Source organism: Sarcophilus harrisii, chromosome 3, assembly GCF_902635505.1.
Source record: "Sarcophilus harrisii chromosome 3, mSarHar1.11, whole genome shotgun sequence".
Lineage (NCBI taxonomy): Eukaryota > Metazoa > Chordata > Mammalia > Dasyuromorphia > Dasyuridae > Sarcophilus > Sarcophilus harrisii.
Genome location: NC_045428.1, coordinates 532,869,267 through 532,941,355, shown reverse-complemented (window position 1 = coordinate 532,941,355; position 72,089 = coordinate 532,869,267). Strand labels below are relative to the sequence as shown.

General features: G+C 32.9%; 5 protein-coding genes across 6 annotated transcripts; 4 read left to right on the top strand and 1 right to left on the bottom strand.

The window, feature by feature from the left end:
* The first annotated feature begins 524 nt into the window (after positions 1–524).
* LOC116422111 (olfactory receptor 51F2-like) lies at positions 525–1,657 on the top strand. 2 transcript variants are annotated; one of them, XM_031957257.1, is made up of 2 exons: positions 540–1,459; positions 1,636–1,657. In XM_031957257.1, the coding sequence occupies exons 1-2, from the start codon at positions 540–542 to the stop codon at positions 1,655–1,657; spliced, it is 942 nt and encodes a 313-aa protein (XP_031813117.1). The 2 variants fall into 2 exon arrangements, with proteins under 2 accessions (XP_031813118.1, XP_031813117.1); XM_031957258.1 differs by lacking the exon at positions 1,636–1,657 and having other exon boundaries at positions 525–1,490.
* A 20,747-nt stretch (positions 1,658–22,404) lies between these two features.
* On the top strand, positions 22,405–23,346 carry LOC100913778 (olfactory receptor 51F1-like). Its single transcript, XM_003766850.2, has one exon. It carries the CDS (start codon positions 22,405–22,407, stop codon positions 23,344–23,346), a length of 942 nt encoding a protein of 313 aa, XP_003766898.1.
* Positions 23,347–29,488: 6,142 nt separating this feature from the next.
* On the bottom strand, positions 29,489–30,466 carry LOC100913515 (olfactory receptor 51F1-like). The gene has a single exon (XM_031961472.1). It carries the CDS (start codon positions 30,464–30,466, stop codon positions 29,489–29,491), a length of 978 nt encoding a protein of 325 aa, XP_031817332.1.
* Positions 30,467–45,908: 15,442 nt separating this feature from the next.
* Positions 45,909–51,329, top strand: LOC116422606 (olfactory receptor 51F2-like; the record flags this gene model as incomplete). The annotated part of the gene is made up of 2 exons (XM_031961471.1): positions 45,909–45,930; positions 50,383–51,329. Coding segments are annotated over 2 exons (969 nt in total), but the record flags the coding sequence as incomplete, so codon positions are not given.
* A 16,741-nt stretch (positions 51,330–68,070) lies between these two features.
* LOC100923068 (olfactory receptor 51F2-like) lies at positions 68,071–69,036 on the top strand. Its single transcript, XM_003764756.3, has one exon. It carries the CDS (start codon positions 68,086–68,088, stop codon positions 69,034–69,036), a length of 951 nt encoding a protein of 316 aa, XP_003764804.2. The 5' UTR covers positions 68,071–68,085.
* The last annotated feature ends 3,053 nt before the right edge of the window (positions 69,037–72,089 follow it).

The following is a 72,089-nucleotide window of genomic DNA, read 5'->3' as shown; positions in this document are numbered from 1 at the left end:
TGGAGCAGGTCAACTTTGCTGTACTGAGTAGTAATGGTTTAATATCCATGAATAAACTCTATACTTCAAGTGTGGATTATATAGGGAGACCCTGGAATTAAAAACAAACACAAATATGCCATGGGATTATTTCACATAGAAATTCTGATAAGCATTGAATACATGCAAAAAAAAAAAAAAAAAGAAAGAAAGAAAGAAAGAGAGAAAGGAATCTATAGGTCTGTTGCCAGTAAAGTAGAAAATAAAATAGGGATGCCTAGTGGCTATAAAATCATATAGCTGCTCAGGTTATAAGTATATATTCTTTTAAATATATATATATATATATATATATATATATATATATATATATATATACTTTTAAAAACAAATACTTTTTAAAAAATCACCTAAATCATCAAATCACTTGGTGAATACACACATCTAGAAAGAAATATCATAAAGTGTCCTTTGGGTGAGCATAAGCTATGTGTGTAAACTACAACTTCATTTTTTAGGGTATGACATTTCATTATTTACTCCTGTCTCCTCAGCCTACAATGACAACTCTCAATAACACCAGTTCCCAGCCAGTTATTTTTTTGTTGACTGGAATTCCTGGCCTTGGAGCATCTCAAATCTGGATATCTCTTCCAATCTGCCTCCTATATGTCATTGCCCTCTCAGGGAACAGCATGATTCTGTTTGTAGTGATCCGTGAACAGAGTCTCCATGAACCCATGTACTATTTCCTTTCCATGCTCTCAGCCACTGACCTGGGTCTGACTATTTGCACACTCTCTACCACACTGGGAGTTTTCTGGTTTAATAAAAGAGAGATTAACCTGGATTCTTGCATCTCTCAAATGTTTTTCCTCCATTCACTAACATTCATGGAATCTGGTGTACTCCTAGCCATGGCCTTTGACCGGTTTGTGGCAATTTGTGCTCCACTTCATTATGCTACCATTTTAACCAGTACCAAAATTGTTCAAATTGGTGTAGCCTTGGTTGTAAGAGAAATTGCAATCATGACTCCAGTGGTACTGCTTCTCAAAAGGCTGTCATTTTGTCAGTCAAATGTTCTTTCTCACTCTTATTGCTACCATGTGAATGTAATCAAGCTGGCATGCAATGACAACAGGATCAACAGCATCATGGGACTTTTTGCCATCTTTTTAACAACAGGTATTGACTGCCCTTGTATTCTTATATCCTATGTCATGATCATCCGCTCCGTGCTCAATATTGCCTCCCCTGAGGAACGACACAAGGCTTTTAACACATGTGTCTCTCATATTAGTGCAGTTGCTATTTTCTATATTCCCCTTGTCAGTCTGTCTCTTGTGCACAGATATGGTCGGAAGGCACCCCCTTTCGTCCACACCATGATGGCCAATATTTTCCTCCTTATCCCACCTGTTCTTAACCCCATCATTTACAGTGTGAAAACCAAACAGATTCGCAGGGCTATTATTAAGCATTTCATTAGGATAGGGAACCAGATATGAATGAGGAATTATAAAAAGGAAATTCCTCCTCAAAGAGATCAAAAGAAAGAGAAAAATGACATGTATAAAAAATTTACAGAAGTTATTTGTGATAAAATTCTTGAATAAATTAGGAACATATTTAGTCAATGTGAGGAAATTACAGAATTGTTTATAGTAAAGAATGAATTTTATCCCATAGATTATTTGACTATTATTTGTGACAATTATGAAATTGTACTTGTTAATCAATAATCTGAATCAAAGTGACAATATCCCTTAAATTCAAATTTTAAACCTTGCCTTAAGGGTGAATAGGCAATACAGAGTGGAGACTTAATATAGCTTCCATTTTTCTGAGGTTCTGAGACTGTTAGTATACATTTGCCATTTGTGAAACTACAGAATGTAAATATTCTTAATTTATAAGTGAAGGACATATGATGTCCTTATATGTGCTTGTTGTTAGCTGTTATTGAAATATGAGAAAAATAATAACAATCTACTCTTAAACTATAATTTGTAAAATCTTGCTATTTCAGGTAAAATGTCATGAGAATGTAGCTTGGTATTAAGTTTTGATTTCAGATGATTTTCTAAATTGTCATTACACCAATAGTCTACCATTCAAGGAAAATGGCATATACCCAAAGGGAATGCAGTCTAAAAACTGCTACAAGTGGATATCTGTTCCTGAAAAGAGTAGAAGTGATGACATTGACATAGGCCAAGGTAATAACCTCTTGACTCAGTTTCCCCACTGTGCTACTTGTTAAATGAATAGGAAATTTATCCACTGGTTAGTACTGATCATTACCCTGTGAATAATATGGAATTTTTCTGTGTAATTGGCTATTAACAATGACTCTTCACTTGAATCAAATTGTGCTATAGGTTTTTTCCCCCGTCATAGCTTGTTTTGGGTCAACATATGCCTTTGAAGAAACAGTCTTTTTGCTATTGTAATAACTATGTCCCTTCTTTTTCTTTTCATAACAAATTTCTGTAATCAGGTCAGGTGTAGTATAAGTTTGGCATTGCAATGCCAAACATTAATTGATAAATTAATACTGAAGCATCTGAGTTGCTGCAATAGGATGCAAATAAGAAAGATCTTATTATTTTAATCTGGAATTGTAATCAATTCCATATCTGAAGCATTTTAATGAATGGGTTCTTGGGTTTGTCATCCACTTGCTAATAGTTATTTTTCTATATATAAGATTTAGACCTTGAAGTATTTTATGATTTGGGGATAATATCCTTAAAATAAGAAACAGATGTAAAAAGTTTTCTAATTAAATAGAATAATATATTTTGAGAAAGAAACAGGATCAGAATAATTTCTCTAAGAATTAGGGTAAATAAATAAATATAATGCAAAAGTGTGTTTATACATACATGCATACCTATGTAGAGAGATAGGTACATACTGTATCTATTTCTAGTTTCCAAATATTCCTAACAGGAGAAACAGACCTTGAATATGTTTTATTAGTAAGTTCTCAAAATTAGATTAATGATTTTGCATATAAGATTGCAATAATCATTGTAAGGAAAGTGAAATCATTTTCCTATCTTGAAGAATATGACTGATAAATTTGAGAGACAGAGTTCTTACTTTTCTAGTCAGATGTCCTTAAATTCTTTTTAAGATACTTTTTTTCAACCTGTTGATAGCAGTATCAATATCCAGTATGGGATTTAGGAAAGGATGGGAACAGCAAGTGAGTGGTATGTAAAAATTGTAATTCTCTGAAGTTTCAAGTGATTTGTGGATTCCTAATTTGATTTTCTTCTTGCAATTCTGTTATTAAAAGAATCAGAACCATAAAGCTCACACTGATTTTTATCATGTGAATTAGTTATTGGAAAACCATTTTGGGAAATTGTTTTAAATTTTATTGAATCTTGTTACGGGCAAATTTTTGTAGAATCACCTGGAACTTATGTAATGCCAAAGAAACTAAGCAAGACAGAGATTAGAGACCAATTCCATAATTTATTAAATGGAGAGAAATACTGGGACCAATGGATCCATGTTGATTCCAGGGCTAGACAAGACTATCATCTCAAAGAGTCTAGCCTCTAGTCTCCAAGCTTTTTATGGAATAACAAGAATAATGACATTACTGATATTCTAATGACATCTGAAATGGATAAACCTTTATCTTGTCAAACATTAAGGAATGTCTATAAAACCTTTATCTCAAACATTGAGAGGGGATGGTTATAACCTAAGGCAGAATTACGAAATAGGACAATTGGAGGAACTGGTCACTCCATTAAAAGGGAACTTTGGCATAACACTTAGACCCAGAGAATCAGATCTTTTAGAGGATTCTCCTTCAGAATTTTCCTGAGAATGAGATTTATTTCATATTGTCCAAGGGAAAATTATTCCAGAAACCAGATAACTACATGCAAATGGAGATTGGGAATAGATTACTAGCTTGTAGGGAGACTCAGTGTTATTGAATGTTGATAATTGTATTGCTTCAGCTTTTCATTTTATGATGTTTGTGTTTGCATAGATTTTTGTTGTTGTTGTTATTGTTACCTTGGTGACATGTAAATCTTTCCTTTCATATTAGTCCAGTGAGCTAAGTAGTTTGATATTTAGATTGACTTGGTTTGCTTATAATCTGTCTACATTTATTTTCTCAGAGAATACATTAGATCATGACTAGTTGTACTCTTTGTGCCTTTGCCCATATCCATATCATAATCTTTAAGGTAGACTATCATTTTGTGTTGGAATCTTTATAAAGTGTTAAGACATTGGAGTTAATTTAATCTTAGAAAGAGTTATTTTGGGCCAGAACTTGAAACAAGATACTAAGTGGAACTGATTGAACAATGCTTGTGTTCACACCTCTAGAGAGCTCATAAGTATCTAAGTACTCAATGGAGTTCACACAAGTAGGGCTTAGTCCGAATTCACACCTCCCTTAGGGCCAGAGAGCACTCTGGGAGATAACCCAGAATCCCTCTCCCTCCAGAAGGTGGAGTTAACCTTTGGGAGATCACATAAATATAGGGAGCTTTTGAAGCTTGGCTTTACTTCTTCTGGTGGAACTGACTGGAGGTACAGAGAGATTCATTGCATCTTCCAACTTGGTGCTGGCTGGAGGCTGAAGAAAGCAGAGGCATAAGCCAAGGATTAAACGTTTGCAATTTTTACCAGCTGGCTGCGATTTTGGAATAATTATTTATTTCAACTGAGACTAAGGCTGCCTCCAGAAAACCACCACAATTCTGTCCAGAGAATCTCTAAAAGATAAAAGTTATTAGAGAAGGAATTATAAGAGCTAGGAATCCCAGGAACAAAGAAGGAATACTACATTTAAAATAACACAAATACTTCATTTTGCCCTTTATCAACAATTTTGGAAAGTTGTCCCAAAGTCATTTAATTTTGAAGAAGTCACAAGATTACTTCCCCTCCTTCCTATCATCTGACTTTAGGATTATCACTAGATTACCCCTCTCCTCACCTTAGCTGTCTGTTGTCTACCAATAAAGCAGGGTTCTCAATTCCCTTTATCCCCTCCAGACTGTGTATCAATAGTGTAGAAACCAATGATCATTGTAGATCAGTTTAGAAAACAAGAAAATCTTGGGTTTCTGCAAATGTATGTCTTGCTAAATGAATCATTTGTCTGGATGAAACTTTGTTTCTTTATTCCATGTATCAAAAGAGATATATTTGGAGTTGGAAATCAATGAGTTTGTTTTGCTTAATTATATTTGTTTTAAAGAGTGTGCTTTTTTACTGAAGGTGTCTTTTTTTTGGAGGGAGGAGCTGGATGTAATGTTGCTCATTTAAAAAAAAAAAAAGAAAAAGAAAGAAAAGCAGATCACCAATACATTTTTTAAATGTAGAGAAGAATATAAAAGGGAGTTCTTTAGGAAACATAATCAAGAAACAAAATTTAATTTCTTATACTTTTTATTTAAAAAAAAACTGTATAATAAAGATTAATGGTTTCAATTTCACTCTCAGATATTGTCTGTTGTCTTCTATTTAAAGAAAGGAATGGAGGTTTGAGGTTAGATTATTAGCCTTTCATATTATCTACTCTCTTTGTCTTTAATGATGTCCCTCCTTTGATGTTGGAGAAGGCATGAGTGTGTATTAGGAGAGGAGAAATGACAGCATTCCAATATAATAGAATTGTATGTTTTCAGGAACCTTGGAAATTCTATAATATAATATAATCTGCCCTCACATTGGAATCATTCTGTAATATTTCACAAGCTGATTCTTGTTCAGGTACAAGTAGGTACTATTTATTATGGTTTTATTGAAAGAGCACTGGATTTACAGTTAGGTGTCAAAGATTTGAGCCCCACCTCTATTCTTTTTGTCCTTTTTGACATTTCCATTTTCCATATTTCAGTTTCATTTCATCTTTCCTTCCTTCCTTCCTTCCTTCCTTCCTTCCTTCCTTCCTTCCTTCCTTCCTTCCTTCCTTCCTTCCTTCCTTCCTTCTTCTCTTTCTTTTCATTAAGGGAAGTGGCAAGTCTACATGCTTTGTTAGCTTCCTTCAAGCTTCACCTACTATGATTCTGTTGCAGTCTTATTTCTAGCTTTCCAAGATATGTAGACAATAGGGCACTGAGATACCCTGATTCTGTAACAATTCTCTATGTTGAACAACATGGAGGAGGGACAGAAACTTTAAATAAGATAGGGTCCCTACATTTATGTTGCACATAATATAGTGTGAGAGAATACATACATTCATTCAACAAGCAGCTTTTTTAAACTCTAAATATGAATTATGGCATAAAGTTTAAAGATTTTCTGCTAGCCACTTTTGTTTGTGGAATACAAAACTATTTGAGTTTCGAGTAAAACATTTGAAGTTTATGTTCTTATTTAGAGAGAAAGCAAGAAAGACAAAGACTAAAAGAGACTGCTTCAATACAGCATCAATTTCAAATATATTAATTCTATGGTCCAGGAATTCCTCTTTGTCTTTCTTCATAATGTGACCTACTCATTTATTGCAAACACACTCTCATAACACATTAAAAAGACAGCAGATCTTTATCTAGAGACACAGCTTATTATAAACATACAAATGGTAAATAAGAGATTTTTAAAAGGCAGAAAAATCTTGAGATAATGATTCCAGTTCATTATGCAAAGGTGCAAAGAAGAAAAGTAGAATGAGGATATATTCACTGAATCAAAGTGTAACAGCATACTGTGTCAAGACAAATAATTCTCTAAATACATCAGGAACCAGGCAAGGCTCTATTTGCTCATGATTGTATTAAATTTTGGGGTAACATTTCCATGCTCTTGCAATAACATGGACTTTAGTCTGGAAAACACTAATACCCCTGGGATTTCTATCTTAAGTGGCTTCCACCTTTTGTAATCCTCTCTTGCCTCCTTCTAGCTGGGGAACCACTGTATTGCCCAGAAGAATTCTTTATATATAAAGGGATATACACTTTTCAAGAGTTCCAATCAGTTTTTATTTTAACTCTTACTTTCCTCTCACTTTCTCTATATATTTCATTTAAATAACAAGATTCAAAATATTTGGACATACTCATTAGACCATGATGCCTTTGACCTAAACTACCCATAGTGATTTATTAGAAGAAAGTTATTTCTAGTTACAACATGACACAATGAGAAGCATAGCTGTCTTAAAGATGAGAAAGCATGAAGTTAACTTCCAGATCTTGTATTTACTACCTGAGTCACTTGTGGTAAATCACTTAACCTTGCAATACTTATGAATCTAATATTCCTATTCAAGAATTCAAAGATTGGGATACATAACCATATTCCTTTTTATCTATAAATGAATAATTTATCTATAAATGAATAGTTATGACACTATTTCCTTATTTACAGGTATATTTTTGTCTGCTCTCCACATCCTTACCCCATCTGTCTCTGACCTCTTCAGGTCATTTAGAGATATGATTTTACCTATAGATCTGGTATTGTTCTTTCCCTTTATAAAAATCTTCAGTGGTTCTCTATTAGTTACTATGGTCTAACTCTCTTGCTTGTAAATACTTCTGCAAAATGACAGGATTGGTATTTGTTTCACAATAAATAAAAATTACAGTAATGTAACCTGAATTACTAAATCAATAATTATTTCTTTAATGAAAATAATAAAAGGATATATGAATCAAAAATACATGGTGAAAAATTGAAGTCAATATTTGATGGATTAGGTAGAAGACTCAAATGATTTCTCATGTTTGGCCCTGGATAACAGGCCATATGCCCTCTCTCCTTTCTCATTTATGCAATTAGACTTGAAAATTGAATTTTAAAAGAAAACTTTAAACTTTGAGGCTTTGACTCTCCTTCACCCCACATTGCAACACAATGAAGGATAGAAAAGAAAGACAGTCTCCAGGTGCTTGCCTCTCTGACTTCATCCCTATCCAAAAACTACTCTGCTGATAGAATTATTGTCAAGGACAGTCTTGTGTACTGCAATTATGCCATTGTCATAACCCCTATCTATCCAAGAATGGTTCTACTCCCCTATCTGACAGGACCTGAGCCACAATTTTCAAGCTGTAAATACCAAGTTAACTCTTCTCTCCCTGCTCTCTCTTTGAAGTAAAGATAACAACAGTTGCAAAATTAATTGCATTCTCATTTCTGTATTTTGCTTGCTAAAAATCCTTATATAAATGGTGTGCCTCAGTTGTACTGGACTGAATGCTTTGGAAGTATGTTCTCATTTCTGTCAGCCAGCTTAAAACTCTCCACATTAAAAATTAAAAACAATATCTTCTCAACTTAGTTTCTCTGGCATTATTCTCCTTGCCTGAATCCCATTCTTTAATTAGATGATGTAGTGGATAAGAGTAGTAGATGTGGAATCTAGTTTTTCTCCTTACATTTAATTAAATTCTCATTTTGCCTTTGTTTTTCCTCATTCTAAGTCTATGAAAATTTCTGTCCTCAGTGAGGATACATAAAAAAGTATTTATTAATTACTTAATATATGCCAAGTGCTAAATTACAAAGTTAACCTCAATTACTACATTACACTATATTACTGGGGATACAAAACAAATAAAAAATTCCTGCTTTCAATAATGCAATCTGTCAAAAACACTTATTAATCACTTATTATGTGTCTAGCACTAAGATAAACATTGTAGGATACAAATCCAAAATATTAGGCAGTAAGTTGCACAATGGATAAGGCTCTGGATTTGGAATCAAGGAAATCTGAGTTTAAATCCTGTCTCAAACATTTACTGGCTATGTGACCTTGGGCAACTTACTGAACTTCTTTCAACCTCTCTTTCCTCACCTATAAAAAAATGGGCTTAATAATAGTACCTATTTTCTAAGGTCATTGGATAGATCAAATGAAATATTATTTGTAAAATGTTTCAAAAACTTTAAAGCTTAATGTACATACTAGCTAGTATTGGTATCCTTCTCAAGGAACTTACATTCTAAATGGAAGTGATAGCAAACATATGTGTGTATGTGTATGTATATATGTGTATTTATATGTATCCATCCATATGTACATATTTATATGTATGGATTTGTATCTATACATAAGTAGATATAATATAAATACAATATAGTTAAATACATGCATATAAATTAATGCAAAATAATTATAATACATAAATGCATTTTCTTTTTATACCAAAGTTACTGCTTAAAATCCTCTCAAAACTGAACTCTGTTCCCTGAAAAAAAAAGTGTAGAATCCATGTCTAAGTGTATATATGATATTCTGTTCTAGGGTTATTCATCCATATCCACACAGACCTCTCTATTTGAGGAGAGGAGTTAATATCTTCTCTTGGGAACTTGATTTGTGCATACCACTATCCCAGTTAACATCGAGAGCTCTGATTTCTCAGTTGAATCAATCAAAAAGAAACAAGTATTTACATTTGGACACTATCCCTATAACAGGTGATATAATCTGTATATTGGGAGCCAAGGACAAACTAAACACATTGAAGAAAGGCAACTCAGAACTCTACAAGTAGCCTAACAGAAAAACTACAGTTTGCCTAAGGGAAATTTCATGAATGTGCCACAGTGCTGAGAAAAAAAAATTTTAGTAGGTAGAAGAATATTCTTTTGTCTTACAGGCTTTCAATTTGAATCCACCTTCCCCTGAAATCTATATATACTGATGGGAGAACATACTCAGATGTTTCAGAGGAATGTTATTATTGTTTTTAAACTGTTTTTAGTATTTTATTTTAGACTACATCCTTAACTAAATATTCAGTAATCTGGTTGAATAAGTGCTACCAACCAAGAGATGCTTGAGGTGAAGAAAGATTGAAAAATAAAGGAAAACCAGTTAGAGCTTGATAAGGCAAAAAACACTGTGGATTTAAAAGAAAGCTTGGAAAGTGCTTGGAAACATGGAAAAATGTTCTGTTCCCTACAAGCAAAATAAAATTCCTAACCCTGAAGGGGGAAAAAAAGAAAAGAATTAGAATTTACAGAGTGACAATCAATTTGAAAGTGGCTGAACAGAATGGCTAAATGTAATAAAATATTATTATTTTGTATAAAATGACAATCAAGGGCATATAAATAGCAGTGGATAGAATGCTGGAACTATAGTCAGGAAGACTCTTCTTCCTGAGTTCAAATCTGACCTCAGACATTTATTAACAGTGTGAACTTGGACAAGTAACTTAACCCTATTTACTTCACTTTTCTCATATGTAAAATGAGCTTGAAAAGGAAAATGGCAACCTACTCTAGTATCTTTGCCAAAAAAAAAAAAAAAAAAAAACCTCAAATAGAGTCACAAATGGATAGTATGCCCTAATGCATTCAAGTGAGCAGAACTAGTGAAACAAATTTTGTGAAGACAACACTGTAAATAAAAACAGCTTTGAAAATTAAGAATGAGCAACTCAGTCTTCAGAGGATCTATGATGAAAAATTTAACCTACCTCCTAAAAAAAGAAGTGATGGAATGAATCAGAAGCAGGCCTTGGAGTGAGTGAATCAGTTGCTGCAATGACAGTTTCCAGATTTCTCAGCCCACAGGTGGTTATGGGATTGGACAATGGGTAGAAAGATATTTATAAGGATTCCTTTGTTGGCACCAGAGGAAAGATTTTGTTGCATATTCTACACACAAGGTCACAGTCCTTGATCTTAGCTCCAGTGTGAGGCTTGCAGTTTGTGAGAAGCAGGGATCCTAGTCATGATTCTGGGTTGAAAAGAGTGCTTGTGGTTGTTCACAAACTAGTGCATAGTATAAAAAAATAGTGAATACACTTCTCCCTATATCATACCACTTTGGACAATGCAAAAACTTATAGACCCCCAGATTTATTTCTGAAATACCTGCAGAAAAAACTCTGAAGTTTGGGACAGTGTCCCCTCCATTTGGGAAGCATTCACTTTTACATAGAGTTAAAAGTCAAGATATAGCCTGGAAAATGAGTAAACAACTGAAAAAAATTTTGGCCATAGAAAGTTATGATGATGACAAGTTAGATCAAAACATACTCAGAAGAAGACAATAAAGTCAAAATTCCTGCATCCATAGTTTCCAAGAAAAATATGAAATTGTTTTAAGCCATTAAAGAGGCAAGAAAGGATTTTTAAAAATCAAAAAGAGAGGTAGAAAAATATGGCAAGAGAAATGAGAGTGCAAGAAAATTATGAAAAAAAAAGATTTAATAGCTTAGTAAAGGAGGCACCAAAAATACTGAAGAAAAGAACACCTAAAAAAGGATAATAGGTCAAATGGTAAAAGAGACTACAAAAATCCAACGAAAAGAAGAATGCCTTGAAAAGCAGATGATGAAATGGGAGAGAAGGATATACAAAAAAATTCAGTGAATACAAAACCTCCTTAAAAAGATGAATTGGCCAAATAGAAAAAAAAGGTACAAAATCTCACTGAAAAAAATAATTCATTAAAAATTAAAATTGGGCAAGTAGAAGTTGATGACTTTGTGAGAGATCAAGAAACAATCCAACAAAATTCAAAAGAATAAAAGAATAGAAGAAAATGTGAAATATCTCATTGGAAAAACAACTGACCTGGAAAAAAGATCCAGGAGAAATAATTTAAGAATTATTGAATTACCAGAAAATCATGATAAAAAAGGAGCCCAAACATAATATTTCAAGAAATTATTAGTAAAACTGCTCAGATATTCTAAAACCAGAAGGCAAAACAAATTAGAATTTCAAAGAATCCACTGATTTTTTCCTGGAAGAGATTCCAAAATGAATACCCTCAGGAATATTATGGTCAAATTCCAAATCTCCAAGACGAAGAAGAAAATACTGCAAGCTCCTGAAAAAGAAAAATAATATTAAATATTGTGGAGAGACAGTCAGGGTAACATAAGATTTAGCAACTTCTATCTTAAATAATTGGAGAAAAAAAACTAGGATTACAACTAAGAATTCCCTATCCAACAAAACTGAGTATAATCCCAAGGTGACAAAATTGATATTCAATGAACTAGATGAAATTCAAGCAAAATAAAACAGAGTTGAATTGACTTTCAAATATAAGATCCAAAAGAAGCATAAAAAGGTAAACAAGAAAGAGAAATTATAAGGGAAATTACAATAAGTTCACATTGGAAAATTACATTTATAGTTCATAAAATCTTGCTCATAGGATAATTAGAAGGAGTATACATGGGTAAAAAGCAGAGGTGTGAGTTGAATGTGACGCTATGATTATCTACTGTCTGCTCATTTTCCTAGCTTATTACTTGGCTTTTATCTTTGTTAAAGTAGGGTTCTGTTTCCAAGGTGGAGGATACATTGTCACAAGTTCAGGAGTTTTGTGCAGCTGTTTTCAGATTCTGTCCAGGAACTGTTAGGAATATCCCTGCCCTACTGTAGCTGTAACATCTAGTGTGCTTTGCTGACACTGGGTCAAGGCTGGAGCCAGGGCTGTCCTAGCATGGCTTGCTCTGGGACTGTATGCTGGACTCCCACTCTGGTGGCACAGACCCTCTTCACTGACCTACAAGTCCTCCCTGGTATCTCGTGGGCTGAGAAATACAGAAATCTCCAGCACTGCTGCTGATTCAGAGTTCCACCTTGCTGATGCTGGGGCCAGGACTGGATTTCAAGAAATCATCAAGCAAAACTGCCCTGATGTCCTAGAACAGAGGGTAAAATAGTCAATGAAAAAATCTACCAATAACTTTCTGAAAGAGACCCCAAAATGAAAACTCCAAGGAATATTGTAGTGAAATTCCAGAATTATTAGATCAGGGAGTTAATATTGTAAGACCTCTGGCTTTCTTTTTAGAAAGAATTAAAATATCGAGGAGCCATAATCAGGATTACCCAGGACCTAACAGCTTCCACTTTAAAAGATCACAGATCCTGGAATATAATATTATGGAGGGCAAAGGAACTTGGACTGCAGCTAAGAATCAACTATCCAGCAAAATTAAGCATTATCATTCAGGAGAAAATATGGATATTCAATGAAATAGGGGATTTTCATTTATTTTTGATGAAATGACCAGAGCTGAACAGATAATTTGATCTTCAAATATAGAACTCAAGAGAAGCATAAAAATGTAAAAAGGGAAGAAAAAACTATGTTTTTTAAAGGTTAAAATGTTTACATTGCTATGTGAGAAGTTGATATGTTTAACTATTGAGAAATATATCTCTGTTATTGGTATACTTAGAAAGTATAGGTACAATTTGACTTTACTGTGATGATACAAAAATGAAACTAGGGATGGAAAGGGGATTGTACTGGAAGAAGAGGAAAGGGAAGGTAAATTGGGGTAAATTAGATCACATGAAGAGGGGAAAAAATCTAGTGTTGAGGGAAAAAAGGGAGAAAGATGAGCATTGTATGAACCTTAATCTCATCAGATTTGGCTTGAAGAGACAATCAGATATTTTTAGTTTGATATAGAAACTTGTCTCATCCTACAGGAAAGTAGGAAGAGATAGGGGAAAGGAAAGGAGGAGGTAATAGAAGGGAGAACAGAAATAGAAGGTAAAAGGAATAAGAAAGAGGGAGGGACTGTAAAAGGGGAAAGCATATTGAGGGAGTTGGGGGTCAGAAGCAAAACACTGGTGAGGAGGAAAAATGGGAAAGGAAAGAGAAAAGTATAACTTGGAGAAAATAAGATGGTGGGAAATAGAGAGTAATTTTAACTGTGAATGTGAATGGGATGAACTCTTTCATAAAACAGAAGTGGATACCAGATTGAATTAAAAACCAGAATCCCATAATATGTTATTTACACAAAACACATTTAAAGCAGAGTAATGCATGCAGGGTAAAGGTAAAGGGCTGGAGCAAAATCTATTATGTTTCATCTGAAGTGAAAAACAAACAAACAAACAACGACGACAACAACAAAAATCAGGAATGGTGATCTTGATCTCAGGTCAAACAAAAGCAAAAATAAATCTAAATAAAGGAGATAAGTAGGAAACTATGTCTTGTTAAAGGGTACCATAAATAATAAAGTAATATCTATACTAAACATATATGCAGTAAGTGGTATAGCATCCCAATTACTAGAGAAGTTGAGAGTTGTAAGAAGAAATAAACAGCAAAACTACACTAGTGGGGGATCTCAACCTTGTTCTATCAGAATTAAATAAATCAAACCACAAAACAAATAAGAAAGAAATTAAAGGAGGTAAATAAAATTTTAGAAAAATTATGTATGCTAGACCTTTGGAAAAAACTGAATGGGAACAGAAAGAAATATACCTTTTTCTCAACAGTACATGGAACCTACACAAAAATTGATGATTAGGGCACAAAACCTCAAAATCAAATGCAGAAAAATAGAAATAGCAAATGCATCTTTTTCAGATCATGATGCAATAAAATTATGTGTAATAAAGGGCCAGGGAAAAGTAGACCAAAAATCAATTGGAAACTAAATTATCTAATCCTAAAGAATGAATGGATGAAACAACAAATCATAGAAACATAGAGAATTTCATCCAAGAAAATGATAATAATGAAATAACATACCAAAAATTTCATATCTATATATCATGTCATGTGTTTCTGACATGAATTCAAATATCACATAGGTACAATAAGTTAGAGATAATCAATAATAGGAAGGCACTAGCACTAAGTAGATATGTCTTACTCTGAGAATCTCACATTGAGGTAGAAGGGTTGATAATATTTTTCTACCTTCTGAGATTTCTAGCTGCCACAACAATTCTATTGATATCCCTTATCATGGTGTCCAAGTAATTATGGCTTCTTGATGTTTATGTCAATGGAGTATAAACTTTAGAAGATTATTTTATATAGAAAGAATGGAGGATATCATGGCACGTGTGCTGTCTGAAAATCACGCTACTTAAATGTTAGGAGATTTATTACCACAGATGTCAGCATCTAAGTCATAAATAATTTATCCATGGTGACCCCCAAATTTGTAGTTTTATGAAGACACTTTCGTATTTTCCTGTGAATGTTAAGGACCATGCCTAGGTGAAGGGGCAAGTCAATTTTCTGAGACCTCCATAGCTGTGAATAACATCAGAAGAAGTTGCAAAGCAGCATTTGTTGACACAGATATTCCTTGTGTCTGGGGAATGAAATAAATTGGAGGCAGAGGGAAGAGGAGAGAAGTCAGACAATGCAACTGCCTTTCAGTCTCCTTGTATCATCATCATCCTCTCACATAAGAGATCCATTCTACAGGTCTGAGTTAGACCTCCAGCAGCCATTGGCAGGTGGTTCCAATATCACAACATGTGAATATTATCAGAAATATTTTTTTTTAAATGGAGGGGGCAGAAGTGGCTATTAGCCATATAATTTTTATGACATCTCCAAATATTAATTTATTATTTGATAGTCAATGTGAAATCTTGATCAAATTACCAAAGAAAATGATATGTGTTTTAATTGGGCACTTCTGCAACTTTCCTTGCAATGTCTATAAGAGGTAAATGAAACATCATGAGGACAACCACACTTTATGGACTGCTACTTGTTACAGAATATAAAGAGAAAATACTAGAAAAAAACTAGAAAAAGAATTCCAAATTAGTTTAACTAAAACATTGAGAGTTGGGACACAGTTAAAAAAAAAGATGGTGCTTATTTAAGAAATGCAAAAGTATATACATTTGTATGTTTCCAAAAAACTTATGTCAGTTCATCATGAAAACTTGCTTTGTACCAAATATTCTAAACACCTTGTGGTCCCATTATATGACTGCCCTTGGCAGAGAATCACAGAATTTCAGAGGAGGAAAGGAAAATAAAAGTCAGTTAGACCTATCCAGTCTGGAACAAGTATTTTCACTACAACATACCCAAGTAATAACCCACATTTGGTTAATGTTGATTGAAGAAGAGCCCACTATCTTTGACACATTCAACTTTTAAAAAGATATGGTTATGGGGAAATTTGTCCTTTATATCTTGCTGATCTTTGCCTTCCTGCATATGTCCTCTTCCATCTCTCTCTACCTTCTATTCCTTCTGGCCCTGACACTTGGGTCAAGCAAAGCAAAGCAAGTCAAACCTGTCCACCATTTTACTACTCTGGCAATGTTTAAAGAACTAGAGATCTTTTTGTTTTCTCTAGATTCAAGAAAGTTATATGTTTTCCTGTAATTTCCTTACTCATTTCCTGTAGTCTCCTTTGTCATTTTTTGTTCTGTGTACAGAAATAACATTAAAAGATCTAATTTATAAGAAAGTTTCATGAAATGTTGGTTGTTGTTTTGCTATTATTGTTCTTCCCTTTTGATTTTGGCTCTAACTCACTCTGGGGCTCAGCTCATATGGAGGTGGCATATTGCTTTCTCTGTGAAATTATTGTATTCTATTCTGTATGATAAAAAGCAAAACATCCCCAGAGAATGTTCAATATTACACTTCCCTTGCATTGGTCATTGCTCCAGAGAGAATCACATCCCAGTTACAGTTCCTTCATTCAGCTCATTTTCAGCATAAAAACCAGATTCATGATTCCTAGCTCTAAGATGTTCTTTCTTCATTAGTAACAACTGAGTCTTCCTTCTGCTTGATAAGGGATAGCCCCTGACAGTATGTAATACATATTTGTAAATTTATACTCAATATTTTTGAAATATGGATTTTTATTATAAATCATTTTATGCTTATATTGTTTCATATTTTATGGATATATGGATTTCATCCTCAGGAAGATATTAGGATCTAGGGGGAAAGGGTGTAAGTGTCATTATCCTTTTATATCTCCTAAAATACCTTCAGTAATTTAGATATACATGTTGAACTCATTAAAGAATACCCTATGAAGGAAAATAAGGGCAAGCTTTTAATAGATAGGCTATATGACTGTGGATAATTATTTATTTACCTGTTGAGAATATATCATGTTCTTTCATATTTTTTAGTATTTGATGCTAGTTCTCTTTATTTTCCAACTGGTGTGTATGTACTTTTATCTTCCTCATTTCTTTTCACGTTATAGCATTCTTAATTAGATTTGGAAGAATTTAGAAAAATACATTTTAAACTCTAATTAGGTATACTATACCTCTACTCAAAAGCCACTTGACCCTATATTTTATGAGATGATACAAAAAATTCTTTTCAGACATATTCTTAATTAACTATTAGGTAGGAAATGTCCCAAAAGAGATGTTTCTTGTCAATAGAAATTTTAAGTAGATGCTGAAAATTGACTTGTTTGTTATAATGTAGAATTCATCTATACTAGATACTCATTAAGTTGAATATTTGATGAATTAATTCCACTGCTAGGGTTGTGAGTCTGATTTCACAAAATCAGAACACCTTTCTTTTGTTGATGTGTATTTGACCTACAGATTGGCAAATAATTCTTTTTATTGAATCACCATTAGTTATATTTTCTGTCTCAGATCATTCCTGGCAATTTGCATAGAAACCAACATTCCTTGGAGAGCACTGTATTTTTTTCTGAGGATCAAGAGCCTACCTCTTATTTATTAAATAATTCCAAATAATTCCAATTTGTTGATATCTTGTTCTTTCTTGTCTTCAAGAGACATTAAATTCTTTTTGTTTTCCTTCTGACTCTAACTTTTCTTTCTCTGTCTGCTTTGCTGGTATCATATACCCTTGCCAACACATTAAGATGTTTGTTTTTTAAAAAATTCTTTTACCAACTGCTTCCTCTTCTTTCAATATACTTTCTTCCTAAACTTACTATATTTCCAATGTATACTACTTATTAGTTTAAGGAATAATTACATTTATTCATATGTTTTCTAGTGTTTTAAATAAAAATGGGTTTTGTATTTTATTCAATTTTTTTCTGCATTTCAAAATAATTTTATTACTATTTTTGTTGGGTTTTTTTGATACACTGAATTATGCTTATAGATTTTGTGTGTGTGTATATGTGTGTATGGTTGGCCCTGGCTGATTTATTGGTATGTTGTTGAGGGCAAATAGCTAATGACTGATTAAATTTCATATTCATTAATTATGAATTTACTTTTTTATTTTTGACATTGATAATTTGGTTTTCTCTTTATTTTTTAAAATCAAATTAGCCAATGCCTCATCTATTTGTTTTTAAAATAAAAATAGTTTTTCATATATTATTTATTTATTTACTTTTAATTTTATTAACCAATCCTTTGACTTCAAGAATTTGATGTTTAAATGGGGATATTTATTTGTTTTTTCTGGATATGTTTTAATCACCTGATAAATTACTATTTTATTGATTTGCACATTTAGAGATATAAAATTTTCTATAAATACTATTTTGGCTGCATCCCACTAATTTTGTTGTCTTATTATAGTCATTATCTTCAATAAAATACTATTTATTTCTGTGTTTTATTTTTTGACTCAGTCCTTTAGAATTACTTTATTCTCATTTTTATTCTATGATTCAAAAGTTCTTTATTGTATAAATTTATATTACAGTAGATTCTCAAATGGCACATTATTTTTGTATTTTGCATTTGTTTGAAATTTTTATGCCCTAATATATGGTCAATTTTATTGAATGTGCCATGCATAACTGAGAAATAGATATTCATCTTTCTATTCCATGCAATATTCTCCATAAGTCTGTCATTTATAAGTATTCTAAAATGTTATTTAACTCCACTTTTTTTCTTGTTCAATTTACAATTGGATATATCTATGTCTGAGAGCAGTAAACGGAGGTCCTCTGGTAATATAGTTTTACTGTCTGTAATTCATTTAGTATTTCCTTCAAGAATTGGGATGGTATAGGATAGAACCATGATGTCATAGAAAAGGCAGGGACTCACCTGAACTCTCCCCTAAACTGCTCCAAACAACTTTAATAAGGTCCCCAAAACATTTCTGGAGTGGCAAAACCTACAAAAGAATGGAATGAAACAATATTACAGTTCAAGACAACTTAGAAGGTCAACAGAAAAATTCTGTTCCACTATGTTTAGAATCCAGGGGCAGACCACCCTAAACAGTCAGCAGTAGTGCTTGGGGATGACTGAATCAACTGCAGCAGTGGTGGTTTGCTAACCTTTTAGTCTGCAGATGAGGGGCCAGACAACTAGTGAGACAACTAGTCAGAATGCTTTGGCTGGTACTGTGGGCAGGATCTGTTGAATTGCTTATAATAATATCTGGGTCATAGTCCTAGATTTTAGTCACAAAACAGAACTTGTCATCATAGGTGAACTGTGACTCTATTTTGGGATAGAAAAGTGCTCATAGATCAGAGCATAGATAAGGAACCTTCCCTAAACCATCCACTTCAAAACCAAAAACATACAGATCTTCAGAATGAAATCAAGAAGCTCTCAGAGCCAGACACAAGCCCACTAGAAGCTCTCGGAGCCTCAGCCAGGATTCAGTCTAGAAGAATCACACAAGCCAGAGAAGGCAGGCGGGAGCAGAAGCTCTTGGAACCAAGAAGAGAGATAGGCCTCCAGAAAAACTAGCAGAGCCCCAAGTGAAGGAGACAAGACTTTGAAGGAGACAATAAAGGATTTGGACTTTAACTCCTAGCTACATTTGGGGTGACTACTGAACTGAAACTAAAGCTGCCTTCAGATACCCCAAGGAAACCCCAACAAGAGAAGATTATATTTTAGAGAAGAATATTACATCCTTTTACATAAATTTTGTGCTCAATTCACCCCACACACACCCCCACACACATACACACACCCCACACATTCTTTCCTACTTGAACCAGTTCAGATGAGAGTGAAGTTCAAGCATTGCCCTCTTTGTTCTTTCATTTCTCCTTGATTATATAATTTCTTTGGACAGTACTTTAAGATGAGGTTTTTTTTCCCCCATTTTTTCTCTCACTTTCCACTACTCCATTTTATCTTTCCATTCTTTTTTTGAGATTATTTCAACATAATAGATTCACATCTATGCTCTCTAAGTAAATATCTGATGATTGCTTTAATAAAAGTATAGTTTTTTTATTAAATAGTATTTTTCCAAATTACAAGTGAAAACATTATTTAACATTCTTTTTTTTTCTTAATTTTGCATTCCAAATTTTCTCCCTTCCTCCCTTATCTTTTCTTTTTTAAAGATTATATGACATTTGATATGTTATATGTGTAATTACTTAAAACATATTTCCATATTAATCTTGTGAAAGTAGAAACAGACTTTAAAAATCATGAAAAAATGAAAAATAGTATGTGTTGATAAGCATTCAGATTTCATTCGTTCTTATTCAAGATGTGCTTAGCATTTTTCATCATGAGACCTTAGGGATTATATATATATTCCTCTACCCATAAAGGAAATTAACAGTTAATATTTTTTAGTCCCTTATAATTTCTCATTCATGCTTATGGTTTTATGTTTCTCTTGACTATTGTGTTTAAATGTTAAATTTTCTGTTTGACTAGTCTTTTCATCAGGAATGCTTGAAAGTCCTCTATTTCATAACCCCTCCCCCCCAAAATGGATTATATTCATTTTTGCTAGATAGATTATTCTTAGCTGTAATTCAAACTGTTTTGCCTTCCAGAAAACCACATTCCAAGATTCCACTTCTTTAAGATTGAAGTGGATAAATCTTGTGTAGATCCCGGTTTTGGCTCATCAATATTTGAATTATTTATTTCTGGCTGCTTGCAATGCTTTCTTCTTGACAAGGGACTCTGAATTTTGTCAATAACATTCCCAGGTGTCTTTATTTTGGGATTTCTTTCATGAGGTGACCAGTGACTTACTTCAATTTTTATTTTGACCTCCAATTTTAAGATTCCTGGGAAGTTTTCCTTTGTGATTTATTGAAATATCATGGCAAGATTATTTTTATTTTTTCATGTCTTTTAAAGTAGTCCAATGATTCATAAAATATCCTAAAATATTTTTTTCAGATTTAGTTATTTTTCTGATGAGATTTTTCATTCTTTCCCCTTTTTTCATACTATTGACTTTTATTGTTGATGTCTCATGGATTCATTTACTTTCTTTCCTTTCTTTTTCAGTTCTAATTTTTAAAGAGCTTTTTTTTGTGTGAGCTTTCTACCTCACAAAATTTGGCCAATTCTGATTGTAAAAGAATTGTTTCTCAATATTTTTGTGCCTTTTCTCTCACCTATTAATTCTTTTTTTCTTAGTTTTCTACTATCAGTATTATTTGATTAATTTTTTCTTTTTCTTTAGCTGTTATAGAAATCCTTGTTCAATTTTTATCTAATATACATTTTTCTTTGAGACGCTGTATTTGTTTTTGTATTTGTATTTGTTTTTAAGTCCATCCCTTTTAAGTTTTGTCTTTAATTTTCCTTTAACCATAGTAACTTTTTAAAATAAATTATTTTTCTGTTGCTTAGTCATTTTATCAGCCCACTTCTCAAATTTAGATTTTATGTTAGAGTTATATTTTCACTGGATGTGGGGAAAAGAATGACTGGCTTGATCTGTCTTTTCTATTATGTTTTCACAGATCCGTTTGCAGACCTTTGTTTTCAATGTTTCCAATATGGTATGATCCTAAAAGAAGTTTTTTTTTTTTTCCTTTCCTTCCAGCTTGTGATTTGGACCTTATATAGGTAGGAGATTTGCTCCCTTGAGACCCAACCTGTACTCTCTTCCGTGAAACTATTAGTCAGAAATGAGTACTTAGGATAAGAGCTGCCAAGTGGCATCTGATCCTGAATTCCTTGGTAGCACAGGGTTCCTATAAGTTCTCTTTTTGCTCTAGAATTCAGTATCTTTTCTAAGCTTGAGCAATGAGCAGTTACTCACAACTACTGCCACTGTCACAGTCAAGTGCTGCTGCCACAGTGCCAGATTGTGCACTCCTGACCAGCCCTACTTCAGTGTCTGCAAATCTCTTTTTCTTTTCCCTTAACTTGTCCTGTGCTGAAAAAAAAAAGACATATTGTGACTTAATTGTCTTTTCTGCTCAGAATATTTTCTATCGTTGTTGGATGTACTTTGGGGGACGATTGGAAATTTTGACCTTTTACTCTATCATCACTCCACACCCCCCCTCCCAGATCTTTTTATTTGTCTTTTAACTATAGGATCTCCCATGTTTGTTATGATAATAAAATGATATATCTACAGAGCTCTATGTAAATGATACTGCCATTCAATTGATATAATGATCACTATGATTTTTTTTCTTTCTTCGTAGAGATATTAAAAAGAACATGAAGAGCACAATGTAGATCATTGCTTCTGCTGGAAACACCACTTCAAGCAGTCATGCTACTGGTGCAGAATTTTTCTTTTAAATTATTATGTGCTTATTCAATTAATAAGCTATTTGCTATTTCAGCAGGCACTTAAATGAACAACTGCTAAACATTGAAGAAATGCACTATTTTTAGAAATAAGGGTTATATATTCATTAGGAGAAGTTTTCTGAAATAAAAATACCATCTATTACTTTTGTATACAAAGGCAAAACTTTACTTTTATTCCTGCAGAATCTGAGATATACAAGCTTAAGTGATACTTCATAAAAAATGAGAGAAATTTCCAGTAATTTGACATTTCCATTTTCCACCTTCCATCTGACAGGCATCCCAGGACTGGAAGAGGTCCATGCGTGGATTGCCATCCCTTTCTTCTGCCTCTATGCCATTGCCCTTTTGGGAAATGGCATGATTCTGTTTGTCATTATAAGAGAGCAGAGCCTCCATGAGCCCATGTATTATTTCCTTTCCATGCTATCAGCTACTGACTTAGGCTTGACTATTTCTACAATGTCAACAACACTGAGCATCCTTTGGTTTGATGCTAGAGACATCAGCTTAGATGGTTGCATTGTCCAGATGTTCTTCCTTCATGGTTTTACTTTCATGGAATCTGGAGTTCTGGTAGCAATGGCTTTTGATCGCTTTGTGGCCATCTGTGACCCTTTGAGGTATACCACCATCCTCACCAATGCCAGGATCACACAATTAGCTGTAGCAATGATCATTCGTATGACAATTTTAATGCTACCCTTACTCTTGTTATTTAAGAAGCTATCCTTCTGTGGTCCTAATGGTCTTTCTCATTCCTACTGTTACCACCCTGATGTGATTAAGTTGTCATGCTCAGACACCAAAGTCAATAGTATGTGTGGATTAGCTGCACTCATCTTAAGCACAGGGATTGACACACCATGCATTGTGCTCTCTTACATCCTCATCATCCGCTCTGTCCTTAGTATAGCATCTCCCAAAGAGCAGCATAAGGCTTTCAGCACCTGTGCATCTCACATTGGAGCTGTTGCCATCTTTTATATCCCTATGATTAGTCTATCTCTGGTGCACCGCTATGGTCAGCTAGCTCCTAAGATTGTACATACAATGATGGCCAATATCTACCTAATGCTTCCACCTGTGCTTAACCCCATTATATATAGTGTGAAAACAGCTCAGCTCCGCAAGGTGGTGGGCAAATTACTCCTTGGAAAGTAGACTATAGTATGAATTTCAAATACTGATTGATTAAAATGACAGGCATAATGTTACTTTCTGGTGAGATTTGATTGAAATATGAATGGATCTAAGGATAATTATTTTTAACATAGGTCACCAGATAGTCTTAAGATTCACATTCCTTTGAAATGTTTTGTCAGTGGGAGCAAACGGATTTGTGCTTCTTCTAAAAACTATTGCCTTAAATAAAAAGAAAAATAGTCCTTGGTGTAATAAAAATTTTTTAAATATATACTTTCAAATCTCTACTTTAGTTTGATTTAAAGTTATGATGGTTAGCCTGTCAGCAATATATTTCTTACTTATTTAAGAGACATTTATATAATTAGAAGACAACATGTTTCCTAATGTGATGAGGTTTTAAAAAATGGAAAGATCTAATGGTATTTGGCCCATTCTTTTAAAAAACTATAATAACTTTTTTTACACATATTTCAAATTTTACTAAGATAAGAGAATTAGTTTTTACATTTTTGGTTTAAGTATCATAAGATTTCAAGTTATGGCTAAGGGAAATCATTATTAAATATTTGTTTTCAAGGGCATTGATCTTAACATTCAAAGATATGTTATAAAGGGGAATAGAATCATGAGACTACTCTGCTTGAGGTTAGCTCTTTGTTGGCATTTAGTTTGTCATGTAGTACTTATGTACATGTTACTTTGCATCATATATCTCTTTTGACTATTTACATTTATTATTCCTACTTATTAAGACAGATAATTTCATTGTTCTATTCTTTCTCCCCTTAGATGAGTTATGTGCTAAAGGTCACAACCAGACTCCCTCATAGTATATTCCCCAGCATCTCAGAATCCCCCAAAGGATAAGGATTCTGGCTAGAAAGGGACTTCATAAGTCTTAAATTTCACTGACTCCAGGGTAAAGTTAAAAAAAAAAGTTAATATGTAAAAGATATCTACCCATTTCTAGTTTAAATAACACCTTTATTAATTACTCAATTTAATTACATAAACAAATATTATTGATGGTTCTTTAATTTTAATCACTGTCACTTCCTGCTTTATAATCCCCAACTGAACCCATGACTACCTCAAAGATATATAGCTATATGACACAAATAAAAAATTTAGCTATATCAGACAACAAATATACCTTACATTTCACCTATAATTCACCACATATTTGAGGAGGTGAGGGAGGCATGTTTCACACAACAGAACATTGAAGTCATGATTACTTATAACATTGATCAAAGTTGTAATATCTCTCACTGTTACTTTTTCTCATTATTGTCATTTTCATATAAAATTTTCTCCTGCTTCTGTTCACTTTATTTTATATCAATCCATAAACACCCATATTTTTCAAATTCCTGGGGCAGGAAATCATACAATATCATTATCCCAGATGAGATAAAATTGTGAATGGGAAAACTGAAGAGGAAATGAAATGTTTCTAATTGCCTTAAAATTCACAATAATTTTATATAATACAATATCCATAGCACTTTTCAGAGTACAATAAACCAACAACTCTTATTTTATGGTGACTAGATTGATTACATGTTTTGAATGATCTTTTTGCTTAGCTAGTAAAGATGCCATCAACTAGAGAGTTGTTCTTGAATATATGAAATCCCAGGCTCCACAAATAAACTTTTTTTTTAAAAAGCCTAATGTGAAGGCAGAAGATTGGATTATATATAACACCTAAATGGTGACATCCATCCTAAACTCAGAAATCATTTACATCTTGAAGAAAATTCTATTTATTAGTGATTAGAGTGAACCTGCAACATGTTTAACTTTGTCAATAAATTAGAGAAGCAAAAATTTTTCCAATTATAATATATTCTCTTCCTATTTTCTCTACTTTTGGGGGTGAATATAAAGAAAAACAAATGTCTGCATAAACTGGGGTTGTAGAATTTAGGAACATCAAAAAATATCATTGGGGCAACTGTATATCCATTTGGTAATTTGTGAGATGGATCTAAAAGCTTTGAGAACCATGGCATGTAAGAAGAGAGTACATATAATATCAATATTTGGAGAGCTGTGTTTAAGATTGGATGTTTTCTTTGCATGAATTTATACATTAAAAGAATAAGGAACTTGCTTAGGAGATGTAGTTAAGTGTTTGGGATTTGTCTTGAAAAGAATGTGAACATAAATGTGTATCTATAGAGTATATTGAGATGATGGGGGTGGGAGGGAATGAGAGAGAAATGTCATTTTCTTGCTAGTCCTAATCTGCCTTCTCCCTCCCCACATGCATGGAATATGATAGTATGAAGTGATTTATGAGAGAAGAGTGTTTTTATCAGGGTTAATTTAATTCTTTGTCTTGTAATAATAGCTTTTTAAACTCTTTAATTGATTTTCTTTTGAGTAAAGATTACCATGGGGGTAAATATACTTATGGAATTGAGTGATATCATAAAATACCAGCCACACTACAGAGACAACTCTCTCGAGCCCCAGTGCTCTCTTTTATTTTATATAGGTTCCTGGAAGAGATGAATTTAAAGGAAACTCTGGTAAGACTTATATGAACTGATGTAGAGTAAAGTGAGCAGAACCAGGAATACAATGTACACAGTGGTAACAATATTGTAAAAGAAACAAACTGTGAAAGTCTTAGCAATTCTGATCAGTATAATGATAACATGACAGTTCCCGAGGACCCATTATGAAAAATGCTATCCATCTCCAGATAGAGAAGTGATAGACTTGAGTAAAGATAATTTTTACTCCCCCAACATGAAATGCTTTTTTGAAATTCTTTGCACAAAACCATATACATACCATACACATATATGTTGTAAAATAATGGGCATTATAATTCTTGTCTCTTCCATAGGTGGGGAGAGGTTGAGAGGAGAGGGTTTAGAACAGAAAATAGTAAGTAACATTTTTATAATATAATTGAGAAATATTTTATAAAATAAACTTTAAAATGTAATTTAAGAAGAACAAAGGGAATGTTATTATGAAGTAATGCAGAGTGAGATAAGCTATATCAGGAGAATAATTTATATAACAACAACAATATTATAAAGAAAATCAATTTTGAAAGACTTTATGCTTAACTACCAATCATGATTCCACAGAATTGATGATAAAGAATCCTATGACTCTTTCAATATGTGTGGTTGGCTAAACATGCAGAATGAGACATATATTTTTAGACTTGGTTACTGCAGGAATTAGCTTTGTCTGGCCATACAATTTATTACAAGTATGTGTGTGTGTGTGTGTGTGTGTGTGAGAGAGAGAGAGAGAGAGAGAGAGAGAGAGAGAGAGAGAGAGAGAGAGAGAAGAGAGAGAGCAGGAAAAGAGAGAAAAGAGAGAAGAGAAAAAAGAGAAAAGAGAAAGGAAAAGAGAGAAAGCAGGACAGAAAGAGTGGTAGGGGGAAAAAATAAATAATTGTTGGGGATAAAAAGCTGCTTGAACTGTATATATTCTTTTTGCCCAAGTGTCAAATGTAAGATATGTGTTTGTAATATAGAAAAAAATATATTTCAACATCATTCAGCTTGACTGCTTCAATCATTTTTCACTGTCACATTAAATGCATGTTTTTGTGAGGGTTATAGAACATAAGGCTTTAGTTAGATCTGATTCTTTGAAAAAACAAATCCCTCAAAAGGATCTGGGCATAATGATTCTTGGTAAATCTGAATACCGCATTTAAGCATCTGGAACTTCAGACTCTACAAATTTTAAAAAGACAGTGTTCAACCTTCTCCTGCTCCTCTACATTATGACAACATTGGGACTCTATACTGTGATAACACACTATGTATTTGACATTATCCTATTGTCCCTATTTTGCTTAAAAACACCATGCCCATTTCAGTTCTTTACTCTTTCCTTCTCTAACCTTCTTTCTTCAAACGTATCTTCAGCTCTCGCAAAACTAGCTATAATTGCTTACATTATAGTACTTTATAGATCTCATTCAAAGTCTTTCTTAAATTATACCTTACTTATTTTCCCAGTATTCTTACATCCTACTCCTTGTCATGTACTCATAGATCCAATATCTCTGTCATTCCACAAACATGAACTTCTATCTCTCACTTTTAGTCATTTTCTCTGACTGTCCCTTATACTTGGTAAGCTTTACTTTCTCATCTCTGCTTATTGGTTTCTCTTTCCCTTTTGTTGTTTATATTGTTTAGTAGTATAGTCAGTACCCATGGACCATAGCACCCTAAATCCTTCTATCCTCCCATATTTCCTGAAGTCTATCTAAGTTCTTGTCTTTTCTACAGAACTAAAAATTTGTTCTGATATAATACAAGTATGGATTGCTCTCACTTAGTTTACATAATCCTGTTCCTTCATTGACTGCTGAAGTAAGTCCTACAAATATGCTTCATAAAATGACTAATTATCACTTGTGATCTCTTATCTAGTCCATCAAGAACCTATACATCTTCATCTTTACTGTTAGTGCTGAATGAAGTACTGAGTTTAGGCAGAAAGGAATCAGAAAATATTGAAAGGGAAATCACCATCTCATTTTTATCACCATCTATGATAATAGCCCAATTGAATTCAACTTCTGCTAAAAGAAAACAGTTTCATTTTCATTTAATCCAGCACAAATGGTATGTCCTGATGACAAACATAGGAAAATAGGATCAGCCTCAGTGGATTTTCTTAAGATTTCCTTGAGTGTTTCCCATGTAGAAAGAAGACAATATAGTATAGTGGAGAGATTGTTTTTACACACTGAACACATGGAAACTTCCTACCTCTGTTATGTGGATTCATGTTTTCTCATCTTTAAAATCAAGAGGTTTGAAAAGGATGGTCCCTGAAATCTCTTTCATCTGCTATACTCTGATCTCTTCACATCTCAGTTCAAATCTGGCTTATGCTTTTCAGTATGAATGGAATAATTTGAATTAACTTCTATTTTCAGCTCAGTGACCCAAATCTTATTATTATAATGGTAAAGATGATGAAGATGGTGGTGGCAATGACAATAGTAATAATAATAGTTCACATAAAAGTTTCAGGACAAAATACATACATTACCTGATTTGAACATTGACAGCATTGCAAGGTAGGTACTATATTATTCTCATTTTACAAATGAGGAAACTGAGATGCAGAAAGGTCTAATCATGCTCAGACTCACACAGCTAATAACTGTATGAAGTGGGATCCGAATTTGGCCCTTTCTGACAAAAAGAGAACTATTTCAACTACAATATTATGCTTCTTTTCTCTTGAGTCTCTGGGATACCATATAAAAATACTATTTGCATATATATATTCTGCTTATATTACCCTTATTTCCAGAATGGCAATATTTGTTTTGAGTAACTGTGGGGTTTTTTCCTTCCTCATTCAGCTTCAGATGCATTGATGTGTCATCATATACAATTGTCTCAAATCACTCAAGTCAGTTTTTTTTGGCGCACTTGATCCATAGACATTGACACTCTACTCATAGTCATCTCTAAAAACTACTGTAAATTTAACATTAAGAAAGGGCCTTCTGTCCCTCTCTTTTTTATTATAGCTTTTTATTTACAAGATATATAAATGGGTAATTTTTCAGCATTGACAATTGCAAAACCTTTTGTTACAACTTTTCCCCTCATTCCCCCCATCCCCTCCCCCAGATCTGTCCCTCTTTTTTTAAAATAGCTAGGAATTTTATATTGTTTCAGTGTTATTCATACTACCAAATTATTGTTCGAAATCTATAAGCCTTTAAGTACTGTGATTATAGGAAAAATATGTTGATGTACATAAAATGTTAAGAACAGATCCTTTGGAGTTCTCAACAAATCACTTGTATATTACGGCATAATCATCCCACCATTTGTGTTATGTCTATGTTATGTTTTTGTTCCTCCATATAAATACAGGATTGACTCTGTTTATCTAGCTGCACTCTGAAGAGGCCTCTGATAATTTTTCAGCTTTTGCTGTCCTACACTGCAACTCCCTGATGCTAACAAGAGGAGCCATATGCACAAATAGACATTCATTAAAATTCAAGTTATACTTTCTCTTAATAGTATTCACAGTCCCAAGCCTAATAACAGGGAAATGCAGTTCATTCCTTACTCTATGTATAAACACATACACTTTTATCTACTATAACATGTCATTTTTATCTCATCTAATCTCAACTTGACATAAAAAACTTCTTTGCAAAGAGCAATTTGAGTAAGGCCTCACGAAGCTGTGCAGTTTTCAGACTGTAGATGACTGGGTTGAGCACAGGTGGAAGGATTAAGCACATAGTGGACGTCATTGTTTGTACAATTTTAGGAGCTGACTGGCCAAAGCGATGCAACAGGGACAGGGAAATCAGGGGGATGTAGAATACAGCAACAGCTCCAATATGGGACAAACAAGTGCTAAAGGCCTTGTGCTGCTCTGTGGGTGATGCAATACTGAGGACAGAACGGATGATCATGATGTAGGAGATGATAATACATGGTGTATCTATCCCTGAAGTCAAAATGAGACTAGTTAAACCCCAGAAGCTATTAGGTCTGGTATCTGAACATGACAATTTGAGCACATCAGGGTGGTAACAGAAGGAATGGGAAAGTACATTCATTTTACAGAATGACAGGCGTTTCAGCAACAAAAGCGTGGGTACCAACAGCACTGTCATGCGTATGAGTATCACCAGAACAATCTGCAGGATTCTGGCATTAGTGAGAATGGTGGTGTATCTCAGAGGATCACAGATAGCCACAAAACGATCAAAAGCCATTGCCACCAAGACACCAGTTTCTATGGCTGTAAATCCATGTAGAAAGAACATTTGGACAATGCAACCATCTAAGCTGATTTCTCTCAAGTCAAACCAAAAGACAAGCAATGTTGTTGACATTGTGGAAACAATCAAGCCCAAGTCAGTAGCAGACAGCATAGAAAGGAAATAGTACATGGGTTCATGTAGACTCTGCTCTGTGATGATGACAAATAGGATCATGCTATTTCCTGAAAGAGCAAGAGCATAGAGACAGCAGAAAGGGATGGAGATCCAGATATTAGCTGCTTCAAGTCCCGGGATGCCAGTGAGGTGGAAAGTTGTAAATGGAGATGTCATGTTGTTTAAAGTCTCCATTGTAGGGTAGGAAGACAGCATTTGTTTTCATAGAGTTCAAGTTCTGCAGGAACACAAGAGAAATTCCTTCACAATGTTTAAAAATGATATCTTGGATTTTCCCTTCAAAACTATTCACCCTTTGGTGAATCAACCCATGGCCTTATTTCTTTCAAAAAATAAACATAAAGCTGAAGGCATCCTCCAATTCTTAGCAGACTGGATCAATAAATCTTTGATAAAAGGTTGAGTGATTGATTAAATTCATAATCTTTTATATAAAGATAAAATTCTATATTGTCTGTTACTGTTGTATTCTGTGAGTATTGAATACAGTAAAAATGAAGGAATTCATTGCACTATTCACACACCCTTCTCTCCACTCTTCATAAAAGAGTACATATTTGTATTTACATCATGTGGACATTCAGAAAATGAGAAGTTTTACCAGATTTATTGTGCCTAAATCAAACACATTTGATTTTTGCATAAAAAGCACACTTTTTTTCTTACCTTAAAACTTGGGTTAGAATAAAACCTCAGGTTTGAGTGTTTACAGGATAGCTTTATTACTATATCAAATAGGAAGCAGGCCAAAAATGCATATGCTTATAATTACTTATAGAGCTTAAAGTAATTCATTCAGTGTCTTAGGGTATATGAAATATATACAGCATCAAAATCTCAGTGGGAGTATCATCTTAAAGGAGAGATCTGAGAGGGAACTTTTCTGTATTAAAAATGGGTGTGGTTGAGAAGAGGTATTTGATACCAAAAGTAGGAAAGGAAGGACATTGAGATATTTTGAAAAAATTCCCTGAGTCACTTATCAATTCCACATTCTGGTAGGGGATACTTTCCCTATCAGGTCCAAATCTGAATGAGGTTTTAAACATGGACTTCTTGGACTTCATGCGACCCACAATATTCTTAAGTGCTGCAAAACTCAATTAAAATTTGATCGGGAAACATTTAACAAAAAAAAATAAGCTACAATCAACTATAGATAATGTTAATGTGGTTTTCTATGTTAATGTGCAGCCTGTAGGAATATTTATATATAATCTAGTGGCCTCTTTTTCTATTATAATTCAACACCCTTGTTCTACAATACCCTTGAAAATATACCATCTATTTCCTAATTTAAGATATTAAACTGGGAATAGTCTGAGGAAAGTTATGGAGGTAGAAGGTTTAGAATGAGGTAAATGACTGATAGTGACATAGTTTGGTTGAAGTTTAGTATGATTTGGAGTGGTATAAGGAAAGGTATATACTCTTGGGTAGTTCCATATAGTAGAGATCCTCTAGTACTAAGCACAGGAATTTAATATTCATTCAGTAAACAAAAGAAAAACATAGAATATCATTTTTAATAGAATACCTTCAATAGATCTTTATATAACCATGATGGGATTGTAAGGTAGAATATGTTTAAGAAGAGATAGAATAGAGAAAATTAGTATTAGAGCAACAGTGATAAGACTAAATTGGGTAGTAAGATTTGAAAATATTGGTTCAATACAAGAGATATATAGTATGTAAGGTGAAATAACTGGACTTTGCCAATGACAATAAAAGAATTGAAATAAAGAGCTAAATAAACACCACCAAGATTTTGATCACAAGAAACTTGATGTGTAATGCTACTGGCATAAATGGGGAATGCAGATGAAAGAAACACTTTTCAGGAGATGTGGACAGTCAAGGATGATAAGCTCAGCTACAAATAATAAGTATGAAATGCTAGTGGGGTATCTAGGATTAAATGTCGGAAAATCAGGTAGAGACAATCTATCTCTCAGAAGGAAATTCAAGGCTGCAGAAAGAGATATATTTAATATGTTCATACAGATAGTAATTAAAGCTATGAGAGAAAATGAAATTGTCTAAGAATAAAATACAAAACTAAAAGGCAAGAGACATGATGATGAAATCATTGAATCTCCCCTACTTTAAAATGTTCAGAAGAGTAAGAGAAGACTCATTTTAAAGGAGACCAATTAAACGATGACATCTTTGGAAGAGAGGATTTCATTCTTATGCAATTGGCTTCTAAATATACATGTGTCACCTTGATATCCCTCCTGAACTCTAGTTCTGTATCACCAATTACTTACTGGATATGGAGGACCATCTCTGAGAATCCTTGAGCTCAGCTTGGATACAAGGAAGGTGCAAGGTCTCTTCCCATAGACATGAGTCCTTGGACACTCCCAGATATGTAGCACATAATAATTACCAAGGTTCAGAAGAACAGGTGTTTTTTTTTTCACATGCCAGTTACTGGCAACTGAATAATTATATTTGATTCTTTTTTTTTCTGAGACAATCTAGGTTAAGTGACTTGCCCAGGGTCACACAGCTAGGAAACATGAAGTGTCTGAGATAAAATTTGAACTCAGGTCTTTCTGACTTCAGGGCTAGTGCTCTATCCACTGCACCACTTAGCTGCTCCATTGGGTACTCTCAATAGTATCTGAAGATCACTTCATTGCTCTCCACTTCTTTTTCCCAAGCCATCATTTCTCCCAAATTTTTCATACTTATTTTATCTTTCCAGCCACTGACGTTCATAAAGTTGGTTTCATCCTTAAATCTTTTCTCTCCCTGACATTCCATATCCATTCATTTTCCTAAGTCCTGAAAATCTTTTCACACATCCTTTAATATCTGTTTCCTTTTCTCCATTAATGGTTATTTTATTTCACTCATCTCCTATAACCTCAACTATTTTAATAATGTAAGTAATATCCCTACCTTCAGTCCTTTTGCTTTGCAAATGACTTTAAAATCTTCCAGAAGATTCCTTCAGATTGCTCCTAGGAAAAAATATCAACTACTAAATTTGTATGAAAATACCTTCATGATAGATCTTCTGATCTTATTCCACAATACTCTTCTTCATGTATTCTATATTCAAACTTGATTTGGCTAGTTACTATTTGTTAAACTCAAGAGGCCCTCATCAACTTCCATACATTTGTAGAAACTGTCTATTATGGTTGGAATGTACTATAATATTACCTCTATGACTCTTTATCTTCTTTTAAGATACCACCTTATCCACAAAACATTCCCTGATATCCCCTTTGTAGGTGGACTCTGTGACCTGTGTAAAATTATTTGGTTTCTCATTAATACCACCTAAGGAGATCATAAATTCTTTAAAACTGAGCACTATTTCATTCCACTCCTTTTATCCACAGTTGATTTATATGTATGTCTTTGCTTAATAAATATTTGTTGATTGAAATGTTTCACAGAAGCAAGATACTCATAATGCAAATGGATTTTATAATTGAGCATTAGTGATATCCTTTGAGAGAGAAATTTTGGATTAGTGATGCATGAAAAGCAAATTTCAATGGAATACAATGTACATGGATGGTGAAGAAATAGATGTATTAGTGAGTCTGATGAAGCTAAAGGGGAAAAGGCCTTTTTTTTTTTTTTTAACAAGGAGAAGTTAGTAGTTCCTAGATGTTTTTGTTGATTCTCTGAATTATCACCTGTACCACAATAGCCTGAAATTGTTCTGCTCTCTCTTACATAAGCAGGTAGAGGAAAGGACATTACCTTGGAAGAATAGAAAGAACAAAATAAAATTTAGATGTTTCTAATCATCTCATTCCATATTCTGAAAACTTGAATGAATCCTTACTGTATACTGAATAAAATCCTTTCTTATATTGCATCAAAAACTTTCTAAATTCTTAACTCACTTTAAGAGTTCCAATTCCTCAATACATATTATAGACACCGATCAAACAAGATTGGTTTTTGTCCTCTAAATATGCAATATACTTTCCTGCTTTCATGCCTTTTCCTATACCATCCATGTCTCCCTTAATGACTTTGTCTAATCTGCCCATCAGAATATAATCTATTCTTTACAGTAGATGAAATATTACTCTTTCTAGAAAGATCTGATGTGATTTCTTGCTCTTCTATAATGTCATGGTGTTTTATCATTTTTTAAAATTACAGTTGTGGCAGCTAGGTAGTACACACAGTGGACAGAATCTCATGTCTAGAGTCAAGAATACTCATCTTCCTGAGTTCAAATCTGGCCTGAAACACTCACTGTGTGATTCTGGGCAAGTAATTTTTCCCTATTTGCCTCAATTTCCTCAGTCATAAAATGAGTTAGAGAAGGAAATGGCAAACTATTCTAGTATCTTTTGCCAAAAAGAATTCAAATGGAATCACAAAGAATCCAATACAACTGAAATGACTAAATAACAACAGTGAATTGTAAAATCCTTGGGCATTGGGATTATATTATATATCTTTCTTCCTTGTTAGATAGGCACAGAGTTTATACTTAGCTTTGTTCTTGTAGCTGTTAATCATTCAGTGATGTACAATTCTTCATGACCTCATGTTTATTTCTTTTTTTGTTAAAGATAACATAATTGTTTGCCATTGCTTTCTCTTGTTTCCCCCATTTTACAAAAAAAAAAAATGAGGCTAATAGGAGTTGAGAAAATTGTCCAGGATCACATAGCTATTAAATATTTTAAGCTAAATTTGAACTCAGATTTTTTTTCAATGCTAAACCTAGCACTCTATGCATGGCACCATCAAACTTAGCTTACCCCTGCCAAATTTGTTGAATTAATAAAGACAGAGTGAAAATGAATAAGAAACAAATAAAGGATACAGATGGGTAATTTCTAGTTTGGTGATTTTTAGTGTTGTTAGCAAGTATATTGTTTGAAATTGGGCTTTTACAGAATAGACCTTTATTGAGTTTATTCTCATTGGCATTGAGTCATTCATGTTCTTTGATCCAGTTTTACCTGAATAAGCATATATCCCAAGAAGTCCAATATCCCAAAGAAAAGTCTTATATATAACAAGCACTCTTAAAAGTACTGCAAAAAAAAAAAAAACTAGATAAAAATTAACATCCATTTGTTTGGTAATATCTCAATAAATATGGATATATGAATGCCATAAAAATATTATAACACATAACAAAAATAAACATGAGGAAATGTGGAAAGCTTTATATAGATGGAAAAAGCAGAAACAGGAAAGTCATATAATAATAAAGATTGTACATAGACTAGTACAATGACTATTGTAATATAAATTTAAAAGTGCACTAAAGGAAAGTAAAAAAATGATCTTGAACCCAAAGAACAAATGATGAAACATACCTTCTTACTTTGGATAAGCAATAAGGAAACAAGATGAAAAAAATAATGCATATTCTGTGAAATATGATTCACTGTGTCATTTGTTTTCTCTTAATTGTTTTAATTTGTTACAAAGAAAAGGATGGAAAGGTAGAGGAGATAAAAATATGTAAAACAGTATCATCAAAACTGATTTTTAAAAAAAATAAATGAATAGATGTCCACAATAAAAGTAAAGAAATAAAGAAGAATGTTCCAAACATAAAAGGAAATAAGGATGTGGAAGTTAATTATCTTAACATTGTCTTGGTTCCTCATTTCTAATCCTATCACCCATATTGGTTTTGGTTAATTGTTTTAGTTATATCTAGTGTGTCTTTTCTTTCTTTGGTTCATTTTACAAATGAGGAAACTGACACAAACAAGGTTAAGTCACTTGCCCAGGGTAAATAAGTGTCGGAGGCCAGTTTAGAACTGAGAGAGAATCATCTTCCTGATTTTAGGCCATGCATTCTGTCCAGTATCCCACCTAGCTGCCCCTACTATTACCCATGCCTACTTGCTCATTCATGTTATACAGTGATCTAAATCTAAATATCTCCTTTTCAAAGTAAGTAATCTTGCATAGTGATGTAAAGGGTCTCCCTTGCAGCAATTATATGGGTTCTTTTGTCTCCTCAAAAAGGTTTAATTTACATTGAGAAGAATTAAGATATTAAATTAAAAAAAAAAACAATCCTACAGAGCCCATAATCTTAACAATTGAAGATAGGGTCTTCCCATCCTCTTTCCTTGTCTCTGAATTTTTTATACTATTTTACCTATATGGCTATGGTTCTCCTTCTCTTTCTCTTTATGGTTCATAATTCAACTTAATTCAATAGACATATACTCAGTGATAACTAAATATACTTTTCCCTGAGTCATTCATTGTGGAACAAACCTAGTTCTTATTCTCTACTAGCTCAGGTCCCATATGGAGAAACATACCTACACCAACAAGAAAGCAAAATCAAGCCCAATATGATAAAAAAAAAATAAAAGCAGCTAGGGGTAGTTGTAGATAAAGAGCTAGATGAGTATCCAAGAAAGTCTGAGTTCAAGATCTATTTATGAAAAATGTTCCTGTGTCACTCTGGGCACAAGTTGTTTATATCAAGTTTCTAAGACTCTAAATTATATATAGGGCACATATTACCTTCATTGGTAGACAATTTTCTCACTTGAGATTTCCATAAACAGTACAAATAAAATCATAAGGTTAGTCCCTATTTCTGTTTCCTATATAATAAAGCATTTGTATCAACAAGAGCCACAATTCATCATAGAGGGAGTCAAACAAAATCATTTTATCTTACCAGTCTCATGTGGAAGGGAGAAATGACTGTCTTTACTCACCACTAGAAAGAACATGCTCCTTTAATTATGAATCCCAAACCCATATATAAAAGAAGGACTGAATGATGTGGCCTTCCCACATATATCATTGTCCCTTAGGAAATTGTTAATTCAAGGTAGATCTAATCTTTGGCTCTCTGTGGGGATGATTTTCTTGGCTGTCATTGGTATAAAAATATAGTAATGTTATTGATGCACTATAGTACCATGCCTAAATGACTGAAGTCTCAAATGACTTTAAAAATAAATCAAACTGAATTACATTACCAACTTTTTCTGAGTATATGTGATGAATTATAGGATGTAGTCCTTTCCCCCAACCCAAATCTAGGGAAACTTGCCATATAAAATCTTTATTTACAAGGCTTAGCTCAAGCTCCATCTCTTCTACTATATTTGGAGAAAATGATCTCTAGTAAATACTAAAATCTTTTCACTGCTTACTTGTTTACTGTCAGTCAAGCAATAGGAATTTATTAAGTTTCTACTATGTGACATTATACAAAGTGCTAAAATTATGAAGAAAGGGGAAAAACACAATCTGAGACTTCAAGAACAATACAATTTAAAGGAGACAACATGTAAATAGGCGCATCATACAACATGATATGAAGAGATGAAAGTAATCTGAACACCTACCCCCTCCACATACAAACATCCCATCATTAGTAGTTGAGGCCAAAGGAAAATGCCTCCTGCAACAGATGGAAATTGATCTAAGACTTGAAGAAAGTCAGGGAAACTAAGATATATAGATAAGGAGGAGGAGGATTCTAAGTATAAGAAATAGTCAATATAAAGAAAGATATGGAGGCTAGAGTTGAAGTGCATTATTAAAGAAACTGAAAGTATTCCAGTGTAATTGGATTATAGAATGCAAAGGAAGCAGTGAAATACAATAAATCTGGGAAGAGTACATGTTATAAAGGGATTTACATGTCAGAAAAATTAGCTACCTAAATTAATCTCCTTATTCAGTGCCATACCAATCAAATTGACAAAAATTATTTTATAGAGCTAGAAAAATAAATCAAAATTCATCTGGAAAAACAAAACGTCAAAAATCTCAAGGAAATTAATGAAAAAAATGCAAAGCAAGGTGGCCTCGCCATACAAAATCTAAAGTGGTAGTCATCAAAACCATTTGGTAGTGGCTTAGAAATAAAATGGTGGATCAATGAACTAGATTAGTTACATAAGACACAATAGTTAATGACTGTAGTAATCTGTTGTTTGATAAGCCCAAAGACTTCAGCTTCCAAAAATTGTTGGGAAAACGGAAAAATAGCATAGCAGAAACTAGGCATAAACTAACATTTCACACCCTATGTCAAGATAAGTTTAAAATGGATTCATGATTTAGACAGAAAGGATGATGCTATAAGCAAATTAAGAGAACAAGGAAAAGTTTGTCAGATCTTTGGAGAAGGGATGAATTTATGACCAAATAAGAAATCCAAAATGAATAATTTTGTTTACATTAAATTTTTAAAAAATTTCTACACAAAGCCAACCATCCAAAATTAGAAAGGAAGCAGAAAGCTGGAAAACATTTTTTACAGCCACCCTTTCTGATAAAGGCTTCATTTCTCAAATATACAGAGAATTGAGTCAAATATAGAAGAATATAAGTCATTCCTGTTAAATGATCAAACTATATGAATAGCCAATTTTCAGTTGAAGAAATTAAAGCTATTTATAGTCATATAAAATGTTCTAAATAACTATTGATTAGAGAAATACAAATTAAGACAACTTTGAGATACTACTTCATACCTCTCAGACTGACTAAGGTGACAGAAAAAAATAATGATGAATATTGGAGGGCATGTGAAAGAATTGAGACACATTTTTGGTGTAGTTGTAAAGTGATCCAACCATTCTGGAAAGCAAGTTGGAACTATTCCTAAAGTTCTATAAAACTGTACATACCCTTTGATCCAGCAGTGCCACTATTTAGTCTGTATCTCAAAGATCATAAAATAGGGGAAATGCTCCACATATGCAAAATATGTTTGTAGTAGCCCTTTTGTGGTGGCAAGCAGTTGGAAATTGAGAGGATGCCCATACTTGGGGAATGGTTGGACAAGTCATGATTTGTAGTGGCATATGATTTTTCTATAAGAAATGATGAGTAGACAGATTTCCAAAAAGCCTTGGAAAGATTTACATGAACTGATACTGAGTGAAATGAGCAGAACCAGGAAAACATTGTACACAGTGATAATAGCAAGATTGAGTGATGATAAATTATAACAGACTTAGCTCTTCTCAGCAGTACAGAGATCCAATATACTTCCAATAGATTTAGGATGGGAAATGAAATCTGAATCCAGAGAAGAAACTATGGAGATTGAATAGATTGAAACATATTATTTTCAGATTTTTGTGTGTTTTTCTTTCTTGTGTTTTTTCCCTTTTGTTTTGATTTTTGTCACATGATTAACATGGAAATAGATTTTAAATGATTATACATCTATAATGTATATCAGATTTCTTGGCATTTTGGGGGAAATATGGGCAAGTAAGGGAGTGAGGGATAAAAAAATTTAGGAACTCAAAATCTTACAAAAGTGGGCTAATTGAAAATTAGCATTTCATGTAATTAGAAAAAAATAAAATAAAAATCAGCAAAAAAGAAAAGAGAGTGATTCTGCCCACTAATATAAAGGAAAGAATAAAAGGTTGGGGAGAAGGTGGTTAAAAACAGGGAAGTCAAGAGTTAACTACAGTAGAGGGCTCCAGGATGAAAAAAATGAGACCTGAAGCAAAAGTGGGGTCTATCTCCTTTCTACAGTGTTTTATTCTATAATAGGAACCAACAAGATTTCCACACCACTAAATACCTAAGATATAGGGAATCCAATATGGTAGATTTGAAAATCTGGTGAGAGAAAGAAAGAGATACAGAGAGACACAGAAACAGAGAGAGATGAAGACATACAGAGTCAGAGACAGAGAGAGAGAGAGAGAGAGAGACAGAGATAGAAAGAGGACATATGTTAAGATACAGATAATTCAAGAATACATGAGAGAGGAAAAAAGGCTAAAAAAATGATTAAATGTACAGTTTTTTGCTAAATTAAGCAAAACAAAGTGACATTCATGAGTACAAAAGGAAAAATGTATAAAAATTCAAAGGAACATCATAAATCAAGTCAAGTAAAATCAAATCAACAAGCATTTATTAAATGTTTACCAGATGTCAGCGACTGTAATAAGCTATGACAATGTGAACAATTGTTCTTGAATTTTTGTTCTTGAAAAGGACCAAAACAATATCACTATATTAGAATCAAGTAGCAGTGTATTTGACTGAGATTGATCAGACCAATGTGACCTTAGAATGTTCTGCTACAGGTTGGACACAAATAGTTCATGTGAACATTTGGGCAAATTGTTAAACTTACACATCTCACATTTCTTTTGATCTACTTCAATTTTGTTTTGCTCATAGAATACAGTGCCTTCTTTAATGCAGGCATGCCATGCTGGGTGGTTCCAGGAAGTGTCTTTCCCGAGGTCTCTCATATCACACAATTATTTCCAAAGTACTTCAGAGAGACCTTGCACATGCTCTTGTATCATTTTTTTCTTTTTTTCTTTTAGTAAGTTTATTTATTTTTAATGCACATTGACTTATGAATCATGTTGGGAGAGAAAAATCAGAATAAAAGGGGAAAACCAGGAGAGGGATTAAAAAACAGAAAAAAAGAAGTGAACATAGCATGTGTTGATTTAAATTCAGTCTTTTTAGTTCTTTTTCTGGATACAGATGGCTTTTGTCTATTGAGATTGTTTTAGATCACTGAATCACTGAGAAGAACCAAATCTTTCATAATGATCTTTCATGATCATCACACATTCTTGCTGTTATTCTGTACAATGTATTCCTGGTTGTGATTGTTTTGCTCACCATCATTTCATGGCAATCTTTCCAGGCCTTTCTAAAATCAGCTTGTCTATCACTTTTTATAGAACATTAATATTCCATTACCATCATGTACCACAACTTGTTTAGCCATTCTCCAATTGATGGTCATCTACTCATTTTTCAATTCATTGTTATCACATAAAGAGCTGCTACAAACATTTTTACGCATGTAGATCCTTTTCCCTCCTTTATGATTTCCTTAGGCTAGAGACCCAATAATGACACTGACTAGTCAAAGGCACAATTTTTTTTTAGGCCTTTGGGCATAGTTCCAAATTGCTCTCCAGAGTTGGATCATTTCCACTCCACCAACAATAATTAGTGTCCCAGTTTTTCCACATTTTCTCCAACATTTATCTTTTCCTGAAATCTTAGCCAATGTGAGAAATGTGAGGTGGTAGCATCATTTCTTCTTATCCCTATGTTAGCCGTTGCCTTATGTGAGTTCTCTGTAAGATATTCTTTTAAGCAAATATACATTTGGCATTTAAACAACATGGCCAATCCATAGAAGTTGCATTTTCTGCACCATACAGATGGTATATGAAGGCTTTGCGGATTAGTGTGAAAAAGGATTTCAGTGTCTGGTATCTTATCCTGCCAGATGATTAGAACTTTTCTAAGGCACTTCAAACAGAAAAGATTTTATTTCTTGCTATGGCTCTGGTATATTGTCCAAATTTCACAGGCATACAACAGGGAAGTCAGCACAATGACTCCGTGGACCTTTAGTTTGGTGGACAGTTTAATTCCTCTTCTTTCACACGCTTTTCTTCAGAGTCTCCAAAACACTAAGCTTACTTGGGCAATATGTGCATCAATGTCATTATTAATGTTCCCTGGAAAGTATATGATCAAGGTTTGTGAGCTTATTCACAGTATTCAAAGCTTCTCTATTTGCTGTAATTGATGTTTTCATATATGAATAATGTGATTCTGGCCAGTGGAGAGTCTGTTTTCTTGGGATTACTAATACAAACGAAACAAATGACAGTTCCTGCCCAAAAGAAGCTTACAATCCAATGCTGAAAGACAACATATAAAAGGGAACTTAAAAGAAGGGGAGATGGGACAGTCATGGAAATATTGAAGAAATGATAATGATTGTTTTAGATACTTCCTTAACATAGAGTTTCCAGAAAGAATTTGTAATTTCCAGGAGAAGGTCATAGGGGCAATTGTATATTCAGGATGGTAAGACTTTTGGAACATTGTTAGGGATAAACTTAATATTATGAAAAAAATTTAGCCCAAAATTCTCAGTGAAAAAAATTGTAAGGACTCTCCACAAAATTCTCAATAAAAATAGAATTCTATAGACTCTACAGAGACTATGGAATACACCAAGAGATACTGTTACTTTGTGTGTCTCTATGTGTGTAGTATAATATAGACATACATACATACATGCACATACATATGTATAAAAACGGAGATATATCTATAAATATGATTTGTAAGTGAAAAAATTAATTTGGAAGTCAGGACAGAAATTAAATATTATAAATCAGTATTAACAAAGACAAGATATAATATGTAAAGAGAATGATGGAAAATCACTTCAAAGAATTAGAATCTAAGAAATAAAATGACAGATTGAAATATAAAAATATAGAAGTAGAACAAAATTTTGTCTAAATAGAAACAAGAAATATGGTTTTCTCTTTTAGAATTAATTTTCATTTTATTTTATGTATTTGACAAACATCTACATGAACATATCCTTGTAGAAAGAAAGAGTACTGTATACAACTGACACTCAATTACATACAACTTGTTTAATTTATATATATATGTGCATATATATATATCAAGTTTAACATGGTTCTTTCAACAATGTTTTATTCTTTCATGTATTTAAAATTATTTATTTATTTAATTTTATTTCTTTTAAGTATCATTGTCACTTCCTCCATTCCCCATATCTCTCCTTTCCAAAATGAGCAAATAAAAGTCTTTTCTATTTAAAAAAAATGTTAATTACCCCAGACAATTCCAGGCATTGATGATGTCTAAAGAAAGCTAATGTAAGTTGCTCCAAATCTCTCTGAAATTATTCTGATTGTTTCTTACAGAACAATAATATTCATAAAATTCATATACTATAACTTATTCACCCTTTCTCTAATTTTTAGATGTCAACTCAATGCAGCTGCTTTTTTTTTTTCCTAAGGCCAACAAGGTGCTGTTTTTTTTTTTTAATACAGTATCCAATGACTTTTTCTCAGCATGCATTCTTCTTAATGTTCTATTGAATTTAACACTGTTGATTACATTTATTCTTTTTTTTGAATTTTAAAATTTTTATTTAATATTTTCTCCAAGTTACATTCAAAACAAAATTTTATTTACATTTGTTTTTAAAATTGTTGAGGTCTAGGTTCTATCATAGCCACCTCACAATTAAGAAACCATTTGTGAAGTTATGCAAAACATTTTCATAAAAGTCATTTAACAAAAGCATAGATCTCCCACTGTAATGAAAATAAAAACCCTCAAGAGAAATTAATTTAATAAAAATAAAAGAAACATAGAAAGAGAAAGAGAGAATACTTCAATCTGTATTCAGACAAAATCAGTTCCTCCTCTGGGCATAGATAGAATTTTTCATCTTAAATCCTTAAGAATAATCTGGGATGATTTTATTACTGAAAATAGCAGTTGGTCATCCCAGAACATTGCTATTACTTTGTATATAGTTCATTTAACTTTGCTTGAGTTTATGGAGGACTTTCCAGGTTTATTTTTTTTTTTCTTGAGAGTATCCTGCTCATCATTTCTCATAGAACAATAATATCCCATCATAAACATACACAAGTTTATTGAGCTATTCAGGAATTGATGGGTATCTCTTCAATTTCCTTTTTTTCCCCTGAGAAGAGAGTTACTAGGAAAATTATTTTTGTATGTGTAAGTCATTTCCCCTTATTTTCAATCTTTTTTAGTATTCAGGACAAGTAGTGGTTTTGTTAGGTCAAAGAATATGGATGAATTTATAGCCCTCTGTCACAGATCATATCTTCTGATCATTTACCACTTGGAGTATGACTCTTATTTTTTATAAATTTGACTCAGTTCCCTCTATGAGAAATGAGAGCTTATCAAAGAAACTTGCCTCAAAATTCCTTTTATAATTGATATATATATATATATTCTCTCTCTCTCTTCTTTCACCCTGTTCCTCCTCAAAAGTGATCTGGTACTGACCACTTCTTCTCCTAAAAAGCCCTCTCTTTCATCACCCTCCCCACTTCCCATATTCCATTCCCCTCCTATTTTCCTGCAGAATAAAATAGATTTCTTTACTCTTATTGAATATATATGTTATTTCTGCTTTGAGCCAATTCTGGTGAGAGTAAGATTCACTCTCACCCTCTCCTTCCTTTATTCTCTTCCATTGTAAAAAACTTTTTGCTTCTTTTTTAAGACAAGACAATGTACAGCATTCTACTTCCCCCTCTCCCTATCTTTCAGTACATTCCTTGCTCGCTTATTAATTTCATCATTTTAAAAGAAGATATCATCCCTTTATATTCATGTGTCCCTAGTCTATATATACTCCTTCTAACTTCCATAATAATGAGAAAGTTACAGCGAATTGCAGGTATCATTTTCCCATGGACTACCTTTTTTCCTGAGTCCTTAATTTTCTTGCTTTTCTGATGACTCCATCATTTTATATACTAAATCACTTTTATTCTCCCATGTCAGAAAAATAGACATCATATGAGATTTAAAATGATGATAAAGGCCCCTCATATCTGTCCTCTATACACTTCCCATAGTCTATCATATTAACAGCTATAGAAAGTGAAAAGAAGAAAATCTTTTTGTACAATAAGTCACCAGAGAATGTCTTTCCAGGGACAGAGAGATTTAAAATGAAACAGATTCACAGTATTTTCCCATAGGAAAAGATCTCTCTGTAGGCTGCTTTAATAGCCTCAAAAAATCATGGCTCCATAAAAATACTTTTCCATCAATTAGTCAGTACGCCTCCTCCAAACTCTTTTTTTATTTGGATAGGTTAAATCTTTCCCCTTTCTCTGAGATTTTTCTGAAGCAGGAAGTTATTTTCAGATGCAACCCTGCATATTTACTTGTTTGTCCTACGATGTTTCAGATGAGCTCAAATTACACCAAAAGAAATTTAAGTTAGATACAAGAAAAAAATTATTGGCAGTGAATATTGAGACACTAGGCTCTTTCATTTTTAGTTCATCCTTCTACATGTCTTAGTGGCTCATTTACTTTTCAAATCTACAGGTGAGTAATTAGTCCTCTCTCTGCTAATATCCTATCATTTTGTGATTCTCTCATGTGCAAGGCAATTATTATACATGTGTATCAATAAATCCATTGTTGATTGATACATAAATAAGATAAAATAATTTTCTTCAAGCAGCAAATTATCAAATTTTGACTGGTTCTTAAATAATTTTCCTGTCATTCATCTCCATACCTGTATCATTAACAGGTAAAACACTTTTCCTGGTCTCTACCCTAATCTCTGGATATATTTTGCAAATATATGAACTTTTCTAGGAAGATTTAGAACAGAGAAACTAAGTCATTTAATAGAGAGAATTCTGGACCAAAAGCAAAAAAATCTGAATTCAAATCCAGCCCCAGACATTTAAATAATTGTGTGGGGCAAGTTAGTTAACCCCTTTTTGCCTCAGTTTCCTCAACTGTCAAATAGGAATAAAAGAGTACTTGCTCTCTGAGTTATTATGAGGATCAAAGAAGATAATATTTGGAAAGTGTCTAGTACAGTGCCTCATACATAGTAAGATTTACATAAAAGATATTGTGGAAAGAGCAAAAAAGATAAAGAAAATTCTACTTTCATTATGCTTGGTCTTGCCTGATATCTAGTTAATAACTCAAACCAAAATCTCAGTTCCTGAATCCTGTTACATCTTCCTATTATTTTTACTTTTGTGGCGTTGGACTCAAGTTGTAAAGGATCATGAAATAATTGCTGTCTTCTCCAAAAATACTTATCATGGAAGAAAATTCAGAAAGTAATAGGCTCTGTTATGGAAATGTTTGTTTTATTACATAAATTAAATATTAAAAACTCAGAAATGAGTGTAAAACCCTTATTTTAGAAATTATAATACTGAAACTTAAGGATGTCAATTTATATAGGGTCACACATATCTGAGGTAGGATTTGAACCTAAATTCTTTGACTCCAAAGCTTGTATTCTTTCCACTATATCATAATTCTTCCCAAGTTATAATACTTGTAAAGTAATTGATGTTTTTGCTTTTCTCTTCCTGAATGTTAATTGTTAGAGGGAAATATTAGATGCTCCACATGTTGTTGAAACCAATAGATCTTGCCAAAAATAATACACAAGATAATTATAATTATGATTTACATTTAGCTACCTTTTTCCTCACGGCCACACTGTGAAAGTAATAACTGAAGAAAATTTCCTAACAATTAGAACTATTAAAATGGGATATGGAATACTTTACAAAGAATGAGTTCTAGATTTGTCTGTGGGAGGTAAAAATTCAGAAGATGGACGGTCAGTTGTCAGTCAGCCAGTTTATTACTACATGCTAAACATCCTGCCTTTGCAGAAATATTATAACAGAGATTTATATTTAAGGAGATGATGGATCTAAACAAACTATGAGGATCCTTGCAACTTTCAAAATGTTAGATTTTTTATTTATTCTTAGGATTTGTTGAGAGGGTCACTGATGCTGTGAGGATAGGCTTAGAGTGGAACAATCTATAAGTCTTTTAAACAAGAAACATTTATTGAAGCTCACATGATTTATAGCTCTATATGAAGGGATTGGGGTGTGGAGAGAAGAGGTTTAACTTTGATCACAATAACATAGAAAGATAATCGACTTCTCTTTTGCTTTAGAGCAAACAATGCCCTGCTATCCCCAATCTAAGCATCACAGAATCAGAGGAATGGAGAAAGCACTGAATGTGTTACCTCTTTCAATATTTTATAAAGTATCCCTTATAATACAAATAATATGAGTCTAAGTCTTCAGTTCTCAAAGACTGATCCAGGAAAACCTAGGAATCTCTAAGATCCTTTCAGGGAAGGTCAATGAAGTCAAATATATTTTCAAATGATGCAAAATACTTTAAATTTGCCTAATTTGACTATTATAAATATTGATAGACATAACTAATGTAAACAAAAACTTTTAAGGTTGTCCTCAATAATTTTTAAGAGTGAAAAGGAGTCCTGGAACCATAAACATTTGAGAATTGCTGCTATAATTAAATAGATCTGCTTTTTTTTCTTAACAAATGTCCCAGAATGCATATATTTAAATAAGTTTGGCTCTTTATGGTTAACCCTTTGGGATTCCTGAAAAAATGATAAAGGAATTTCATTAGGGATCATAGTAAAACCAAAATTCTAATCATGGTTCTTTCACTTATTAGTTGTGATGCAATTACCCAGTTATTTAGCATCTTTGTGTTTCTTCTTTTTTTTGTTAAATGGAGTCAATAAATCTCTAGTACCTATCCAATAACATTACTTTGAGAATCAAATGAGATAAGCCATGTGAAGGACTATGAAAATATTAAAATACTTTTAAAATAGCAATCATGATTGTTATTTTTTTTTTGGTAATGGAATATACTACATATGGGACTGACTGTGGAGCCAAAAATCCCTGGGCCTTACCTCTATCAGTTGTGGAGACATATGCAAACTCTTGAAATTCTTTATGATTCTAGGTACCTCTATAAATTTATGAACATATTGACAATGTGTCAATATGAATAGGTAAAAGTAATTCCACAAATAGTTTCCTCCAACAATGAAATAGCAGGTGCAGATAAAACATTTTATCAATATCATCATTATTATTATTTATTGGATCATTTATTGATCCATTTATATCTATGATCTGTTTATTTCAGACCATGTAGCAAGTTGTTTTTTTTTTTTTAATGTCATGAAAGCTGGTCAAAAGCCTATTGAATAAAGTGAGTGAAGAAACTAGATAACATCTGTTAGGATCTATGACAAGATGTGACTATATACAAGATGTAACAAGATTGGTTTTTTGTGTAGTTCATAATTATACTCTGAAGATTATTTTTCTATTGATTTGAGCAATGACAATGTCATTGGATATTAAAGAGAATGTCTTTAAAAGCCAATATTCACTTGGATGATGTTTTGAGACCTTTCAAACAAAATAATTCTTGTTGCTTCACAGACAATAAGTAGTCTCTTGGGATATGGTGTTAAACATTAGGAATACTAGGATAATATTGCTAACAATATTTATGAATATGTGTATATATTATAATATTTATGTATATATACATATATACAATGTATAAAATGCAAACCATGTACAATTATTAATGGATATATTTCAAGATAAGCCTGTACATACTATTAGTATGAAGAGAGGAAAATGAAGAGATACAAAGAAAGGGAGTTGGAGAAAGGTGGAAGACAAGGTCAGAAAGTAGGAGGGAAGGAGAAAGAGGAAGGAGGAGAAGAAAGAGGTCATCAAAATATCTTATGGGTTTTAAAGCCAACCTTATAACCGTTCAACAAATAATATAATCTGAGTGTAAGTTTTCTTTTAAGGTTGTTTTAATGAACTAATGACTAAGATATAAATTATCAAGTACTATCTAAATTCCAGGTATTATCATGATTTTTATTTTCTTTACTTAGCTGAACATATTCATCTTTTCAAATCTATCTCATAATGAGCACAAATTTGAAGACACTATCTTTGAAGTTTCTGACGAATGTGAATTGGAAGGGAAATAATTTTCTTTAGAGAGTATTTATGGAATATAAAAAACTGTGGAACTAATTCAACTAATTCTCCCCCCCCCCCCCCCCCCCCCCGTTGAATAAGTTAGCAAAGTCAATTTTGCTCCTGCTTTTCTCATTTCTAAACATGAGTTAATATAAAAATATAAAAATAAATCCATCTTTATTTCTGAAACACCTACAATGTTTCATTCACTGTGTCAAGTCCTGGGATTAGAAATAAAAAGAATGAAGCAATTCCTACTACCTAGGAACTTATATTCTGATAGGGGAGACAATTTATGCACATACAGTCTAAATATAAATAAAATATATACAAAGTAGTTCAATTTAAAGTAATTTCATAGGAAAGCTTCACCAGTTGTGAGAATCAAAAAGGGCTTCCTTCAGAAGATGGTGTAGAAATGCATCTTACAGGAAGAAAGGGATTCCACAAGGGAAAGCTAAGGAACGATTTACTCTAGATTTGTTAGATGGCCAATACAAAGGCATGGAGATGGTAAATGAAATTATGTATATAAAATGGATAGGATGGTAGTTTTATTGGATCCCAGAGGTAGTAGTTCTTGTTAACAACTGGAATTTATATACAATCTGCAAGCATATCACACATTATATAAAATGTTCTACTTTTATTTCAACACCAGCTCTTTGAAGTAAATCATTAAAATATGACATTATTATTTCAATTTTTCAGATGAGCAAAGGTTCACAAAAGTGAGGTATCTTATCTAAAAATAAAGAACTGCTATATGGAAGAAATACCATGCAATCCTGATCTCAACTCCAGCGAAACTATACTTCATTCCACCAAGAGATTGAGCATGTACCCTCTAACATTCCAGTATTTAGGCCCAGGAGACAGAGTGGACTAGAATTCTCTGGGATATACTCTTAATTCATGTTTTCCACTCCAGTGAGGAGCCAGCTAAAAATAAGTAAATCTCTCATCATCTTTGTCCCATCAGAATATGGTTCTTGGGAATAAAATCAATTCCTGTCCTTCCCTAAAGAATACCATATTAAAATTAATACCGCAGAAAAGGGAAGGAAAAAATAAAATTCATTTGAATATTAATGCTTAATAGTTAACATTTGTTTTTAGTGCTTTTACTGTGTCAAGCATGGTACTAGGTGCTTTATTGAGGCAAATAAGGATTAAATGACCTACCAAAGATTACGCAGCTAATCTTTGTCTGAATCCATATTTGAACTCAGATCTTCCTGACTCCAGACCCAGTGCTTTAACCATGGTACCATTCATTTGTCCTCACAAAGAATATAAGTATTGCGAAATTGCTACATGAAGCCTTCTAAGGCAGAAAAGGTAATATTAAAAGAATTAGGAATAGTCCATTAAACTCAGGGATTTTATACTCTGATTGTTTGGTCATTTAGTTACATTTGACTTTTGACTCCACGTGGGGTTCTGTTCGTATAATAGAATGGTTTGCCATTTGCTTTTCTAGTAGATCACCTATTGTTAGAACTCTTCATTATGATGGGTCTATTTTTTAGTAATTTTGCATAACATAGTTTACTGTTTCATCGAGCTATACAAGTCCCTCTACCATGACCAGTCAGTGATAGAAGAGGTTCATATTCTAGCTAACATGAATTAAATATTTTATTTTAGGATATTAACCTCTTGTAAGGAAAAATCTTCATCCTATCATGTCAGCTTTACCTAACAGCACAGCACTACCATCCTTGACCTTCTTTCTGACGGGTGTTCCTGGACTAGAATATGCTCATACTTGGATCTCTATCCCTTTTTTCTGTCTGTACATAACAGCCCTCTCTGGAAATGGTATGATCTTGTTTGTCATCATCACTGAACCAAGCCTTCATGAGCCCATGTACTATTTCCTCTCTATGCTTTCCACCAGTGACCTAGGTTTATGCATTTCCACACTAGTGACTATGCTGCGAATATTCTGGTTCAATGCCAGAGAAATCAGTTTTAATGCTTGCCTAGCTCAGATGTTTTTTATTCATTTATTCACTATTATGGAGTCTTCAGTCCTCTTAGCTATGGCCTTTGATCGATTTGTGGCCATCTCCAACCCCTTGAGATATGCTACTATCCTCACAAACTCCAGAATCATCCAAATTGGAATTGCAATTGTCACTGTTGCAACAGTAATCTTAATACCCCTTATCCTGCTACTTAAACGCCTCTCTTTCTGTCACAGTCATGTGCTTCGTCATTCTTATTGCTTCCATCCTGATGTGATGAAACTCTCCTGTTCAGACACCAAGATCAATAGTGCATTTGGGTTGACTGCAACAATCTTAGTTGCTGGAGTGGACTCCACATTAATCCTACTCTCCTATATACTGATCATCCGCTCAATCCTGAACATTGCATCCCCAGAGGAACGCAAGAAAGCCTTCAGCACCTGCATCTCCCACATCACTGCTGTTGCTATTTTCTATATTCCATTGGTCAGCCTGTCCTTTGTCCACAGATTTGGGAAACAAGCTCCTCTCTACTTGCCTACACTTATTGCCAATATGAGCCTACTCATTCCCCCAGTGATGAACCCAATAGTTTATAGTGTAAAGACTAAAGAGATCCATAAAACTTTGCTCAAAGTTCTTTGTCCTAAGGCAGTCCGAGTCTAATCATCAATAACTCCATGCAACCCAGGCATAGAAAAAAATCATCCAATGAGAGTTTTATTTTATATGGTATAATTTTATAATCTTAGAATTTAAAATAAATTTAGAAATTATATAATCAGCCAAACTTCCATTCAAGAAGACTATAGTATCCATTTCAGAGGATTATCTGCTCTCCTTTTGAATTTTGCCTGCCATAAGGAACAGCTATATTTTTTATGCAGTCTCATCAAATTTAAGATAGTTCTAGTTGTTACAGAAATGATACTTTGTAGTTTTCTCCAATTGAAACTATTCCTACCTTCTTTATCTAGATTTATGTGTTGAAGCTTAATTTACTATGAAAGCCAAGATATAACTGAGATTTTTTTTCCCTTGAGCTTTTAGTTCCTTCATATTGGAGAATAAAACATTTCATATTCTTCCCACAGGTCTTGAAAAAGTTCAAATGGTAATAAATCATCTCAATTTTTATTTTACACACTTTAGTCGATCAACAAATGATTTCTCCTGAAATTACCATTTACTTTGAATTCTTCAAACTCATGATTAAGACCTTTGATTGTTGCATCCTTAAATACAAACTACCATGACACGTAATTATTTAACCAAATATTATTCATGACAATATTTTCTCTCTCCTGATATGATTATTTTCTTCAAATAACTTTTAAAGGCCTAATATAATATAAATAACAATTATTTTTCCCACTTAAATTTCCATGTAGTTGCTAAGGCATAAAATTTCTAGTTTTAGAAACTCAGAGATGGAAAGGACTTTAAAAGTGATTTAATCCACCTCCCCTTTAATTCAGAGTTCCCTACTTTTTCATATCCAAGAGATCAAAGCCCCTTTGATCATTTTGTCACCCTAATATATAGTTTTTCTTTATCAAGTATCTTCTCTAATTTCTACAAATATAACCAAATCTTGACCTTTGGGAGGGAAAATTATCCTACCAAGCCTTATAGTTGATATTCTATATTTTGTATCTTCAAAATCAAACTCCTAAGAAAAGTAATCAAGCTGTGTCACCTTGATTTTCTCATTTATTATTGAATTATCTACTCTTTGCAAAACTTTTTTTTTTGCTACTACAACTTGAATAAAACTGATCTCTCCAAATGTAACGGATGATCATTTTTTTATAACTCCAATGATCTTTTCCTATTCCTGTTTCTTCTTGACTTTTCTATTGACTTTCCTCTTTTATTATTTCTTTCCTGAGATTTTGTGAAAATGATCCTGCCCTTCTGTTTTATTGAACCATCATCCATTTTCATCCAACAATCTTTTGTTGTATCCCAGGGAGCTTATTGTTCTCATTATTTCCCATATGTTCAAGCATCTTCTCTATGTAGATTACTTCCAAATCCACCTATCTACTACTCATTTCTCTACTGAACTCTAATATGATATCTCTGAATTTCTAATTAGTTGTCAACATATGAATAACTGGCAACTCAAATGAATCCAAAACTTACTTAATATTAATATTAGTTAATAATTAGTATTAATATTCCCCCCTAAACTATTCCCTTATCCTAACTTTTCTATTTTTGTCAGAGGCAAATAATATTAACCAATATTCAGAACCTATTATTTAGCAGGCACTGTGCACAGAGGATAGGAAAAGAAAAAAAAATGGAGTCCCTGCCTTCAAAGACTTTACTATCTAATGGGAGTAACAATATTCAAATATATATATGTATATATATAAATATATACAAATTTCATATATGTGGATAAATAATAAATAATTAAATGAGGTAAGCACTAGAATTAAGAGCAAATAGGGAAGAATTCTATTAAAAGATGGAATTTTATTTAAGACTTAAAGAAATACAGAGAGATCCACAGTCAAAGTGTAGAAAGCAGAGCTCTCAGACATGGGAAATAAAGAATATGTCTATAGCCAAGAGATAGAATGTCTTGTTCATGGAACAGCCAGTAGGCCAATATCACAGGATCAGAACTGGGAAGTGAGGTAAAAGTAGACTGGAAAGGTAAAAACAATATGGCTTACTGAACAATTTTAAATTCTAATTCAACTTAATTCCATTCCCTTTTCTTCCTTCACACAATAGCCACTGTAGTCCAACACTTCTCACTAAACTACAATCTCCTTGCCTAGAGGTATCAAACATCTCTGGTCAGCAATACATCTGTGTACAGTCTGAATCAGATTAAAATGTGATATTTAACAAAATAAAATAAAACAGAACATAATATGTATATTATTATCAGGTGATTTTTCTCAGAAACTATGTAGCCCAGAGGAATCCTTATGTATAGTTTAGCTTCTGAGTTTGATATTAATGTCTTAGACTATTGAAATACTTTCCTGACTTATATCCTTTCCTCAAGAATATCTTCTACATAATCCATGCTCCACAGTTATTAAATTGATATTTCAAAGGCATAGATCTGACCCTGTCATTTCATTGCTCAAGAAGCTTCATTGGTTACTTATTAATTCTGGAATTATGTAGAAGCTCCTCTGCTGGTTTTTACAATCCTTTGCAAGTCTTCAGAGACAATCTTTTCAGAGTGATTACACATTCCTCCCTTTTTTGTGTTGTTCTTTCTAGCCAAAATGGCATATTTGCTTTTTCATGCATATGGGATACTCCATCCCACCTCTGTGTCTCTTCATAGTCCCATTCTCTTCTCCATACTTGCTTTCTTACTCCTCCATCCTTGTCACTCTTCCTCTGTTTGTAATGCTTTGGCTCCAAAAATCTATCTCAGAACCCTCTTTCAGTGCTAAATTCATCTGCTTTTTGCAAGAGGCCCTTCTTAATTTTCCTAGTTTTTAGCATCCTCTTCTTGGTAAAATATTTTATGCTTGAACATATCATATTCATTTATCTACATTCATATTTTGTCTTCTGGTAAGGAAATAATTTTTTTTGAGATCAGCAAATAACTAATTTATTTGCCTATCATTTCTTTACAATCAACCATAACTGTCACCTTATAGCACTTACAAATTCTTATTGTAAAATTGAATGCAGGGTTGTACACTTAAATATTTAACATATGATTTGTGGAAGGAAAAATTATATTGCATAAACTTTTAATTTTAATCTGTATTAATAACATTTTCTATATCACTTTCTTAAGTCTAGATAATCAACAGAACAAATAAAGCCTGATTTATAATGTTTAAGTATTTATGAGTAAATGTTTGCCCTGAAATATTAACTCTTCTGATTCATATGAGCCAATCCATGTTTCTCAGGGATTCAAGTAAGTAGTATAGTCTTCACTCTTTCACTTTTGAAGTTTATGTATAAATCTTCAATCCACTTTATAGGCCTTGAACTCTTTCCTAAGTTTCAGTCACGGATTTCCAATTGCCGATTTGAATTCATCATTGAGATGTCTCATTGAGACTTTTAATTTGATATATTTAAAATTAACATGTCTATACAATAATTCCCTTAATTTTGGTATTATCAGGATCCCCTAATTCTTCCAGTCATCTTTACTGAAATTTGGGAGCCATTTTTTACTCCATTTTTCCTTTCTTTCTTTTTTCTTTTTTTGCTGAGGCAATTGGGGTTAAGTGACTTGCCCAGGGTCACACAGCTAGGAAGTGTTAAGTGCCCAAGAGCAGATTTGAACTCAGGTCATCCTGACTTCAGGCTGGTGCTCTATCCACTGCACCACCTAGTTGACCCTCCTTTTACTCCATTCTTTATTTCTTTTCCTGCATTGAAGCATTATTGATTCTTCCTTCACAATATTGTTTCACATTTATTATTTCCTTTTTATTTCACTATCAGCAACCTAGTTCAAATCTTTATCACAACTATTCTGTGTTATTCTAACATCTTTAATATAGTTCTTCTTTTGGGACTGAAGTTTATTTTCCTTCCAGTTTAGGAAGAGTTCAAATTCAGTAGTCTGACTTACCCTGATTGACTTGAATAATATACTTAAACTATTTTCCTGTTTCTTAAACTCTAAAATTTGGATAATAATAGAGGCTATCTTCGATGTTAATTGTGAAGAAGAATGAGATAATACGTCAAAACATTTAGTGAAGTGTTGCAGTTAATAAGTACTTTGATGTTGTTATTGTGATGGTGATGATGGTATACATAACAGATTAATCTTACTGATATATGGCACTTTTCACATCACTGAATTGCTCAAAAACTTCATTATTTTCCTATTGCTAGTACAAAGAGAATACTTAATATAAATCTTTCTAATTGATTGATATGTGAAAGCTTGTTATGTGGAAATGAGAAAAGTTTTATACAACTTGTTTTCAAAGTATAGAAACAAAATCATAGGAACCTATATGACACAAATTTAGAATTAGAAGGGATATTATTTATGGAGACAACTAAGGCTCAGAGAGTTTAAGTGATTTGTGCATGGTCACATGATAAGAGTAAGGATGTGAACTTAATTCCTATGAGTTCAAACTGTCTATACCTTAATAGCTGATTCTATGTCCAAAGTTCTATCCACCATGCCATTTAGGTGCTTTGGAGAAATTATGAAAAAATGGGTTCTTAAGAAACTTAAGATGTATATAAACTGATGGAGAATGCAATGAGAAAAGCCAGAAAAACATTTATGCAATAACAACTTTGTAAATATATACAACTTTGAAAGGTACTGGAATTCTAATGTGCTGTGACCAACTTCATTTTCAGAAGATCAATGATGAAGCATGTTATCTAATTCCACAGAGAGGTGAGGGAATCATGAGGAATGAGACAATTTTTTTCTAGATGTGGTCAATGCAGAAAAATATTTTGATCAATTATACACATTATTGGATTTTTATTTTATTTTTTTCCCAATATGGGAGGAAAAGAGTTAGGAGGAAGAAAAAATGAATTTGTTTAATAATAATCATTGTTGCCTTAGAAGTTAATGGCTTCTTCATGGAAAATTGTCAAGCAGAGGTTGGATAACCACTTATGAGGAATCTGATAGAATTCCGATTTAGATCAGAATTGCCATTGATGGGCTCTAAAATCTAATCCACCTCCAATCTCTTATGATCCTAAATAGTATTCATTACCCCTAAATTAAACATGGTGAAATTAGTTAACACTAATTGGTCACATATCAATGACATTTTGGGGGGACAAGACAATTGGGATTAAGTAATTTGCCCAGGGAAACACAGCTAAATATTAAGTACTTGAGGCCAGATTTGAATTTAGGTACTCCTGACTCTAGGAGGAGTCCACTGTTTCATCTAGCTTCCCCTAAGGCATATCATTTAAACTCATCAAATCTAAGTTACCTTATCTTTCAAATGAGAATATATTTGGTTCCTATTTTATGATATAAATCTGATAATCAAGTGAAATAATTTGTGTAAAGTTCATTGCAAACAATAAATCCTTATATAATCTAACTTTTGATTTTAACAGCATAAGAAGATACCAGCAATGAACTATCTCTACAGTATAAATGTACACCTGCTCTGAATCTTACAGTCTTCATGAAGCATCCAGGACACTGAAAGTTTAAGTAAATTATTTAGGGTTAGAACGCTAGGATGTGTCTAGGTTAGGAGTTGAATATAGTTCTTTCTGACTATGAGGTCTGCTTTCCATTTACTACTCCACATTGCCTTTAACTATGTGACTATAAGCAAGTCATTTAATATCTCAGCTCTAGATAACTAACATTAAATGATATAGAAAAGTTGTTGCTTTATGACTATGTCAAATATATCATTGGATGTAATTGTTCTTTGCATTTTAAACTCAGAACTTCTTACCATTTTACTTGAATGATTTGAAATTTGATAAACTTTCTGGATGTAATTTTCTTAGTAAAACTTGGTAAAATAAGGTGAGAGATGAAAATTTGTATCAGCAACTTGGATCAAAATCAAGTCATAATTATAAGGTAACAGAACTGTCTTTTTTTGGTTGGCCTCTAAAAAACTCTGAAAGCAATTCCTTAAGGGTATGTAATTTCCAATATATTTGAAATAAGTGATTTGCAAGAAAATGTCTTCCAAAATGGATATTTATCAGGATTATATTACAGAAATTTTTTGTGAAGAAACTTTTTGTTTTATAGTCATACCTCAGACACTGAAAGCTCAATAGTCCCTCCATACACTATATTAAAGTTTTAGAATACTCTGTTTCTATAAAAGGAGGTCAAGAATGAGACAAAATATGTGTGTGTGTGTGTGTGTGTGTGTCAAAGAAACAGAAAGACAGAGAGATGAAGGGGGGAGAGAGAGAGAGAGAGAGAGAGAGAAAGAGAGAGAGAGAGAGAGACAGAGAGATACAAACAGACAGTTAGCAGATGAAGAATACTGACAACAGGCTGACCTTGGTTGAGATCATATAACTAAAAGACAGCATCTGTCTAAGAACAGACAAGTCACATAACTTCTTGGGGACCCCAGGAAACTCTTGAGGACTATGAATTACAAACAACTTTCTGATTTACATTAGTAAGTTTTCAAACTGAATAGCAGGGAGTTCTCTGTCAAAGAAAGAAGAGAAGAGAAGAGAAGAGAGGACAGAACAGTACAGGAGAGCACAGGAGGAAAATGGAAAAAATCTTCTTCATAACTACAGGAAACTTTGTGATAAGAACTCAAATTCCATTCTTTACTTTACCTCTTAACATATAAGTGATCCTGGACTAAAAATTTAAGCTCTCTGAGTCTCAGTTTAACTGCACAACTTGATTGTAGTGCTATTCCTGCCCACCTCAGACAGATGTTCTGAGTATCAAATATGATAATAGTGTAAACTCCATTGCTAAAATTTTGATTATTTTGACTCAGATTGCCATAGCTTATTTAAAATACTGGATAAGAAGTTAAAATTCAATTTTCAGATGTTCTTGGATACCTTCTTCTATAGTATTTAATGTCCAAAATGCAAGCAAAGATTTAGGAGGCATGTGTTACTGAGAGAAATAAATTCTCTTCCACTTCTAGGCATTTGACATTGAAACTCATTTCCTACTGATATATCCTCCATTCTGTAGCGCTTTATTTCAGGGATTATTGATATTTGCCAAAGTATTTTTACACTGACTTTCTCCCTACTGAGGCAGGAAATTAATACAAGATTATGAAGTAGTAATCATGATGATGATGAAGACAGTGATAATTATGAAGACAAAATGCTATTCACATAATACTTTAGACTTACAAAACATATGACATATATGTTCTCATTTGCTCTTTAACAAAACTTAAAGTGGTCAAGAAATTATTACATTTTCCCCCATTTCACAGATAAATTGAAATTTATAGAGGTGAAATACTTTCTTCAATGACATTATCTATTTATTCCAAGTTCAGTCAATGAGCATTTACAAAGCAGTTACATGTGCCATACATTGATCAAAGAACAAGGGATATAAAACAAGGAAAATATTGACTCTTCCCTGAATGAACTCATATCCTAATAAGAGAAGCAATATGTAACTACTATGTAAATACAAACATGTTAAGATTAAATGAAATTAAATCTTCCCTCAGAAGGAAACCACCAGCAATCAGAAGGAAAAGGGGAAAAGAAAGGGGGTGGCTAATAGAAGGGAGAATCGAAGTAGAAGGGGGAAAAGAATAAAAAAGGGAGAGAGGCTGTAAAAGAGGAAATCTATTTGAGGGAGGGGGTGGTCAGAAGCAAAATACTGGAGAGGAGAAAAAGGGAGAAAGGAAAGAGAAAAGTATAAAGGGGGAAAACAAGTTGGCAGGAAACAGAGTAATTTTAACTGTGAAGGTGAATGGTATGAACTCTTCCATAAAATGGAAGCAAATAGCAGACAGCGTTAAAAGCCAGAATCCTACAATTTGTTGTTTACAAGAAACACATTTATAGCATATTGATACATTCAGAATAAAGGTAAAAGGCTGGAGAAATCTATTATGTTTCAGCTGAAGTAAAAAAAAAAAAAAAAAACAGTGGTAGTAATACTGATCTCAGATCAAGCAAAAGCAAAAAATAGCTCTAATTAAAAGAGATAAGGAAGGAAACTACATCTTAACAAAAGGTTCCATAGATAATGAAGTAATAGCAATACTAAACGTATATGCACCCAAATTCCTAGAGGAGAAATTAAGAGACCTGCAAAAATTAGAGAAAGCAAAACTATACTAGTAGGGGATCTCAACCTTGCTCTCTCAGAACTAGATAAATGGAACCACAAAATAAATAAGAAAGGAGTTAAGGAGTTAAATAGAATTCTAGAAAAAGTTACGTATGATAGAGCTTTGGAAAAAATTGAATGGAGACAGAAAGGAATGTACTTTTTTCTTGGCAGTACATGGAACTTATATAAAAATCGACCATTTATTAGGACATAAAAACCTCAAAATCAAATGTAGAAAGACAGAAATAGTAAATGCATTTTATTTTGGATCATGATGAATAAAAATTACATTCAGTAAAAAGCAGGGGAAAATATACCCCAAATTAATTGGAAACTAAATAACCTAATCCTAAAAAAAAAATGAGTAGGTAAAACATCAAATTATAAACACAATTGATAATTTCATCCAAGAGAATGATAATAATGAGACAACATACCAATATTTATAGGATGCAGCCAAAGCAGTTATTAGGGGAAATTTTATATGTCTAGATGCTTACTTGCATAAAATAGAACAAGAGAAGATCAATGAATTGGGTTTGCAACTAAAAAAGCTAGAAAAAGAACAAATTAAAAACTCCCAATTAAATACCCAATTTGAAATTCTGAAAATAAAAGGGGTAATTAATAAAACTGAAAGTAAGAAAACTATTGAATTAACAAAACTAAGTTGGTTTTATGAAAAAACAACAAAATAGATAAACCTTAAGTTATTTTGATAAGAACAAAGAAGATAATAAAATAAAATTATTAGTATCAAAAATGAAAAGGGAAAATTTTCTACCAATGAAGAGGAAAGTAGAGCAATAATTAGGTGTTATTTTGCCCAAGTGTATATCAATAAATCTGGTAATGTAAGTGATTAATACTTAACAAAAATACAAATTGCCCAGATTAACAGAGGAAGAAATAAATTATTTAAATTACCCAATTTAGAAAAAGAAATTAAACAAACTATTAATCAACTTCCTAAGAAAAAATTAAATTAAAAATGGATTTACATGTAAATTCTACCAAACATTTTAAGAAAGATTTATCCCAATACTGTGCAAAGTATTTGAAAAAATTGGGAAAGAAAGAATCCTACCAAATTTCTTTTATAACACTGATATTGTGCTAATATTGAAACCAGGTAGGATCACAAAAGAAAAAAAAATTATAGACCAATTTCTCTAATGAATATCAATGCAAAAATCTTAAATAAAGTATTAGCAAAGAGATTACAGCAAATGATCCTCAGGATAATACACCATTACCAATTAGGATTTATGCCAGGAATCCAGGACTGGTTCAATATTAGAAAAACTATTAACATAATTCATTATATCAATAACCAAACTAATAGAAAAATCATGATTATCTCAATAGATGCAGAAAAAGCATTTGATAAAATCCAATACCCTTTTCTATTAAAAACATTAGAGAGTACAGGAATAAGTGGAATTTTCCTTAAAATAATCAGTAGCATCTATTTAAAGCCATCAGCAAGAATCATATACAATGGAGACAAACTAGAACCATTCCCAATAAAATCAGGGGTGAAACAAGATTGCCCATTATCACCATTACTATTCAACATTGCATTAGAAATGTTAGGTTTGGCAATAAGGGAAAGAAAAGAGATTAAAGGAATTAGAACAGGTAATGAGGAAAGCAAATTATCCCTCTTTGCAGATGATATGATCGTATACTTGGAGGATCCTAGAGAATTAAACTAAAAAGTAGAAACAATTCACAACTTTAGCAAAGTTGTAGGATACAAAATAAATCTACATAAATTGCCAGCATTTTTATATATTACCAACAAAGTCCAGAAGAAAGATATACAAAGAGAAATTCAATTTAAAATAACTGTCAATAATATAAAATATTTGGGGGTCTATTGCCAAGGCAAAGTCAGGAACTATATGCACACAATTACAAAACACTTTCCAGAGAAAAAGTCAGATCTAATCAATTGGGAAAATATCAATTGTTCATGGGTAGATCAAGTGAACATAATAAAAATGACAATACTATCTAAATTAATCTACTTATTCAATGCCAAACCACTCAAACTCCCAAGAAATTATTTTACAGATCTAGAAAAAATATCAAAGTTCATCTGGAAGAACAAAAGGTCAAGACTCTCAAGGGAATTAATGAAAAAAATGCAAAATCTATCAGACATAAAACTATATTGTAAAGCAGCAGTCATCAAAACCATTTGGTACTGGCTAAAAAAAAATAGAGTAGTTGATCAGGGGAATAGATTAGGTTCACAGGATAAAATAGTCAATAACTATAGTAATCTAGTGTTTGACAACACCAAAGATCACAGCTTTTGGGATAAGAATTCACTATTTGACAAAAAATGCTGGGAAAATTGGAAATTAGTATGGCAGAAATGAGGCATTGATCCATACCTAACACCATATACTAAAATAAGGTCAAAATGAATTCATGATTTAGATATGAAGAGTGATATTGTAAACAAATTAGAAGAACAAAGCATAGTTTTCCTCTCAGATCTATGGAGAAGGAAGGGATTTGTAGGCAAAGAAGAACTGGAGTACATTATTGAATCCAAAAATCTTTTGATTATATTAAGTTAAAAAGTTTTTGTACAAACAAAACTAATGCAAACAAGATTAGAAGAGAAGTAATAAATGGAAAAAAAAACATTTACATTTAAGAGTTCTGATAAAGGCCTCAGATTTCCATTTCCAAAATATTTAGAGAATTACATCAAATTTATAAGAATTCAAGCCATTCTCCAATTGGTAAATGGTCAAAGGATATGAATAGACAATTTTCAGATGAAGAAATTGAAACCATTTCTAGTCATATGAAAAGGTGCTTTAAATCACTATTGATCAGAGAAATGCAAATTAAGACAATTCTAAGGTACTATTACACACCTCTCTGATTGGCTAAGATCACATAAAAAGATAATGAGAAATGTTAGAGGTGATGTGGGAAAACTAGGACACTAAATACATTGTTGGTGGAATTGTTAACTGATTCAACTACTCCAGGGAATAATTTGGAACTATGTCCAAAGGGAATCCTACATGTACAAAAATGTTTGTGGCAGCCCTTTTTGTAATGGCAAGAAACTGGAAATTGAATGTATGCCCATCAATTGGAAAATGGATGAATAAGTTATAGTATATGAATTATATGGAATGATGTCGTTCTATAAGAAATGATCAGCAAGATGATTTTGAAGATGCTAAATAAAATGAGCAGAACCAGGAAGTCATTGTATATGGCAACAATAAGATTATACAAAGATTATGGAGATGACTGTTTTCAAAAATGATATGATTGAAGCCAGATCGAGTGATCTTGTGATGAAGAGAGCTATCTATACCCAGAGAGAGGAGTATGGGAACTGAATATGGATCACTTTCACTGTTTTTGGTGTTGTTTGCTTGCATTTTGTTTTCTTTCTCATTAGTTTTCCTTTTTGATTTTTTTTGTGTAACATGATAATTGTAGAAATATTTATAGAAGAATTGCACATATTTGATATATATTGGATTACTTGCCATCTAGAGGAGGAGTTGGGGGGAGAGAAGGAAATTTGGAACACAAGGTTTTGCAAGGATAATGGAAAAATTATCCATTCATATGTTTATAAAATAAAAAGCTTTAATTAAAAAAAAAAGAAAATTAGTTAATGGAAAACTCCAAGTTTAAAATCCCTGATCTAACTGCTACAAAATTCTTCCTTTACTTGATTGTCACTTCCACTCATTGCTGTGATTATGAATTCTCAATCAGTGAAATTGACCTTTCCATGCAGAGGTGGCAATACAAATACAAGACCAAGACCTATACCAAGCAGGGAGAAATCTAATACTTCCAAATACCAGTCCTTCAAATATTTTTTGTAGTAAAAAACAATGGATTCAGTTTCAGAAGCCTGGATTTCCATCAAAGTTTGTCTATCTCATCCTGGAGTGACCTTAGGCTTATCATTTTCTTTCTCTAATCCTCAGCTTCCTCCTCTGCAAAAAGAGAATATTGAAATAGATAACTTTTAAGATAATGTTCAGTTTTAAATCCTTTGATTCATCTCAGAAAAATACACACACACACACACACACACACCCCACAAGCAGGTAGAGAATTCCCTGTTCCCAGGTTACAAAACTACATATGTCTGCTCCACACCCAAGGGATTATAGTTCTAATGAAGTCAATAAAAGCTTCTTAACTGATTAGGCCAAATCAGTACACACTAAGGCCACGCCTGTTACTGCCTACAACTGGCAGAAACTAGTAAGTAAATCTGGGTTGGAAAATGACTGTGGAGAAATGTCCTGTGCTCAAAATAGGAATACTTGGGTCAATTAAAATCATGGCCTGTGTTCATATGATCACAGAGTAACAAAAGAAGTGATTGATTTGCTTAAGAGAGCTAGCTGGGCAGTGCCCTTGGCTGTTACAAAAATTGACTTAAAATAGAGCAGTCAGAATTTTGGTCATATTTGATTCTGTTGCCAGTATTTAGCACAATGTCTTGCACATAATAAGTGCATAAGAGCAAAAAAATGATTAAAATGAAAGGAAGAATTTGATGAGTGAAAAATTCTGTACAGGACAGATTGATGCTCCACATTAGAAGTTGATCTAGAATTTTCTTTCTCAAATTCTAATGTTTCATTGTGGTTTAGTTTACATTTTAATTATGGCTACCATCTGGGGTTTTGTTTTCATTCTATCTCATCTACTCAGACAGGAAAGAGATCTGAATTTCTATTCTTATCTCTGAACTAGGATATGCTGCTTATGAGATTTCCTAAACTGACCCCAGGTGAGCTCTATTCCAAAATTTTAGGGATGCACAGGACCTGGAGGGCAGTTGGAGTAGAAAAAGAATACAAGGCAAAGAGAACTTCTAGTCCTCTGAGCTTCTTTCAGTGATAAAGAAGAATTCTCTGCATTTTTTTTCTGAGCAACATGATACATGTGAGCCATGAATTTAGGGGATTGAATTCAAATACCACCTTTCACCTTGCTAACTGTAAATTGGGATAAGAACTTTGAATCTTTGAGCCTTAGTTTCTTCATCTGAAAAATGAAGTACCACATTTCACCAAGTGTGGAAACACAGGCAATGACAATCATAATCTAATTAATATGATAGATAGTAACTGTCCAAACAGCAATAAAGTATAAGGCACAGATATCCAATCTGTTACCCTTCATAAACCTTACTCACACAATATCTGCCATACTCCCAAAGGAAGCCAAAAGTAGATTAAAATATAATTAGGAAATATTTAATAAGATAAACAAAAATATAATACAATTAGATAATATGGAAATGTAGTTTTTTTAAATCTGAAAGTGGTCTGCAGGGATTCTTATGTACAGTCTAATGGCCCCTGTTTCTTTTTAGGTTCAACACTACCTGAAGTAGAGGAAGTGACAGAGCACAGGACAACACTGGGGCCTTTCACACAAAGAAGGTTTCATTTGAAAAGGGAAAGATATAGAAGAAGTAAGTTGAAGGTTCATAACAGGTGTTTATTGATAAGACATGTCTTTATTTATTGTTAAATAAATATTGTTAAAGAGTGTATTACACTCTTTTTTTTATAATAGCTTTTTGTTTACAAGTTATATGCATGGGTAATTTTACAGCATTGACAATTGCCAAACCTTTTGTCCCAATTTTTCCCCTCCATCCCCCTACCCCCTCCCCTAGATGACAGGATGACCAATACATGTTAAATATGTTAAAGTATAAATTAAACACAAAATAAGTATACATGTCCAAACCGAAAAACACACTCTTGACACTGAAAACCATGTATTGAGGAAAATTTATTAAAGAAGAATCTTAAGAATTAGTCTTAATGTTTCTGGTCAGAAGTGAACTCTGCTCCTCTTTGGGAAGAGGAAAACCTGAGCATAGAAGTGAGAGCAGCTTTGTACTTGTTAGCTTGATGCAATCCATTTCTTCAGAGAATGGATTGATCCATTCACTTCCTGGTTACAATCTTTCTGATATGTCCACTATATGTTTTCCCCTAAATATGTATAAGTATGTTGCCCCTCCCTCATCATACATCCCATGTTAAAAAATGGTGAAAAACTTCTCCTTTGGGGTATGTTGCTTAATATTTAACTAGCCTATTAAGTAACTCAATAGTGATTTGGCCAAGTCAGATCATTGACCCCAACTAGTTTGCCTGGATCAGAATTTAAGATAACTTAAATTCGGGTTTTTTTTCCAAAACCACAAGACTTTTTCTAATTGGCTAAATTCAACTGAGACTTCCTCATTCCCTAATTCCTTGTTTGCTTAAGGCTTCTGAGAGTTAGAAACTTAATTATTCTGTGGAATCTTAACATTTCTAAACCTCTCACATTCTGAAAACCTATTGATCAGTGGTATTCACTATCCTATACTACCTTGAAAATTGTAACACTTCCTGGAAACCTAACTATTCAGTATTTCTCACATTTATTGATTTCTCTCAATTTCCTAGGAAACATATGATAAAATAAGTACTACTTGAAAGAAAAGCTTCCACATTTGGACAGAATAGATGTCTTCAATATTTGTCTCCCTTACAGAGTCAAAAAAATCTTAAGCCTTGAGGGAACCTCAAAGGAACTCTAATCCAACTCTACCTGGCCTGGAATTGCTTCTATCATGTATATAGCAGTGGGTCATCCAGCCTTTGCTTAAAGACTTCCAGGTATACTTCTCGATCATCTATTCTCCTTTTTGGTAGTAAGTTTTCATTTCATTTTTATGTTGATTTTCAATATGTTTCTCTTCATCTTCTACCCATTGCTCCTAGTTCTGCCTTCCAAATATGTGACTCTGGTGAAATCAGTTAAGTTCCATGAGCCTTAGTTTTCCTATTTGTCAAGAACTGAATTAGAATAGTTCTTAGAGCTTTTGTGTGTGTCATAAACCCCACTGGCAATATGGTGAATTCTATAAACCCATTCTCAGAACAGCACTTAAAAATGTTCTTCAAGACACCTTCTGTACCTAGGATTACAAAGGAAACAAACAGTATTGTAAAAAGATGGAGTTTTCCCCACACAAATTTGTGAACTCTTTCAAATTTGGTATAAGGTCAAAGGTTAAGAATCCTTCAACTAAATGGTCTCTGAGTTCTTTGGGATTTCTTATTCTATAATCTTATAATGTTGACCTAGTCTCAATTTAGCATAGGATTCTTTTCAATATCCACGACATTTAATTATTCATCCTCTCTGAATTCCAAAGGATTTAGAGTTCATGAGGCAGTCCATCCTATTGATAATCGTCTATAATTTTTACAAAGTTTTTCTTTAAATTTAATAGAAGTCTCTATCCTATAACTTCTATTCAATCATTCTAATTACTCTTTAAAGTCACAGAAACGAGGTCTACATCTCCTTTGAGACAACTTTCAGTTTCATGAATATTTTTATTCATCCTTCTTCACTCTTCTTTTGACCTGGCTAATCTCAGCTAGTTCCCCAATTTATTTGAAAATGAAATTTTTGAAATAGTGTTTTCCCCATCTCAGAAGTTTTAAAGGTAAGTCTGGACAGTAATCTAATAAGGAAGTTGTACATTGATTAGTTCAGTAGAGAAGCAATTGAACTTTATTACCTCCTAGGTTTTCCCACTTCTAAAAGCCTGTAATTTCATAAACGGTAACAATCTATTCATTACCACTTTCAAAATTTTTACTATAGTTATTATTTTCTTTTTTTCCCTACCCAAAGTTTTAGAAGGAACTGGATTGAAAGTTTAAGAATATGTTTTGCTAACATTCTCTCTGTACATAGGTATATATATATATATATATATATATATATATGTTTCTTAATTGATTTCTCAAATTATTCCAAGTGTGTTCAGGGAAGTTCTATATTTGATTTCACATTTATACCAGAAATAACAGTAGCCATTTTTTCTTCTTCAGAGTTTGAGTAAGCAGCTTACTTATGAAAATCCTTGTAAATTTGATATCTTCTCACACATTTATTTATAAAGCAGAGCAGGCATGATGGTATATGCTTGTAATCATAGCTATCAGGGGAACTGAGGCTAATCAATTTCATAAAGTTGGGAGTTTTTAACTGCAGTGGGCTAAATCATTTCAGTGTCTTACTTTTGTGTGATATTTATATAGTGAATTAATGAATTAGTCTTAGTCTTAGTGAATTAGTGAAGGGTCTACCAGGTTTATCAAAAAAGAGGTACATTGACTTAAGTCAAGATGGAGCAGGTCAACTTTTCTGTACTGATTAGAATGAGAGAGGGAGACCTTGGTTTAAAAAAAAAAAAACAATCTTACAAATATGATCTTGGGATTATTTTACAGAAAAATTCTGGTAAACATTGAATGCAAGAAAAAAAAAAGAAAGGAATCTATAGGGTCTATTGCCAATAAAGTACAAAATAGGATAGGGATGTCTGGTGGTTATAAAATCATCATATAGTTGCTCAGGTTATAAGGTATAAATATATACTTTTTTAAAAAATCACCTAAATAATCAAATCACTTGGTGAATACAAACATCTAGAAAGGAATATCATAAAGTATTCTTTGGATGAATATACATTGTGTAAGTAAATTATAACTTAGTTTTTAGAGCATGGAATTTTATTATTTACTCCTGTCTCCTCAGCTTACAATGACAATTGTCAATAACACTAGTTCCCAGCCATTGATTTTTTGGTTGACTGGAATTCCTGGCCTTGGAGCATCTCAAATCTGGATATCTCTTCCAATCTGCCTCCTATATGTCATTGCCCTCTCAGGGAACAGCATGATTTTGTTTGTAGTGATCCGTGAACAGAGTCTCCATGAACCCATGTATTATTTCCTTTCCATGCTCTCAGCCACTGACCTGGGTCTGACTATTTGCACACTCTCTACCACACTGGGAGTTTTCTGGTTCAATAAAAGAGAGATTAACCTGGATGCTTGCATCATCCAAATGTTTTTCCTCCACTCACTAACATTCATGGAATCTGGTGTGCTTCTAGCCATGGCTTTTGACCGGTTTGTGGCAATTTGTGCTCCACTTCATTATGCCACCATTCTAACCAATACTAAAATTGCTCAAATTGGTGTAGCCTTGGTTGTAAGAGAAGTTGCAATCATGACTCCAGTGGTACTACTTCTCAAAAGGCTGTCATTTTGTCAGTCAAAGGTTCTTTCTCACTCTTACTGCTACCATGTGGATGTAATCAAGCTGTCATGCAATGACAACAGGATCAACAGCATCATGGGACTTTTTGCCCTCTTTTCAACAACAGGTATTGACTGTCCTTGTATTCTTATATCCTATGTCATGATCATCCGCTCCGTGCTCAATATTGCCTCCCCTGAGGAACGACACAAGGCTTTTAACACATGTGTCTCTCATATTAGTGCAGTTGCTATTTTCTATATTCCCCTTGTCAGTCTGTCTCTTGTGCACAGATATGGTCGGAAGGCACCCCCTTTCGTCCACACCATGATGGCCAATATTTTCCTCCTTATCCCACCTGTTCTTAACCCCATCATTTACAGTGTGAAAACCAAACAGATTCGCAGGGCTATTATTAAGCATTTTATTAAGATAGGGGACCAGATATGAATGAGTTATAAAAAGGAAATTCTTCCTCAAAGAGATTAAAAGAATGAGAAAAATGATTCATGTATAAAAAATTGACAGAATTTATTTCTGATAAAATTCTTGAATAAACTAGGAACATATTTAGTGAAAGTGGGGGAATTACAGCTTTGCTTATACTAAAGAATGAGTTTTATCCAATAGATTATTTGGCTATTATTAGTAAAAATTATGAAATTTTGCCTATTAATCAATAATTTGAATTAGAGGCACAATTCTCAGTCAACTTAGTAACAGTATCCCTTAGATTCAAATTTTAAACCCTGCCTTAAGGGTGAATAGGCAATACAGATTGGAGACTTAATATAGCTAGCATTTTTTCTGAGGTTCTGAGATAGTTAGCATGCATTTGTTATATGTGAAACTCCAGAATGTAAATATTCTTAACTTATAAGTGGAGGACTGATACGTCTTTATATGTGATGCTTTGTTAGCTGTTATTGAAACATGAGAAAAATAATAACAATCTTCTCCTAAGATGTAATTAGTGAAATTTTGCTATTTTAGGTAAAATCTCATGAGAATGTAATTTGATATTATCTTAAGTTTTGATTACAGATAATTTTCTGAATTATCATTAAACCAATAGTCCACCATTCAAGGAAAATGCCTTGTGCCCAAAGGGAATGCAGTCTGAGAACTGCTACAAGTGGATTTTTGTCATTAGAAGGAATGACATCGACATAGGCCAAGGTAACATCCTCTTGACTCAGTTTCCCCACTGTGCTATTTGTTAGATGAATAGGAAATGTATCCATCTGATTAGTACTGATAATCACCCTGTAAATAATGTAGAACTTTTTTGTGTAATTGGCTATTAACAATGACTTTTGACTTGAATAAAAAAGAGCTATGGTTTTTTTTCCCATTATAGTTTGTTTCAGGTCAATATATGCCTTTGAAGAAAGTATTCTTGCTATTGTCATAACCATGTCCCTTCTTTTTCCTTTCATAATAAATTTCTATAATCAGGTCAGGTGACTAGTAGAAGTTTGTCATTGCAATGGCAAACATTAATTGATAAATTAATACTGAAGCATCTGAGTTGCTGCAATAGGATTCAAATATGAAAGATCTTATTATTTTAGTCTTATTATTTATCTGAAGCATCTAAATGAATGTGTTCTTGGGCTTGCCATATACTTGCTAAAAGTTCTATATTTCTGCATAAAATTTAGTCCTTAAAGAATTTATGATATAGAGATAATATCCTTAAAGCAGAAATAAGAAAAAAAATGTAAAAAGTTTTCTAATTAAATGGAATAATATATTTTGAGAAATAAACAGGATCAGAATAATTTCTCTAAGAATCAGGATAAATAAATATAATGTAAATGTATGTTTATACTCATATGCATACCTATGTAAATAGATAGGTATACATCCATCTATTTATCTGTCTAGTTTTCAAATGTTCCTAATGGGATAAGCAGAACTTGAATATGTTTTAGTAGTAAGTCCTCAAAATTATATTAATGATTTTACATATAAAATTGCATTAATAATTATAAGAAAAGTAAATCATTTTCCTATCGAAGTATATGTCTGAGAAGTTTAAGAGACAGAAGGTTTCACTTTTTAAGTTGAATTTGTTTTAAGATTCTTCTTTCAGCCTGTATCAATATTTGGCATGGGATTTAGGAAAAGACAAAAACAGCAAATCATATGCAAATACTGAAATACTCTGAAGTTTCAAATGAATTATGGATTCCTCATTTGATGTTCCTCTTATACGTCTGTTAAGAACATCAGAACCATAAGACAATTTTTACCACATGAATTAATGAGTGATGTGAGTTAATGGAAAACCAAATTTGGGAAATTGTACTCAATTTTATTGTCTTCTTACTGAGAAATTTTTAGAATTACCTAAAACTTAGAATCAGAGAATCAGATCTTTGAGAGGATTTTCCTTCAGAACTCTCCTGAGAATGAAATTTATTTCAGACTGTCCAAGAGAAGATTACTCCAGCAACCAGATAACTACATGCAAATCTGGAACTCAAAATAAATATACTGATTAAATGGAAATTGGGAGTGGATTACCAGCTTGCAAGGAAACTCAATATTACTGAATGTTGATAATTATTCTATTGCTTCAGCTTTTTGTTTTATGATGTTTGTTTTTGCTTAGATTTTTTTTTGTTGTTACCTTGGCGACATGTAAATCTTTCCTCTCATATTAGTCTAGTGAGACCTCTAAGTGGTTAATCTATAAACCGCCTTGGTTTGCTTATAGTCTGTTTATCCAAGCTTTTTTTTTTCTTAGAGAATACATTAGATTATGATTCATACCCATTGTGCCTTTGACCATATTCATATCATACTCCTTAAGGTTGGTTATCATTCTGTCCAAAGAATCTCTTAACAGATGAAGCTATTCGATAAGGTATTACAGGGGCTAGGAATCCCAGGATCAAAACAGGAATGCAACATTAAAAATAGCACAAATACTCCATTTTGCCCTTTATCAACCATTTTGGAAAGTTGTCTCGAAGTCACTTGATTTTGGAGGTCAGAAGTAATCTATCCCTATCATCTGACTTTAGGTATATCATCTGATTTCCCCTCTCCTCACCTCAGTTGTCTGTTGTCTATCAATGAAACCAGGTGTCTCAATCCCTTTTATTCCCTCCAGATTGTATACCAACAGTGCAGAAACCAATGGTCATTGTTCTAGTGCTACAGAAAATCTTGGACCCAAATGGTTTCTGCAACTGTATGTTTTGCAAAATGAATTATTTGTCTGGATAAAACTGTTTCTTTATTCCACTGTATCAAAAGAGATATATTTGAATTTGGAAATTGGTGGATTTCTTTTGCTTAACTACATTTATTTGTTTAAAAGAGTGTTTTTTTTATTGAAAGTGCTCTTTTTAGGGGGGTTAGGGGTGGGGAAGGAGCTGGTGATAATGTTGTTCATCCAAAAACAAAGAAATGAAAAGAAAGAAAAACAGTTCACCATCACATTTTTTAAATGCACAGAATATAGAAGGTAGTTCTTTAGAAAACACAAT

What these genes read in the sequence shown, in the direction of transcription:
- LOC116422111 (XM_031957258.1), top strand. Translation starts at nt 540, where the DNA reads ATGACAACTCTCAATAACACCAGTTCCCAGCCAGTTATTTTTTTGTTG.
- LOC100913778 (XM_003766850.2), top strand. Translation starts at nt 22,405, where the DNA reads ATGAGAGAAATTTCCAGTAATTTGACATTTCCATTTTCCACCTTCCAT.
- LOC100913515 (XM_031961472.1), bottom strand. Translation starts at nt 30,466, where the DNA reads ATGCTGTCTTCCTACCCTACAATGGAGACTTTAAACAACATGACATCT.
- LOC100923068 (XM_003764756.3), top strand. Translation starts at nt 68,086, where the DNA reads ATGACAATTGTCAATAACACTAGTTCCCAGCCATTGATTTTTTGGTTG.